The sequence below is a fragment of the Chenopodium album genome, chromosome 5, assembly GCF_948465745.1.
Source record: "Chenopodium album chromosome 5, dcCheAlbu1.1, whole genome shotgun sequence".
Taxonomy (NCBI): Eukaryota; Viridiplantae; Streptophyta; class Magnoliopsida; order Caryophyllales; family Amaranthaceae; genus Chenopodium; species Chenopodium album.
In genome coordinates, this window is record NC_137838.1 from 16,473,377 (window position 1) to 16,545,465 (window position 72,089).

General features: G+C 34.9%; 4 protein-coding genes across 4 annotated transcripts; all 4 read right to left on the reverse strand.

Moving 5' to 3' along the window:
• Positions 1–8,237: 8,237 nt before the first annotated feature.
• LOC145630524 (endo-1,3;1,4-beta-D-glucanase-like) lies at positions 8,238–14,197 on the reverse strand. The gene is made up of 8 exons (XM_081682783.1): positions 14,105–14,197; positions 11,590–11,730; positions 10,795–10,816; positions 10,044–10,170; positions 9,701–9,791; positions 9,466–9,558; positions 8,872–8,975; positions 8,238–8,493 (listed from the first exon to the last, which is right to left on the reverse strand). Exons 1-8 carry the CDS (start codon positions 14,181–14,183, stop codon positions 8,353–8,355), a joined length of 798 nt encoding a protein of 265 aa, XP_081538909.1. The 5' UTR covers positions 14,184–14,197; the 3' UTR covers positions 8,238–8,352.
• A 7,986-nt stretch (positions 14,198–22,183) lies between these two features.
• Positions 22,184–23,867, reverse strand: LOC145632667 (uncharacterized). The gene is made up of 3 exons (XM_081685015.1): positions 23,725–23,867; positions 22,912–22,948; positions 22,184–22,324 (listed from the first exon to the last, which is right to left on the reverse strand). Exons 1-3 carry the CDS (start codon positions 23,865–23,867, stop codon positions 22,184–22,186), a joined length of 321 nt encoding a protein of 106 aa, XP_081541141.1.
• A 303-nt stretch (positions 23,868–24,170) lies between these two features.
• Positions 24,171–29,041, reverse strand: LOC145630525 (endo-1,3;1,4-beta-D-glucanase-like). The gene is made up of 7 exons (XM_081682784.1): positions 28,894–29,041; positions 28,642–28,663; positions 26,018–26,144; positions 25,809–25,899; positions 25,580–25,672; positions 24,817–24,920; positions 24,171–24,544 (listed from the first exon to the last, which is right to left on the reverse strand). The coding sequence occupies exons 1-7, from the start codon at positions 29,039–29,041 to the stop codon at positions 24,404–24,406; spliced, it is 726 nt and encodes a 241-aa protein (XP_081538910.1). The 3' UTR covers positions 24,171–24,403.
• A 3,745-nt stretch (positions 29,042–32,786) lies between these two features.
• LOC145631982 (endo-1,3;1,4-beta-D-glucanase-like) lies at positions 32,787–37,511 on the reverse strand. The gene is made up of 7 exons (XM_081684226.1): positions 37,202–37,511; positions 37,034–37,055; positions 35,822–35,948; positions 35,131–35,221; positions 34,874–34,966; positions 33,518–33,618; positions 32,787–33,115 (listed from the first exon to the last, which is right to left on the reverse strand). The coding sequence occupies exons 1-7, from the start codon at positions 37,347–37,349 to the stop codon at positions 32,975–32,977; spliced, it is 723 nt and encodes a 240-aa protein (XP_081540352.1). The 5' UTR covers positions 37,350–37,511; the 3' UTR covers positions 32,787–32,974.
• Positions 37,512–72,089: the final 34,578 nt, after the last annotated feature.

Consider the following 72,089-nt stretch of genomic DNA (forward strand, 5'->3'; position numbering starts at 1 on the left):
TTTTCATACTTATGCTTCAACTAAGCACATGTGATCATATCACAAATGAAGTTTCATTGTCCATCTCTAGCCTTTGAACCTTTGGTTTTCTTACATCGATATGTATTCGATCTTGAGTTCTCATCATCATTTCTCTAAATGGTGACTTTGTCAATACTTTCAAATTAGAATGATATTTACATATATCAATGGATTCATAATCCAATGATATTGAAAGTCCATCCCTTTGGATCTTTCGCATGCAATGTTCATTTTTCATTCGAATTAATTGACATTTTAGAGACAATTTATATATATAGAAATGGTTTAATTATTTCTATCATATAGAACTTTGAACCTATTTAGCAACCTCAAAACGCATTATGACTCAATGAAGCATAGAATAACATTTATTCCACGTTTTTGAATCTTCGATGCTTAGTCATTACTAACATTGAATGGTGCTTTGATAATGGCAAGAATGAATAACATTTATTCAATTCTAGCCAATTACTAGGTAAGATGAAATATAGGTTCTACTTGTAAAGTTGCAACTTTTGCTTCCAGACTTGTAGATTCTACTAGTGAAGTAGCAACATTTGCTTCTAAACTTGTAGATTTATTTATCCCTTAGCCATATTTCTTCATTTAGTTCAACCTCATTCTCAATAAGAGAGAACTAAACAAGACATCATATGTCCAAGAAGTAGCAATATACTAAATCAATTTCTATAATACAATTCTTAAATTTTGGAATATTTCCATTCTTTTACCTTCCAACTATATGAGGTAGTTTCTAATCAATTGTAATTGGTCCATTTAATTAGAAATATTTGTCGTTCATAACAAATTTTAGCATATAAGTAGTTCTAGGTTTGAGAAGTAGCAACTTGTTTGCATTTCTTTGCCTATAACTTCTTAATGCAATCCTCATATATTCCTAAACCTTTCCCATTTGATCCACTTAGAACACTTCTCTTTGTTCAAAATGATACTTTTCTTAACTACTTTAAGCACTTGTAGGCGTCGTTCGAAGTGCGCCTACGTTAAAGCATGTGGTGAATATGCTTGGCACTCTTAGGAAGTGGGAATTGACATTACGATTAGGGACAAGGAAAGTAGGGAGCCGCCAACAAGTTTTTAAGGAACTTGTAAACCGTTCACGGATCATAAAAAAAGCAACCACGATAAGGGACAACGATAGGCAACAACGATTGACCCGTGAAGGTTACACCCCATTCATAATCCATGAGATTACTAACTCCATATGGTTCGGAACCACGAAAGGAGGATCAGGGATGATAGTACGAAGTGAGTCATGGAGTCACATTCGCCCGTATTGGCCTCTACTCGATTCTTATAGTGAAAAATGATTCCTGCGATCTCAAAGGCATACAAACAAAATATTTAATTTGCTCCAAACTATTATTAAGCTAAATTGGTTGAATATTAATGCAACACATAATTCTAAAATATTTGTGATCACTTGAATTAATAATAAGATTAAAAAGGATCCTAAACCGGTTATCCAAATTATCTTATTAGGCGTGATTTTCATTTACATATTCCCTTTAAACATGCAATATAGTGATCAATAAATAATAATAGAATAAACATTAATATTGGAAGCAATTCAACAATAAATTGTTAGTCAAATCAAATATAAAATAACCTAATCATGATACTAGAAATATAAAATAAAATAAGAGTAATTAATTTAATTAATCACTTACATTCCGCGCGTTCCTTTAAATTGCTACATCATGAATAAATTGTTAGTAACTTCAATAAAAATATAAATCAAATGGAAATTAAATTAAATAAAAAGTAGAGTTGATTTGGTCCAAACCCTCAGTTATTTATACCTTTCACGCCTTGGTTTAAGGACGGAACCACGGGTTTATTATAGACTCCTTGGAGTGCTTAGGGGAATTATTATGGAAGAATAAGGAGGCTAGAAATTAGGTTAAAGAGGGAGAAGAGAATGATTTTTGGTGTAAGGTGAGAGAGAATGATTATTGGTGCCCCGAACTGCAGAAAGGGGGGTCCTATTTATAGGGAAAATGAGCAGAGGGAACATGCGGAACCCTAAAAAGATAAAAACCCTAAAAAATAATACCATGTCACGGCAAAGAGCACCGTGACACGGTGACAGGCACCGTCAGACGGGGGAAGATCCCGTGACACGGGGAAAAACTGAGCGACGCGGGAAATAATTAGGTTACGGGAAGTGAAAACGCGTTTAGGGATTACGCGGAGAAAACACGGAGAAATCCCGTGTCACGGGATGTGCACCGTGACACGGGAAGAAATGCCTTGATACTGCACTGTGCCACAGTGTAAAAAGTACGCGGAAATTACACGGAATATCCCCGTGTCATGGAATGGGCACCGTGACACGGGAAATTGCACCATGACACGGTGCAAAATCCCGTGACACGTCAGCTTTTGCCGCGTCACGGCATTTTTGCTGCTGCGCGGTAATTTCAGTTTTTTACCCGTTTTTAAAATAATCGTAACTTTTGATTCGTAACTCGGAATGAGGCATATAATATATAATTGGAAAGCTTATCAAGTGTAATTTCCAACCCAATTATAATCAAGTCAAAATGATGTGTATATTTTAAGATATGGCCGTTTTAGTGGAAGGGTATCGGTTTTAGGCCGAGTTTAGTGTTTTGCTTATATCTTTTTCGTTATAGCTCGGAATTGGGCTTATGATATATGGTTGGAAAGATTATTTAAAGTCCTATCCAAAAAAATAATAATTGGATCAAAATTTTATATCCATAAAATCAGTTTCTCTCAGTTTTGCGATGTGGACACGAAAAGTGGAAAATAGGCTATGGTTTCGGAAAATGAGCTAGAAATTGGATTGATTCATGAAATATATTGGATAGAACATGGTTTTAAGCACTCCAAAGATTAAATACTCAAATTGACCAATAATGGCGGTGAAAGGTGTTCATCAACGGGTTTGGTTTTGGGGAGACATTTTTAGGTGTCTATAGCACTTTTCATGATTTTGCTAAGTCTATTCAATTATTATTTAACTCTTATATAAAGTGGATGAAGAATAACGTCATTTGATCAACTTTTGATCATAGAGATCTCCAATCACTTTCTTATATTCAATCATATTGAAGGTAAGAGATATTATTGGACTTTTATACTTGTCTTTTAGAGGGTTTGTACCTCCCACCTCATTATATCCCTTGAAACACTTTTCAAAATGAAGATGTGTTGGTAATTTTCTCAAACATTTTGAATAAAATCAACCTTAGACATGTGACATGGGTTTCTAAAACTTGCCTTTTAGAACCATCTTAGCAAAATTGAAATATAGGTTTCTGGATTATCTTTTAACCTTTTGAGAACGTTTCTCAACTTTATTTTCAATCGAGGAGATTATATATAATAATAAAATTAGAGCGACATGTTACTTGTAAGTAAATGCAAAATTCAATTATGTTTAATAAAAATTTAAAGTGCCATATGCGAATTAAATTGGCAACTTTAAAGCATTTATTCAATTTTAATTGATCCCTATTGAATAAAATGATTCCAAGATCCTTTATTTGTGCAATAATTGACCGGACTGAGGCCCTACCATCAAGTATTGCATTTTCAAGGTGAGTAAACTCTTTACTGATTACAACTCTTTGTAACTTTTGGTTGAATAATTAACCATCACATGTTTAATTATTACCCTTAGCTTCAAGGTTCTAAACTCTTTAGGTAACCTTGTTGAGTATAACCAATTAAAATTGTAAAACGTGATTTACCCCCACTCCCCTAAGATATAATATGACACCCAGCTGAGGCATGACCTATCATAAATATCGAAGGTTTCATCGGGTTTTTAATTGGAAAAGCAACCTCAATATTACTGGGACCTAGATTTATTATGTTGTGATTAAATAGTGAACTTTAGCGCATCATCACAAAACATCAATAAAATTTAACATGCATAATAAACTGAATGCATAAACAAGACATAGCATGACCCCTTATCCTAAGAAACTAATAAAGCAAAAAACTCCCACTTGAACCTTCATGGATCTCATCCACCTTGCTCCTTTGGGCCTTCACTTCATGGGCTTCTTGGATTAACTGCAACCTGTAATTTTACTCTATTCTATCTACTACTTAAATAAAATAATGAAATAAAATTACAAAAATACTTTATCGGTACGTAGACCGTACTAAGATTACAAAAATACATCACGATGCGCAGATCGTATTTAGTAATCTACTGGGCCATACTAGTCATTATATAGCAATAAATAACATCATATATTATAAAAGTGCCACATAATAAATCACTCATCATGCTTTCCTAAACTACAACATCGAATGTTCACAATTAAGGAAACATGACACCAAAATATCTCATATTTTAATTAATGCAATTAGATAATATCATATATTATTCATGACCATCAATAAAATATCATATATTCTAAATTAGTCATGAGATAGAATCAAATCTTATTTTAATCTTAAAAGATAAATTATATTTATCCTCAAAGATTATCCTAACAAAGTTAAGAAATTTTATCCTAATTACTAGCCAATCACAAAATTTTAAATCAATTATTATCCAAAATTAATCATGGGATAATCACATTATTTAAATCAATCTTTATCTTTTTGGAATCTGCTCAAAATATTCTAACAAACTCTATCCAAAATTAACAACTTTAATTAAGGATAATTATCAAAAACAACTTTTGAAATTTGATTTTATCTCCAAAATAAAATCAGATTTTATCTTGAAAATATGCAAGCAAAGTTATCAGAATCGAGATTCTAATTTGAATCGGTGAGTGGGGTAGAATCGAATCGGTAAAATCGAATCATAGAATCGTACGATTCTACCAAAATGTAAAATTGGGCTTCAAAATGTAACAAATGACTACTTACATGATTTTATAGCAATGAGAATGATAATAATATATATTGTTAATAACATAATATTGACGTACAAACATAAAATAGTTTTTCAAGTAATTTCGCACGCGCATAACTCAAATAATACACTATAAACTATAAATTTGGATTATTGGTACACATTCTTAACCATGAGAGTACATGACAATTGTTGTTAAATTATGAAAAAAGTAACGTTGTTGACTCGTAAAGTTGTTTTCCCTAGATCCATGCATAATAAAAAAAAAATCCAACAATGATTGAAAACTAAGTGTCAAGTTAGTTCATTTACCTATAAAAAAAAAGTTAGTTTATTTAACGAGATAGCTAAAGAATGACAATTACAACAAACTCATGTTATAAAAGTGTTTTTTATATGCCCAAAGTTGAGTGCATGAGACTCATGAATACATTCTTATGCCCAGAAAATTTAAATGGTTGGATAGAATCTTAAAAGTTATTAAAATTGATGTTTCATAAGCTTTATTATGATTTAAATTGAATAATATGTAAGTCATTCACTAAAGTTAGGTTCAACTACGACACCCTTACACTCTTTAGTCTATAACAAAAAATATATAAATGATATAGGTACAAAACCAATTTTATTAGAAAGTAGACTTCAAGAGCTTTCCAATGACATATTATAAGCCTAATTCCGGCTTCTGAATCAAAAGTTATGGGTTTCGAAAAATCAGGTTTTTTGCAGGAGTAGAATCGGTATAGAATCGGTACCGATTCCACCGATTCTAACCGATTCTACCGATTCTATGAGCGATTCTACAGCATAACGATTCTACCAGCGATTTACATTGTTTAGGTGGATTAGGATCGTAGAATCGTACGATTCTACGATCCAAATCGCGATTTTAATAACATTGTATACAAGTATTTTACATTAGGAATTCCCCTTGTGAGGAAGGCTTTCTAATATTTAATTTTGTTATTTTAAAAAAAATATCATGTAAGTACATGAAAATAACTTTGTTATATTGTTAAGATATATTTCTTCGATTAATATATGCAATATACAGTGATAGAGTATAAACATACCAATTGGTTGTTGGTGTAGTGATGATTGGGACTACACTTGGTAGGGAGGACTCGTGTTCGATCCCCGCAACAACAATTGTGAGGGGACTGGAACCTAACCATCCATAATTGATCCTCGAATATGGATTAGCTTAAAGGATGAGCACCAAAAAATAGAGTATAAAACATATTCCTGAGCCTTAACCATCAGTTTAACCTTTTGGTTGAGCTGGGCCACTAACATGTTGAGATAGTCCACTATCATACAATATATTATGTAATTCGCATATTTTTTTTTTTTTGACAAGAAGTACTAAAAAAGAAAAACAAAAAGAAACAAGAAGGACCAACTAAGCAATTATTGACAACGAGCCTGAGCAGCCAACCAGTGAGCAAGGGCAACCCACTGACGAGGAACCTTGCAAAGTTTGCAGATAGAGAACTGCAAGACAGAAAGTCGAATCTCCGTGAAGCAACCAGTGGTAAAAAATATCTCCGTCTCCACCATCTCGTAGAAGATAAAAAAGATCCGAACAATCAGAGAAGATAAGAAGACGACAAAAGCCTCGACGACCGGCAACCAAAAGAGCCCACAAACATGCCTGTAACTCAGATTGAAGGGCCGAAGAGGAGTGACAAGCTCTTGAGCCACCTCCCAACACAAAATCTAAAAACGTACACTTCCCTAAAAATCCAACCTGCTCATGCATTAAGATTCTGAGCACTCAAGGCCCCATAAAAAAGAAGGCAGACGTCAAAGGCAGAGGAGAAGTAACTCTATAGATAGCATGAATCAGAAGCTACCGAAAGTAGGGATAGATGAATTCCCTAACGAGCGAACAAGGGACCTGAACCCTTGCGCTAAAACACTCCTAGAGATCCAATCCTGCATTAAATGGAAATCACGCCAGGAGACAACACTGCTTATCTAAAAATCTTATGGTTACGCGCAATCCAGACTGCCCAACAAAAAGATAAAAATGAGGCCAAACCGTCCCGATTCCGAGAGGAACGAAGCTTAGAGATTGTATTAACAAACCAATCAGTAAAAGGCTTTCCATGCAAAAGAGAAGGAGAAAAGGTTATCGGAGCACAAGCCCAAAGATGAGAAGTGAATGAACAATCCCGGAATAGGTGGTCTGATTGTTTCACGTTCTTGGTAACTGAACACACAAGTTGGATCGATCGGAATCCCTTGGAGCTGCAGATTCCCAGAGAGAGGTAGCGCATTGTGAAGTAATTTCCAACAAAAAAACTGGAGATTTGGCAGAAGAGGGAACCCCCAGAAGTGCTTCCACTAAGAGGCCAGAATTGTACCCGAGACCCCAGATGACACCGAATGACTTAGCAACATTGCATAAGCAGACTTAGTAGTTAAAGATCCATTCCTAGAAAACTTCCAGTAGACGAAATCGTCCATTGGCTAAAGAGGGCGATCCAAAGCCATGATGCGAAGTGCCGTAGAAGTATCAAAAAGCCGATTAACTAAGGTCAAATCCCACGCGTAAGAACACGGATTAATAATAGAAGAAACATGTGTCGGAGGATCCGACACACCAGAACCGTCACGAAAAACAACAACCCCCCCCCCCCCCCCCCCCCCAGGACCCAATCATCTTGAAGTATCCGAACCTTAGAACCCGAACCAACCTTCCAAGCTATACCCTGATCAAGAGTGGACAGGCCTGTTAAAAGGCTACGATAAGGAATCGTCCGAGTCTTAAAAGAACGAAGGGAAGGATACTTAGCAGTTAGTAGTAAGTAGTCTCTAAACCAAAAGCTGGGGATGTTGATGAATACATTACCGAGCGAGAAGTGCAGAGTTAAAGCTTTCCAACTAACGTATACCTAAACCTCCCAGCCCTTTAGGCAAATGATGAAGAAGAGATTTCGAACGCATCGCTAAACCTCGAGATTGAGAATCAGATTTCCACCAAAATCGAGCCAACAATTTATCAATGGGAGAACAGACCGAAGGAGTAACTTTAAACACCGACAAGATATGATTGAAAGAAGTGACCAAAATCGATTTAATGATTACTACTTTAGCAGCAGAAGACAAATCTACAGCTGCAAAATCAGAAAGTCGCTTAACCACTTTGTCAATCAGAAAGCCAAAGTCAGCCACCTTACTTCGGCTGAACTCAACCGGTAACCCCAAATAAGAACCAAGAAAGGGCTTGTGATAGAAAGTGATTTGGATTATGAATAATTAAGCTGCCAACTAATTCTAATTGGAACGAATACGTATTACGTAGTAGTATATACGTATGGAGTAGTAAAAAAGATATGAATGGATTAACCAACAAGTCACACATTCAGGTGATTATTTCTCCAATATAACGTCATAGGGCATATATGCACATAATTTCTGATACATTTCCATACTTAAATTGTGATGATGAGATCTTAGTTGATGTATTTCTTAAACCAATTCAACATATCCTTATGAGCTTCTTCAGCAGACTTGACAGCAGCAGGATCTTTAGGGTCATACCTCATTGTCCACCCATGCGCAACTCCAGGAAATATTTTCACATATCCATCCACCTATAATCAACCAAGTCACATAAGCTACATTTCTGTACAACATTACAGCGCAATAAATTTTTCTCAGGAATGCCCCAGTTTCTCATTATGGAAAACAAAATTTGTTTCTTACATGATATTTTCGTAAATAAACCAACAATTTTATTCAACTTTATTCAATTGTGTAGCCCACAATAATGAAAAAGTTATTGATTTATTTACGAAAATGTCCCCAAGAGAAACAAACTTCGTTTCTCAATATGAGAAACAGGAAATTTCCCATTTTTCTCTCCTACATCAGACCAAAACATTCTTTCAATGACACAACCCAAGTCGGTAAGCCTTGTAGTATCATCTCTTCTCTGGAACAAAAGATGTTGTATCAGATTATCGACGTACCTTAGGGTGATTAGCTTTCATGGCCTCCTCAAATTGCTTCAGGAGTTCAGGCGGAGATACTTGGTCAAGCTCAGCCCCAAGAACAGCAATTGGTACCTTCACACCTGTCATAATTAACAAATAAGATTTAAGTTCATTCAATTGAAAACTAAGTACAATTAAGAGCTTCAACAATTTATTTGCAAATTAAGTATGGGGTTGAAAAGTGCCTCATCAATGGACATTGTCATTTTGGCCTTTGATTCATGAATACATACATCTGATACATGTGTGTTTGTACGTTCCAGTAGTATAAATATGAGCTGGCGGCTTCATTCAAGCAGGAATGAAGAACGAGTAACAACCTTAAGAATGCACTACTTTTACTAAGTCTAATATACCAAAGTTACAAACACCCCTGCCATCAAGTCATCAACCTTTCATCACAAAAAGGGTACACAACATAAACTGTTAAAGGATCAACTCAACCAAAAGATTAAGCTGATGGTTGAAGCTCAAGAATATGTTTTATACTCTATGATAAACAAAGGCGCATAACCCTTTGAACAAAACAAATTTTACAAATTAATTAATCAAAGACATCCATTATTTTACCTTTGATATCATCCACAGTGACCCCTGCAGGATGTAGCAGAACGCCTGCCTGTATATATGCATCACTTTGGGCTAGTAGCGCAGTCACTTTGCCTGAATCGAGCAAATGATTGAAAATTATAGTACGAAAGGAAAGGAAATTAATGAGTACAATTATTTAGTATGACTTAGCATGCACATCTAATTGCAAATATTAGTCAATTATAAGGGAAAAAAGTATGAAACCTTAGCTTACCTCCCCAACAGAAGCCAGCTGCTCCTATCTTACATATACCTTTCTGCTTTAAAGCCTCAACTACCGGCTTTGCCTCTTCGTATCCTTTATCCTAAGAAATGAGATCATATGCATAGATATCACGATAATCAGTTAAACAAAAACTTTACAGTCATTCATACTAATAGGTAGAGGATGCCCCATTTTCTGATGGTCACGTGACATTTTCGTAAATAAACCAACAACTTTATTCAACTGTGGAGCCCACTATAATGAAAAAGTTATTGATTTATTCACGAAATTGGCCCATGAAAAACAGGGAATTTCCTGATAGAAAAAAAATATATGAAAGAAAAAAAATTACAGTTCCGTGGTCTTTTAACCAAACTTCTGGTGGTCTGTCAGGGTTATCAGGATTGTAGGGATCCCCATGGAAGAAATCAGGGACAACTACGTAATAACCGGCAGCGGCGACTTTGTCTGCGAGCTTCCTGTACGTACGTAGGATGATTACGTCGTGTTAATATTAGTGTTCGATGTTTTGCAAAGGACAATAAAAAGTCTTGTTTTCTTCCTCGAGATTTTTTTATTTTTTTTTATTTTTTAAACATTGCTCTAGGAAGTAATTCATCAAGCAGGGGAAAACACAAGAAGATATTGTTTGTTTAAAGGTATAAAGATTAGAATTAATTTTTTTTATTTTAGTGAATTTTAGGAGAAATGGTGACTTTTATATAATTATATGATTTGGACAACACTAATAAGAAATTTAGAGTGAACAATAGTATTGTTAAGGCCATTACCTACCCTAACTTTATTTCTTAATCCATCCCAGACTAAACTTATCTAAACTTATTCAAAAAAATAAATAAATGTAAACTTCTTTTTTGTCCCCTGAATTTGTCTTTAAAATACTTGTGTGCATTTTAAATGAAATAAGTAAATGTGAGGTGGGGTGAAACATAAACTAGAACATTAATAATTAGTGTGGTCTTGTCAAAAAAAAAAAAAAAAAAAAAAAAAAAAAAAGGCCTGTGGATAACCTTTTTAATGTAACAAGTTATCTTAGTTATCGATCAATCTCAAATATTAATGTATATACTCTAGAAATATACCTTAAATTTGGAGCTTCATATCCTGCAAAGAAAAATACAAATACAAATGCAAAGAGAATGATCAGCCATTGATTGCCACAATAATAGTAAGTTGAATAAAATCTAATACGTTGTATGTACTACTACTTCGGTTTTTATTAATGCGTACTGTATAATATTTTGACTTTTTACATTAGTTCAAGGAAAATTTGCAAATTACAGCAATTTAAAGTTCGTATTTTGCAAATTGTAGTCATTTAAAAAAAAATGCAATTTGCAGCCCAAAAGTTCATATAAATTGAAAATTGCAGCCCGATTCAACTTTTTCATAGGTTTACAAGTTGAAAAATCTTCGATTAAGGTTTTAGGGGCCATTTTAGCTCTTAAGGATCCGAATTGAGCTCAGAATTAGCAAAAAAATAACGCAAGTATCTCGTTTTGCGTAACAAAAATGTATCGATTTGTGGGAAACTGTAAATATGAGACACTTATTTTTTTTTCTTCTAATTTCGAGCTCAATTCGGGCCCCTAGGAGCTAAAATGACCCCTAAAACCTTAACCGAAGATTTTTCAACATGTAAACCGATGAAAAATTGAATCGGGCTGCAATTTACAATTTATACGAACTTTTGGGCTGCAATTTGCAAAAAAAAATTTAAATGGTTGCAATTTGCAAAATACGAACTTTAAATGGCTGCAATATACAAATTTTCCTTAGTTCAATAACAACTTTGAGAAAAAAAAAAAAAAAAATTTGGAAATTGATCAAGTATTGAAAGGAATTTCATAAATGATTTGGGTAAAAAAAATCCTTACCAAAAAAGTCAGAGATTAGAAGAATAGCAAGTTTAGAATGAGAAGAGCCAGTGACATAAGATTTGAGGCCACCAATAACTTCAACATGCCCAGCTCCACTGTTTGGGTTCAAAGTTGGGGGATTCTTGCAGCATTGTGGCCCTGCCAATTTCAAGTTAAGCATAAACTGGAGAGAAATTCAGACACCATATGAAGTCCTTAAAGGCTATTCTCACAATTTACAAATCTCTACCCTTATCCCCCAACCCCCCGCGCCCCCTCCAAACAAACACCATGTGTAGTCCTTAAAGGTTAAAGCTTAGTATAAGTCATTGGATTGAAATTTAGAATAAACTCTGGGAACGTTAGTAGCTTTTACATGCCAGTTTAGGTCATTTGTGCCCATGTGAATTTGTAATTGCATGAATTTAACTCCTAGTTGCTTGTTTATAATTTTCAACAATTCAAACATGGTATCTAAGGATCTGTTCTGATACGATTATTTTCAATTCAGTTCAGGTATATAGAATGTTTAATATAGAAACATTCTATATATGTGAGCCCCATTATTATTGTTATTATTATAATTATTATATTTATATTATAATAATAATGGTAGAATTAAATTAGGTTTTACCTGTTTTTTTTTTATTTTTTTATTATTATTAGTGTTAATAATTTAATATTATTATTATTATTACAAAATATTAAAAAAAAAAAGAAATAGCACCGGTTAACCAGTGTGAAAAATAAGCAATGTTACAGGTTTTAAACTAATGCGAATGTTTTTCATTTTTTGCACCCCTCAATTCTAGACCGGTTTTGAATCGGTGCAAAAGGGGGTTTTGAACCGGTGCGAATTTATATTTTTCTACTAAGGGACCATAAGAAACAATGTAGGAGGGAGATTATATTATAAAATGATAAGTGGAGTTAAAAGAAAAAAGAAAAATAATATATTACTCCCTCCGTTTTTAAATACTTGCTTCATTTCTATTTTTTGCACTATTCATTTGTCTTACTTTGACTAATGTTTGTGATTTGTACATAAGAAAAAATATAGTCTTGTGGGTACTTTTTGGAATCATCTCAATGAATAGATTATTAATTTTCAATTGTTAGAATTTATAATTATTGATAATTTAAAATATTAATGATCAAATATTAGCATCGACATGCGTGTCCAAGAGAAATGGAACAAGTATTTAAAAACGGAGGGAGTATGTGAGTGGCATTTTCACTTTTGATAAATGGACAACTTAAAAATGAAGGCCGTTTATAGGAAGTGGGACACTTGAAAAAAAAAAAAAAAAACAGCAGAAGCAATAAATAAATGTTACTCCGTATCATGTAATATATTGTTGGATTAGTTACTAACAATTATTTTTATGGAAGTAATTTATTTTCTTTATAAATGATTAAAAATATTATTGGTTAGAGTTGTATATATCAATATGCAAACTCGAGTCGCAATACTAAAATATAAAAATGCTACGTATTAAAATATTTGATGTGAAACTATTAGAGCCAAGTTTTGGTTTTCAAAAAATAAAAAATAAAAAATAAAAATAAATAGAGGTATGTTTCAACATAGATAGGTTGAAGCAATCAAGTCGCAATACTTCAATATGATTGAAAAAAAATAATAATAATAATAATAAATAAATAAATAAATAAATAAATAAAAAAAAAACTTCATTGATGCTCGTATAGTCGTATGGGCTTAGTGTCCTACTCCCTATCCCCCCTAAAATGTTTTCGGTGTAAAGTCCTTTGACCCAAGTTTATATGTAGGTTCAGCTAATTCAATCTAATATAGTAATATGTATATATGTATATAAAGGGAGTTTTTCCCCGAGTTTTTAGAGAGTCATGTACGATTTAATTTTCTTAGCGTGTCATGCAGGATTATAAATTTAAGTTGTAACCAATTAAATAAGAGATTATTAATTTCTTTTACAATTAAATAATTCAAATGACAAGCAAACACAATTGACAAATAAAATTTTAAAATTTAAATTAATTAAATACAAAATATTATAAATTAAGATTTTTATCTAATATTTTAAAATTAATATAATAACAATTTTAATCACATAAATATAAAAACTATTTTTTAAAAAAAATACTAACAAACCGTATATCGGACGGCTTCATCCAGTTAAGTAATAAAATCGTGGCTTCAATATGATGCAGACATGCAGTAGATGATTTCATTGATGTTCACAAGGGCCTACCCCGTTATTACCCCTAAAATGTCTTCACTCTTCAAGTTATTAGATACGAAGTGTAAGGAATATGTTATGTGAAATAGACAAATAATAAATAAAAGTTGAAGGTTATCCTCTATATTTTTTGGTCCAAGATCCATCAATGACATGGTGCAAAAAAAAAAAAAAAAAAAAAAAAAAAAAAATCGAGATTATTTTGCATTCACAAATGGCATGATGCACAAATCAACACAATCCAATGATCAAATACAGTATATAATGGAGCAAAAACAACAAAAATATCAAAAATCAATTAAAAGACATACCATGAGCAGCAACAAAGGACCATTGAACAAATATCAGAGCACATACGAAGATTATCATTGCAAATTCACAATTCCTCATTTAGTTTGTAAGAAGAATATAGAAGTATATGAAAGATTAGAGAGAGCTTAAATCATATTATAGTCTCGGTGAGTCGGTGTACATTTATATACAAGCCTAATCAATAGCATTATAAAAAAAAAGTCAACTATGTACTTAAATAGAGATCACAAATTGTTATTTAAGGCGTAATTACGTTTATTTATTGTAAGACAGGTTAAAATTATTTAAAAAATATATAAAATTACCCTTATATACTATAAAAGTTACCATTTTTCTAATATAAATTTAACTTTTAGAAAAACACTAATTATATACTTCCTCCGTTTTCTTTTACTTGCAACACTTCCCTAAAAAGGAAATGTCACAATACTTGCAACACACTATAAAAGGAAAGTTACTTTAGGAAAAAACTATATTATTTCCCTTATTTAAAGCACATGGCCCACTAAATTACACTCCTAACAACCACTCATCTTATTTTAAAGTTTATTATATCATATAAACCCCACCTTTATTAATTACCGCGCTAAAGGGTGTGTTGCATCTAAAAGAAAACGGAGGAAGTAGTAGATTAATAATATTAACTTTTATAACATGTATTTATTATAAAAAAAATACACATTAAAATAAAGGAAATTTTGTCAAAAACCTCCTTTTAAAAGCATTTTTTTGTGAAAAACCTCCTTATAAACTTTTTTTTTGTCAAATCATACCTTAATCAACTTTTATTTTACAAAATCATACCTTATGACGGAAAACGGGGTTTGACCCCGTTTTCAAGCGTTGACCATCAACATGTTTAATGGAAAACCACCACCAAAATTAACCCAGCACCAAAGACTAGCCACCACCACCGCCAAAGACCAGCCACCACCAAAATTTTCCCCAAATTAACCCACCACCAAAGACCAGCCACCACGCCCACCCCCACAACACCCACGCAAACACCAACCCCACCAATCGACACCAACAACAGTCGCAGAACCGACTACCGCACGCACCACCTCCAATCGCCACCAATTCGAGCCAACCAGACCCTCGCAACTCGCCTACCCCCACCTGCCCAACCACTCCCTTCGCAGCGACAATACCCTAGGCGGTGGAGATGAAGGCTGCTAGGGATTTTAGGGCTTAATTGGTGTGAATTGGGGTTGCAATTGGTGCGGTGTTGCAGCGGCGGAGATGGAGGCTTCTGGGGATTGATGTTGTTGTGCTTGCGCGGAGATAGGTGGTGCGGTGGAGCAGGTGGCGGTGATGTGGTTGCGCGGAGATAGCCACCGTGTTAGGAGGGTTCTGGTTGCGGTGGGAAGAGGAAGGAGAGTGAGGGTCGTCGACGGGGTTCTGGGGATGGGATAGCGTCGCCGGCGGGGGGGGGGGGATAAGGAACCCTAGATGCTGGCAGGAGGTGGTGGTGGACTATGGTGGTGGCAGGAGGTGGTGGTGGACTGGTGGGTTTGGGTGGTTTTCCGTTGAACACGTGGGTGGTCAACGCCTGAATACGGGGACAAACCCCGTTTTCTGTCTAAAGGTATGATTTTGTAAAAAAAAAATTGATTAAGGTATGATTTCACAAAAAAAATTTATAAGGAGGTTTTTGACAAAAACATGCTTTTAAAAGGAGGTTTTTGACAAAATTTCCTAAAATAAATTAAACCTTCGCAAATCAAAAGTTACTTTTCAAGGGCTTAAAGTTACTATAAAAATGGTTATATTTACCATTAATCAGCCGTATTTCAATAAAATTAACGTAACTAGATCTTATACAAGACTTATTAAATAAAGAATATAATCTAATCTATACGTGGAAGTAGAAGACTAGAATCAAAGAGTGATAACCTTCACAATTATTATGAGATTTTATCTTCAATAATATTAAGAATATGTCTTGATGAATGATAGTAACTTCCAGAGTATATGCTTCTACTTTCTAACATATACCTAGCTCAATAATCAAAAATCAAATATTTCCAAGCAATTAGCTAAGACCAACTTTAATGGTATGCTATTTTATCTTCTAGCTTAAATTGCTACATGATCATTTCCAGCTAATATTCCTAGCTAATGTTTACTCCAATGGTAAGGTAGTTATTGTTTAGTTCTGAAAATATTTTTTTTTAAAAAAAAATTAATAACTTTTATTAGAAACAATAAATTTCTAAGCTAGTTAATTTAGTCAAGCTAATTAATGAATTATCTTTCAATAGTTTGGCTATTAGCTTGAAAATTATAAAAAATTACAAGCTAATCCCTCAAAGCAACCATTAGAGTTGCTAAAAATAAAGTAGCTGGCCATGTCTAAAGATTACATTAATTCTAATAATAAAAAAGGACCCATTTGATTAATCAAACTGTCATTTTTGCTGATTAAATGCTTTGTCACTACTTAGTTATACTACTCGTATAAAATAATATGATAGATATTATTTTCTAGATAATATTTGTCGGATATATTTGTATATATTTTGTATAATTATCTTATTAGATTCCTAACGTGATTAGGAATAGGCTTGTAACATTATATAAAGTGATCAATGGTACACACTCCAATTTGAGGAGTTTTCCCGAAATCTAACATGGTATCACAGCTTTAGGTTACGATCCTAGGTTTAATTCTTTTTTTTTTTCTCTTCTTGCTTCCGCTACACCTTACTGCCGCCCATCCTTCTTCACTGATTCTTGACAATAGCTTGCAACTATGCCTCAAGATGGCGAAACCCCCCCTCCTCCACCGCCAAAACCACCAGTGAATGAATTTCACCCGGCCCTCGCGGTCAATAATATCAAAACTGCGATCCCGATTACACTAGACTACACTAACGTCCATTATTTCACTTGGGTTGAATTATTTGAGAACCATGCTTGTGCATACAACGTTCTTGACCACATTGATCCCAAAACTCCGAAACCCACTTACATCTCCGATGCCTTTTGGACTCGTTTAGATGCGATAGTTAAACACTAGATTTATGGAACGATTTCCGTTGATCTTCTCAACACTGTGTTGTCTAGGAAAGCTACTGCTCAGCAAATTTGGGATCGTATTAAGGATATTTTTCAAGATAACAAGAGTACAAGGGCGGTATACCTCGAGAATCAATTTAATACTCTTCATCTTGATAATTTCGCCAATGTTACTGCGTTCTGTCAACAATTGAAAAGCATCGCTGATCAATTAGCCAACGTCGATCAACCCGTTTCTGATCAAAATTTGGTTCTTCGTTTGGTTGCGGGATTGAACAAAACTGATTTCGATACAGTGGCCACGATGATAGCACAATCCGAACCTCTACCGTCGTTCAACACAGCCAGGTCTCGGCTTTTATTGGAGGAAACTCGTCGGAATTCCGACTCTGCTCCACCAGCTTCTTCTTTCATTGCCCAACAGCAACCGGGACAGCAGGCCGACCTTGTGCAGCAGCAGCCGCAACAATCCACCGTCGGCAAGGGCGGCAGAACCTCCGGGAAGGGTCGCGGCGGCGCCAAGGGCCGTGGTAAGGCAGGGGGTCGTGGACCTTCACACAACCCGCAACAGCAACAGAACGCACAACAACAACCTCAACAATGGCAATATTCTCAACCCAATCCTATTGGGCAGCCCCAATGGGCCCAGTAGCAGCAGTGGCCCACTTCTCAGCAGGCTTGACAACAACAACAATCTTGGGCCGTGCATCCTGCCCCATTTCCAACAGCAGGCCAATTTCAGCCAAGGCCAATTCTTAGTAGGCCACCTCAGCAGGCCTACTCTATGGGGCCTACCTCATATGGCCCACCGATGAATCCAACCGAGCTAGGCAGTGCGTATTCATCAATGAGTCTATCAACTCCGGAAAATAGATGGTACATGGATTCGGGTGCAACGTCTCACATGACAAACAATCCCGGTACTCTTCTTCCCCTTTTTAATTTAAGCACTAATAATCATATTTTAGTCGGCAATGGGCATTGCATTCCAATTACTGGTTATGGTCATACTTCCCTTCCAAATAATAACCTTAGGATTAATAATGTTCTACTTGCACCACAAATTATCAAAAATTTAATTTCCCTGCGTAAATTTACCTCTGATAATTCGGTGTCCATTGAATTTGACCCTAATGGTTTTTCTGTGAAGGATCTTCGTACGGGGAGGGTAATAACGAGATGCAATAGTGCCGGGGAGCTCTATCCAGTCACAACCCATATTCCAAGCACATGTCTAGCCACATCTCTCACTGCAGTCAACCTGTGGCATGATCATCTAGGACATCCCGGGCCTTCATCTTTACAGTTTCTTAGGAGCAATAATTTTATTTCTTGTAATAAGGAGCACGACCCCTCATTTTGCAATTCTTGTCAAATAGGAAAACATTTTAGACTTCCGTTTTATGATTCAAATAATAATACTGTTTCTGCTTTTGACATTATTCATGCTGATTTGTGGACCTCTCCAATTCGGAGCATTAATTGTTATAAATATTATTTGGTTCTACTTGATGATTTCACACATTATGTTTGGGCTATCCCTCTTGCTTATAAATCTCAAGCCTTCCAATCATTCTTACATTTTCGACAATATGTGCAAACACAATTTGAACGTCCTGTTAAATGTTTTCAAAGTGACTATGGTCGCGAATTTGACAATGACCCCTTCAAAAAATTTTGCCTTGACAATGGATTGGTTTTTAGATTTTCTTGCCCACACACTTCATCTCAAAATGGGAAAGCCGAACGAATGATTAGAACCATCAATAATGTCAAACGAACTCTATTATTCCATGCTTCCTTGCCCCCTTCTTATTGGTCACATGCTCTAGAGACGACCATTTATCTTCTTAATATTTTGCCAACTCAGTCTCTAAAACACATGACCCCGGCTCAAGCTTTGTTTCGTAAATACCCATCATATGACCATTCGCGGGTTTTTGGTTGTCTTTGTTTTCCTAATCTTTCTGCAACTGCTCCACATAAACTTGCTCCTAGGTCCACTCCTTGTGTTTTCTTAGGGTACCCTTCCAACCATCGGGGTTATAAATGTCTAGATCTTACAACTCGGAAAATCATCATATCTCGACATGTCACTTTCGATGAGTCTTCCTTTCCCTTTAAAAACTTGGAGAAATTTCAACTTAAGGACTATGATTTCTTGGGGTTTGATGATCGGTCTCCTCTCCTAACCCATTTCATGCTTCAGCAGCAGCCCAAGCCCAATCCTCAAGCCCACCCCACACCTCAAAGTCCACCATCCACAAACCCACAACAATTGGGCGCTGGATTTCCAGCGGCCCAACCAGACGCTGGTGGCCCAGGCCCAGCGGGCGCTGGAAATCCAACGGCCCAGCCAGACCCTGGCAGCCCGCGTCCAGCAAACGCTGGATCACCAGCGGCCCAAGGCCAAACTCCCCCTTCTGCTGGGCTTCCTTCCCCTTTTTCGGCCCACTCACATCAAACCACTTCTAGCCCACCTCCTTCCACCTCAAATCGCCAATCTGCCAAGCTTTTTAGACCCAACCTTCTTTCCTCACCTCAAATGCAGACGAGATCTCGTCATGGCATTTCTAAACCAAATCCAAAATATGCCCATTTGACCATTGAGCATAAATCCCCATTACCCAAAAATCACAAACAAGCTTTGCAAGACCATAATTGGAATGCCGCAATGTTTGATGAATATAGTGCTTTAATTAAAACGGGAACTTGGGATTTGGTACCTAAACCTATGGGGGTGAATGTGGTTAATTGCATGTGGCTTTTTAAGCATAAATACAAGTCTAATGGTGACCTTGAAAGGCACAAAGCTCGTCTTGTATGTGATGGCAGGTCGCAGTAAATTGGAGTTGATTGTGATGAGACATTCAGTCCGGTTGTTAAACCGGCAACTATTCCCACAGTACTCAGTTTAGCCATGGCTAAAAAGTGGTCCATTCATCAGTTAGATGTTAAAAATGCTTTTTTGCATGGTGACTTACAGGAAACAGTTTATATGCATCAACCTCCTGGTTTCTATGATCGGAGTAAGCCTGACTATGTATGTCGTCTTCGCAAGGCTCTTTATGGTTTGAAACAAGCCCCTCGGGCTTGGTATCAACGTTTTGCGAATTTTTTGATCAAGTTGGGGTTCGTCATTGCTAAGAGTGACACTTCTCTTTTCATTTTTCGGCAAGGGAATGCCTTGGCATATTTACTGCTTTATGTTGATGATATTATTCTAGTCACTTCTTCTGACAGGTTGCGCACGAAAATTATTTCTAGTTTACAGATGTAATTTCCTATGTCCGACCTAGGGCCATTGAGTTATTTTTTGGGGATTGTGGTTACTCGCACACCTAACTATATGTTATTGTCTCAGTAGAAGTATGCACAGGAAATATTAGAGCGCGCAGGTATGAGTTCCTGTAAACCTGCCGCCACACCAGTCGACACTAAGTCTAAACTTAGTGCCAATTCGGGTTCTCCGTTCCGGGATCCTACTTTGTATCGCAGTCTTGCAGGAGCACTTCAGTATCCCACTTTCACTCGTCCAGATATTGCTTATGCGGTACAACAGGTGTGTTTATTTATGCATGATCCCAGGGAGCCGCATTTTGATGCGTTAAAACGCATTCTGCGTTATATTCAGGGTACTATTGATCACGGCTTACATTTATATCCTTCAGCTCCTACTCGCTTGATTACTTATACTGACGTTGACTGAGGAGGTTCTCCCGACACCCGTCGTTCCACATCGGGTTATTGTTGTTTTCTTGGGGACAACCTCGTTTCTTGGTCAGCAAAGCGTCAGCCTACTTTGTCTAAATCAAGTGCAGAGGCGGAGTATCGAGGCATTGCGAACGTGGTTTCTGAAGCTTGTTGGCTTCGTAATTTATTATTGGAGCTTCATTGTCCCCTTCGAAAGGCTACTATTGTTTATTGTGATAATGTCAGCGCAATCTATCTCTCTAGCAACCCGGTCCATCACCAACGCACCAAACATGTGGAATTGGACATCCACTTTGTTCGGGAAAAGGTTGCGTTGGGTGAAGTTCGGGTTCTACATGTGCCTTCACGATTTCAGTTTGCGGACATCTTCACTAAGGGCTTATCAAGGGAGCTATTTTTAGACTTCAGATCCAGTCTCTGCGTACGCCCTCCTACCGCTTCGACTGTGGGGGTGTGATAGATATTATTTTCTAGATAATATTTGTCGGATATATTTGTATATATTTTATCTTATTAGATTCCTAACGTGATTAGGAATAGGCTTGTAACATTATATAAAGTGATCAATGGTACACACTCCAATTTGAGGAGTTTTCCCGAAATCTAACATAATACATGATCAAAGTTTTAGCAGTTTACCTCTTTTGATGGTTTATTTTATTGTAATTACTTATCTTTTATAAATAGTTAGTTGTTGGTGTACCTTGAATATTTCCTTGATTTATTTTTAGTTTTCATTTAAGGTCATGATTCCAAAGCTTGCGACTTTTACAAGTTTTGGAGAGTTTGTTTGTATGTGACTTAGTCACTTAGGTCTTAGGGCCTGTTTTGATTTACGGAACTAAACTGAACTGAACTAAATATTTTATGAGAGATGGAAATTAGAACTGAACTGAACCGATTGGATCTAAACTGAACTGAAATTAAGCTGAAGAGAACAGACTCTTAGATTACTCGTATATTTATTACACAAAGTTTACGTAAATTAGATTTGGGTTTATAAGGGCAGAGCTAGTCCACGCCTTTACATTTTGTGATACCTGCCTAGAGTACAGCATGGTTGGAGTGAACAAAACCAGATTCGTATGAACTAAAGGCCAACGGCTGGTCCCATATACTCACATTGTAATCGAGCATAAGCCAGATGCAACAAATTTTCACATAATAAGATTACTAGCTAAATCACAAGCAGAACTTTATTTTTATGAAATTCCACAACATAGTCCCATAAACATGCAAGTATTTGACAAATTACTCAAATCTAGCTCATTTTATTTCATACAACCCTATTTGCACGTGATAGTTTAATAATCAGATCACGTGATCACAATTCTCTACGATTTTCACTTTATGTGCTTCTGAAACCATCTCAACATATCCTGGTGAGCTTCCTCCGCAGCCTTGACTACTGCAGCATCTTCAGGTTTGTATCTGACTGTCCATCCATGGGGAACTCCGGGAAAAATCTTGATGAATTTATCCACCTATATTTAACAAGCAAGAAACATTAGACTTCTGCAGAGCATACAGTCAAAACATGATTTTTCTAGCTAGTATTATAGTCTCAACTCTCAAGCTAAGTGCAAAATACCATTCATAGAAATTCTAGCAGATAATCAAGAACTCAATATACATGTTGATGGATGATGACCTTTTTGTGAGCAAGTGTGAGCAGGGAGGCCACAAAAAAGGAAGAATAAACAACAAATGAGTTAACACCATTGTAACCCACTTAAGAGTGTCCCACATTGGAGAAAGAGGAGAAAATGTTTCACTTTATAAGGTAGAGGGGTACCTCCTACTATTGTCAATTGGTTTTAGTATGGAAGCTCCAAAGCCTTGTTTGTGGACCTAACAGTATGAGCTCGGGTTGCGGGTCTCTTCTAAACTGGGTATTTAATCGCTGCTGGATAAGGATTCATATTGTTTCGAAATTTAACAATATCCAATTAACACCACTAAACTTGCTCAAATTATGTTTAGTTTTTGTCATCCAGAGCACTAATTATAGAAGTAATTTATACTGTAAGTCAAATAGAAAGTTCAATGTAAAGTGCGACAGTCTCCATACCTCAGGCCCCCAAGAACAGCAATAGGTACCTTCACACCTATCACAATTTGACCAAAAGAGTACCAAACAAATTCATCAGTCACTGTAAATTTTCAAGGTTTAATTGATCCAAGATTTACATACAGATGAAAACCAAGATCACAATGAAACTTTAAATTAAACCTCTCCTCTTTCAATGACATAAAAATTAAGTAAAACAATATAGAAACAAAAACTTCTGCTTGTATTATGCTTGCCCATTTCTAAAACTGAACATTGGCCATCAAGATAGTTTTTCCCTATTTCAAGTCTACAAATAGATAATGACATCCATTCTATTTGTCTCTTTTTGATTCAAGCTCATTCATCCTGCTTTTTTTAGCTCTTTCCCTAGATTGACTCCACTGTCTCCTCAAGAACTATATGTCATGTCACTAGAAGTACTCCCTCCGTCTCTTAACTAAAAGTCTCTTTCTCTTTATTATGTGAATAATAAATGCTAGAAAGAGGCTTTGTATTAAGAAACGAAGAGAGTATCATAAAGCTTTGCAAGGAAAATGAACTATGCTGTTTTTTTTTTTTTTTTTTTTTTTTTTTTTTTTTTTGGGGGGGGGGGTGTTTAAAAGAAAGTGTCGTATTCCCAAGTCAACCAAACAATCACTTGCAAGTAACTTTTTTAGACTAGACAATAACATAGAAAATACGAAGTACTAATTAATACGAGTATGACAAACCAATAAGATTAAGTTATGAATCTTGGTCAAATAAAATTAAGTTATGAATACTAGCCAAAAAAAATTTAGAATCTATAAGATTGCATTAAATACGGAGTACCAATTAATAAGAGGATTAAGACTAGCAGCAATGTGTGCTGGCACATTTGTTTTTCTACTAAGCACATGATTGAAAATAACACCATCAAATAAGTTCACTAAGTATGAGCCATAACAAACACGCTTCTTGCATGTTGCATCCATTTGATCTGCATATGTAAGCCTAATATATAGGGCTGATTAATACCACTGTCTTCAGTTTGACAATCTCAGGCTCTAGATCGAGTTTACCTCCATTGTTGGCCAGCTCCCACAATTATCCTACTCGACGACCACACCAATATATACCTACTCCTGCTTCTCCGAAATCCGCTCCATCCACGCATTCACTTAGGTATCCAACTTCAGCAAAGAACCAAGTCACATCATCTATTCATCTCTATTGCTAGTCTTCTTGACAGACATAGTACTCCTTGGCAGTACTTTCTATTTGCTGTAATTGTGACTTTGTGAGCATGTATTAAGTTGCACGAACATAATTGGAGAGAGCGAGTGAAATTAGAACTGTCTCTTACATACTGTTAGAATGTATACTAACAAACAGGATTACTAAAGGGATTTAACAAACCATAGTCTTATAGTCATCACATAAAATTGATTATTCTTCAATGTATATAATGTCACAGATCATGATCATAGTATTTGATACATCCCCAATAATTATAACATAATTAGATCTTTTATTTGATGTATTTCTTAAACCAATTTAGCATATCCTTGTGGGCTTCTTTAGCAGACTTGACAGCAGCCGCATCTTCAGTATCATATCTCACTGTCCATCCATGTGCAACTCCAGGAAATATTTTCACATATCCATCCACCTATGAAGTATAAACAACCAAATTACATTTATAAGATTTCTGTAAAACATTAAATAAACTTCCCTTCCTAAATCACATTATTTTATTTTTTATTTTTATTATTAATAAGATACAACCCAAGCCAGGTATTATCACCGCTTCTTTGAAACTAAAGAAGTTCTAGCAGATTACCGAGGATCTAGTATTCATTTAGGCAGTATACTTTTTTACTACAGAGATTGTTAACTCAATTGAAGAGCAGGCTTAACATTGAAGTATGATAATCGACATACCTTAGGGCGCTTAGCATTTAAGGCTTCTTCAAACTGCTTCAGGAGCGCAGGTGGAGATACTTGGTCGAGCTCAGCCCCAAGAATAGCAATTGGTACCTTCACACCTATCATATTAACAAATAAGATTGTATGTACTAGGTAATTAATCTATAAGAGCCACCTTGGCAACTGCAACTTTAGCAAGGATTAACTAGTGAACACACTTTTGGATATAGACACGACTTTTGTTGATTCAAAAATACATATATGTGTGTTCGTACGTGTATATAGATGAGCAGGACGGCTAGAGGGCTTCATTCGAGCAGGATCAGAATGAAGGATGAGTGTGAACCCTAAAGCTCCATCTTTCAAACTAAGGTACATAATGTACTTCCATTGATGGAAAATCTTTTGTCTATGTAATCTATTTTGAAGAGTACACCCTATTGGTTGTTGGTGTAGTGGTGATTGGGACTACACTTGGTAGGGAGGACCCATGTTCGATTTCCCGCAACAACAATTGGGAGGGGACTGAAACCTAACCAACCAGAACTGATCCCCGAATCCGGATTAGCCCAAAGGATAAACTGGGTAGAACACCAAAAAAAAAAAAAAAAAAAAAAACCTATACTAATTCTGACATATACCAAAGGTGTGACAGTGCAAGTACCCCTGCCACCCTTCATTACAAAAAGTTAGACATTGTAATCTAAGGTGCATTGCGCCATAAACAAAATAAAACAATTTTTACAAATCTATATAGTTTAGGCATCCATTATTTTACCTTTGATATCGTCCACAGTGACCGCTGAAGGATGTAGGAGAACGGTTGCTTGTATATATTCATCACTTTGTGCTAGTAGCGCAGCCACTTTGCCTGAATCGAGCAAATGATTGAAAATTGTAGCACGAATAAAAGGCAAATGAGTAGTAAGGTGATGACTTATACATCTAGTTACAAATATTAGTCAAATATAGTGGAAAAAAAAAACAAAAGAATAATGAAACCTTACCTCCCCAACAGAAGCCAGCTGCTCCTATCTTACATAGACCTTTGTGCTTCAAAGACTCGATGACAGGCTTTGCCTCTTCGTATCCTTTGTCCTATAAGAAATGAATTCATATGCATAAATAGATATAAAATCCATAAATAGTTACATTACTTACATACAAACTTAATGTCATCCATTTTAACAAGCATAGATAACAAACACAAACTTACTGCGCCATGGTCTTTAATCCAAACTTGTACCGGTCTGTCAGGGTTATCAGGATTGTAGGGATCTCCATGGAAGAAATCAGGGACAACTACATAATAACCACCAGCAGCAACTTTGTCTGCGAGTTTCCTGTACGTAGTAGTACAGTACGTTGTTAATCATGTCAATGTTTAATGGTGCAAATAGCACAACATAAGGATTAGTACATTACTACCAATTATATAAATGTTTTGCAAAGGGGATGATGAAGATTCTCTCTTATTCATTTTCTTCCCTACAATAAATTGTTCAAAAGAATGACACTAGAAGAAATTGTTCCAAGGGGGTGTCTGGTTTGTAGGATTAAGATGGTGGGAATGGGAATATATTTAATGAGTATTCACCGTATGTCCCTGAGTTTTTTGTTTATTCACCATATACTCCTGAACTTTTTAAAATTCATCATATATTCCACGCATGGAGAAATGGAGCAAGTATTTAAAAACGGATGGAGTATTACCTAAAGGGGCTACTGGGCTAGTAATTGGGAAGATGTGAGTAAGGGCATTGAAACTCCCACTCAATTCCCACAATTTTATTACTCCCTAGTTGCTCCACTTTCTTTTTTTTGGCCGTTTTTAATTAAATACTTGCTCCATAGCCTTATTTGGAAAGCTTTTACAATACTTCCTCCTTTTTTTTTTTTTTTTTTTTTTTAATATTGCACCACTTGCATTTTAAGAAAGTGTTACATATATTGCACCATATCCATTTTAGGAAAAGAAATTTTTGTGTTCATACTATAAATACCTATTATACCCTTGCTTTAATTTTCAACTCTTACTTTTTATTTTGTGCACACAATCACATGGATAACTTGGTATTTCTACCATTCTCTCCCATAGTCTCATCCTTTTTTTCCACTACCAAAAAATTTGTGTCAAATCGTTACGGTGCAATAATAAAATAACGGAGGAAGTATTTAATTTATTTCTCTTACCTAGCGGACCCAACATAAATCATATTTTATTAATTTCACATTTTTTATCTTCCAATTCTCTCCACTACCTTTGCTTTTTATAATTTTTTATTCTTCCACCTACCCCACTACCTCCATAATTTATTACTTTCTCTAATTTCTCTTAAAACTCAACGCATGGAAAAATGGAGCAAGTATTTAAAAACGGATGGAGTATTACCTAAAGGGGCTACTGGGCTAGTAATTGGGAAGATGTGAGTAAGGGCATTGATGTGATTTCTTCGTAACTGCCAACACATTCCTAGCAACTACTACACAACGGAATTTTTATTCCCTCTCATTAATTCCCAACAACTTATTCCCACCCACAATTGCCCAAATTTTATTATTCCCACCCATAATTGCCCAAATTCCCATTTACCAAAAAAAAAAAAAAAAAAAAAAAAAAAAAAAAAAAAACACGTAAGGCTTGAGATTTGTTAGAATCTCTTTACCTTATATGGAGTAGTAGAATAGTATTGTTTCGACCATTAGCGACAGTGCGTGAGGTGTCAATTCGAATATTCGGATTGGGGTTGATGTGGTTGGTTCGGATTAGGTTAATTTTTTAAGTTGAGTCATACGAACTTATTGTATCCTCTTTCAAAAAAAAAAAAAAAATTATTGTATCCACACGAGTATAAATCTAAATCGGATATCTTTCGAGTTAGTTTTGGATCGGGTCGAATCGGAGGTACTTTCACACCTCTGCGACACTAGCTAACTTTTTCTCCCAATTCTGTCATAAACTAAACTAAGGCCCTGTTCTCTTCACCTTAATTTTGCTCAACTGGAATTACTTTTACTAAACTGAAATTATTTTTACTGAACTTAAATTAATTTTACTGAACTGAAATTATTTTTGCTGAACTGAAATTATTTTTACTAATTTTCTATTATAATTCTTCTTTAAGAAAACTGAATTTTACTGAACTGAAATTATTTTTACTGAACTGAAATTATTTTTAATTAATATTATTTTTTTAAGGTGAATAGAACAGGGCCTAACTTAGCTTTCCTAAAAAAAAACTAAACTAAGGCCCTGTTCTTTTCACCTTAAAAAAATAATATTAAGTAAAAATAATTTCAGTTCAGTAAAAATAAGTTCAGTTCAGTAAAATTAATTTCAGTAAGTAAAAATAATTTCAGTTCAGTAAAAATAAGTTCAGTTCAGTAAAATTCAGTTTTCTTAAAGAAGAATTATAATAGAAAATCGGTAAAAATAATTTAAGTTCAGTAAAATTAAGTTCAGTTCAGTAAAAATAAGTTCAGTTCAGTAAAAATAATTTCAGTTCAGCAAAATTAAGGTGAATCAAACAGGGCCTAACTTAGCTAAAGTATAGAGTATAATGTTAGCTTGTGTGCCACTTTAGGAGTATCTTTTTTCTAAATTTTTCTTTAATTTAGCTAACCTTATGAAATTACTGAGAATCAGATAGGGTCTAACGCGAAACGAGCATAAAAATCCAACATTTTGAACAATTAAGTTATATATATATATATATATATATATATATATATATATATATATATATATATATATATAAAATAAAAAAAATTCCTAGTAAACTTTGGATTAACATCTTGTCATAGACGCAATTGAATCTTAATTATTTCCCTTTCACATACCTTAAGATTGGAGCTTCATATCCTGCCAAGACAAACATAGACACAAAGAGAATGATAAGTCATTTTGATTACCGCTATGTAATGCTACCTCTGTTTTTAATTTAATACATACAATATTTTGACTTACATTAGTCAACTAACAACTTTGACAAAGAAAATAGTTTGAGGAAAGAAATTAAAATTGATTATTTATTTAATAAATTAAATGGAATGAAAAAAAGTTTAGAATTTATGGGTGAAATAAAAACTTACCAAAAATATCAGAAATGAGGAGGATAGCATGGTGATGATGAGATGAGCCAGAGACATATGAATTGAGGCCACCAATAACTTCAACATGCCCAACTCCACTGTTTGGGTTCAATTTTGGGGGATTCTTGCAACATTGTGGCCCTGCCATTTTCAAAAAAAAAATTTTCTTTATTAAAATTTTGTTAAGCATAAACTGGATAGAAATTCAGACTTTGAGCTGCTTTGTATATAGAGAGAGCATTTCAAGCTAACTACTTACAACCAGTGGGCTACAAAAGCTAACTACGACAAAGCTTAGTGTGCAACGTTGTACTTTCTCTATTTGTTTTGGTTGACATGTTTCTTTAATTACGTTTGTGAATGCATAAATTAAATCATTAATATCTTTAATTATTAATAAGCAAATATTATAAAAAGTTGATATTATGAAAATATATATATTGAGACGAATCTAAAAAGATCTCACTTAACTAGCTATATTTTTCCTTACATATAAATCACAAAATATAGTCAAAGGGAGGTGTGTAAATAATGCTAAATTCAGAACGTGTCAACTAATAAAAAACGGAGGTAGTAATATTTTTGGGCGTCCCCATTCTATAATTTCATTCCTAATCTTTCCTAAATTAAAATTCTAATTTTGCTCATTTAACGCACATTGTGTTACTGTATTAAAGTTGTAAGCTTTTATTGAATTTAATAACAGTTTATCAAATAATCATTAAGCTTACTTTGAAAGACAATGTACCTATTTTGGAACCAGAACCTACAGTTCAGGTTCCCAATTTTGAAGAACCTGTTTAACAGGTTCTGGTTCCAATTTCTATTTTTTTTTTTTTTTTTACAAAAATAAAATTGTTGTAATAAGTTTCGGTTCCGGGTGTTGAGATTTTCACAGGGTATCTTGCTACGCTCACCCCTAAAATGCAACCATTTCTATTTATTAAGATATTACATATTCTCAAAGTAATCATTTATATGAGAGTTAGGGATAGATCAAATGGTTAGAGCTTCCCTTTCGATTGCAGGAGATTATGAGATCGATTCTCACCCCCTATTCAAGTCGGGTTTGATAAAGTTGTATCAAGGTTTATTTTTAAATTTAAGTATGTTAAACTATTGTATCCGGATGGACAAGTTGATATCTAAAATTAATATGTTTTGGGCCGGTAGGATTTTGACCTCTCAGTGCACCTGTCCACATGTTAACATAATAACATGTATAAGCCAGCAAATGGCTGTAAACTGATTATGAGCTACTGATCATTCATCATTACACAAGTTTACAACATTTTATATGTACATGTGCGAAATAAAGGAAAAAAAATGTACGTACGGAATATATTATTGTAAGATATTTATCATCTGTTTAAATAGTTAAGATGACACCATAATACCCATCTAGATCTATATTTTAAGACAATAGGATGGCATGAACTATCATAATTTGAATTAAATATTCAAACATTTAGTATACTACCTAAACATGAATTGATACAACAATAAAACAAATTTAGCATACAAAAGCTAATCTATCATTAAAAGTTTCTTGGTTGGGATAATGCCGAGAGTTTCCACACAATTATTAAATGTATCAAGTTAATGTCAAGGGCTCATGACATGTTAATTTTCACTAAAAAATGATCACAAATTTGACATACACAACATGTCTTGTTTAACAACATACTATTGTACAAACTATTAGATATTCTGTCTATCTCATAATACCATACTCAGGGTCTGTTCACATTTATTGAACTAAGCTGAACTGAACTGAATTGATTGGAGCTGAATTGAACTGAACTGATTGAAGCTGAACTGAGATGAAATGAATATTTTATGAGAGAAGAAAATTAGGAGCTGAACTGAACTAAACTGAACTGAACTAAACTGAACTGAAATTAAGTAAATGTGAACAAGCCCTTATTTTGGCTTTTACGCTATATAAATATATGTGGTTTATCACAAATTTTTTTTAGCTAATATTTTATTGTAAAATTGTTAGATTAGTCCTAATGTATATTTTCACAATTTAAATATTTTATATCTTTTTACGTATAGAAAATTAATAATTTCAATGGCCGAAATTATGTTAGAAAATATGACAAAAAAAAAAAAAAAAAAAAAAAAAAAAACCGACTACTTATTTATTGGGATGAAAAGATTAATAATTAGCTGAAAATATATATATTTATCATTCACATGATACATGTTTTCTTGTGAGAAAGTTGTTCTTAAGTTTTATTTGCACCTTATATAACGTTGGAACTAGTAAAGCTCAAGTAGGGAACTTAATCGTTAGTAATCCTTACTTTTGTTTATTAAGCTTAAAAAAAAAAGTTTTTTTTTTTCCTAACAAACTATCCTCATAATCTTTTTCCCACCCCTTCAAGTATTGGGATGAGGAACAAATCCCTATCCTTGTTTGAATCCCACAAAAACAATTTACAAGTCTCTACCCTTATTGTCCTCCCTAAACAAATGCCATGTGAAGTCCTTAAAGGCTTAAAGCCAAGACTTTATGTAGGTTCAAATATTCATGTCGTAATACTTCAATGTATTAATGCAGTGAATGATCTTCATTGAAGCCATGTTTGTATGTAGTTTCAAGTATGCAAATCGTAATAATTGATGTTCGTACTTCGTAGGGACCTAAAATGCATGTATACAAGCTAGCTATTAGATGCGAAGGATAAAGAACATGTGATAAATAAATACGAGTATATAAAAGTTGAAGGTTACCCCTTTTTTTCCAAGATTTGTCATCGTTAGGATACTAATTAAATAAAGTTGAAAAAAAAAACAAGATTATTTTATGTTCGATCACAAATGGCATATCCAAGATAGATGCACAAATCAAAACAATGCAATGATCAAAATATGAAAATACACATGAATCACAAGCAACAAAATCCTCAACTATACAATCGATTAAAAGCTAAGACATACCATGAGCAGCAACAGAGGACCATTGAACAAATATAGTGGGGGTGATGAAAGCCCATACCAAGATTATCAATGCGAATGCACTCTTAGTCTTCCTCATTTAGTTTGTAAGAAGAGAAAAATAAAAGAGAAGAGTAAATATGCTTAATGCTTCTACTTTAGAAATTATACCTAACTCAATAATCAAAAGTCAAAGGTTTCTAAGCAATTAGCTAAGTATATATTATGTGAAGTAATATTAAAAGTGGTTGCCCATGTCTGAAAGGTCACGTTAATTCTAAAATTACAAAAAGACCCATTATTTGGTTAAATAATTGTCATTTGTGTTGTTTAAATGCGTTGTCACTACTAAATTATACTCACTAATGATCAAAACTTTAGTAGTTTACCTCGTTTGCTGGCTTATTATTTTATTATAATTATAATTACTTGTATTTTATAAGTAGTTAGTTGTCGATATACCTCGATTATGTCCTGAATTTTATTTTAGTCTAGTTTAGTTTTCAAAGGTCATGGTTTAAAGGTTTGCAACTTTTACAAGTTTGCAGAGCTTGTTTATTAGTAACTTGGTCACTTTCTTAAGGAGTGTTCAGTTCTATCCATTTTTTTGAACTTGATTTGTTTAATCTAAATTAACATGAACTTATCCAAATATATTACGGAGTAAATCTTATTAAAACTTATTTTAGTTATAATTTGAATTTATACTTCCCTTGTTACAACTTTTTATTTTTCTTGAACTTCTCTTATACTCCGTATGAACTTAACTATATACACATAGTTTTCGTAAACTAAATTTGGGTTTAGATGGGTAGACTAGTCCACACACTTACATTTTGTGATACCTAAGTAACCTAGCTAGAGAACAGAATAGTTGTAGTGAAAAAAAAATTGGAATCACATGATTCAGGCAACAGGTGCCATATACTCACATCACAGTTGAGGAATAAGCCAGATGCAACCCATTTTCACATAAGATTACTTAATCACAAGCAGAACTTTATTTTTATGATTTTCCACAGCATAGTCACATAAACATGCAAGTATTGACAAATCACTCAAATCTAGCTCATTTTATTTCATACTGCCCTAATTACTGCACTTGATAGTGTAATACTCAGATCAGCTACGATCTTCACTTTATGTGCTTCTGAAACCATCCCAACATATCCTGGTGAGCTTCCTCCGCAGCTTTGACTACTGCAGCATCTTCAGGTTTGTATCTGACTGTCCATCCATGGGAAACTCCAGGAAAAATCTTAATGAATTTGTCCACCTATAACAAATTAACAAGCAAGAAACATTAGACTTCTCTCGTCAAAAAAAAAAAAAAAACAGAAACTTTAGACTTCTGCAGAGCATAAAGTCAAAACATAATATTTCATTATTTCAGGGTAGCATTTTCGGCTCAAGTCTGAAATTAATGAAATTCTTGCAGATTATCAAGAATTCAATGTACATGTAGGCCCTCTTTGTTTCATTTGATGGATGATGACCTTTTTGTGAGCAAGTATGAGTAAGGAGGCAAAAAATAAGGAAGAGTAAGCAACAGGTAAATTCACTTTTGTTGAGGAAATCCAATTAGCAGCACTAAACTTGCTCAAATATACTTCCATTAACCCAACACCAAATACAAATCAAAGAGAAAGTTCAACGCAAAGAGTGACAGTCTCCATACCTCAGGCTTGGCATTCAAGGCCTCCTCAAATTGCTTCACGAGCTCAGGTGGAGACATATGATCAACCTCAGCCCCAAGAACAGTTATAGGTACCTTCACACCTAACACAGTTTGAACAACAAAGTACCAAGCAAATTCAGTCTCTGTATATTTTTAAGGTTTAATTGACCCAAGATTTACATACAGATGAAAACCAAGACCACAGTGAAATAATAAATCCCCTGGTGACAAATGCAAATAAAATTTATAAAAAATAAAAAATAAAAAAATAACCTCTCCTCTTTCAAATACAGAACTAGAATCAGAAATGAGGTTATTCGCAAGAAAGTAGGTGTGGCGGGCATTGTAGATAAATTAAGGGAAAATCGTCTGCGTTGGTTTGGACATGTAAGACGGAGACCCGAGGGTGCACCGGTGCGAAGAGTGGAAGAGTGGGACCATGGAGGGATTAAACGAGGAAGAGGGAGACCAAAGATGACTTGGTTGGAAGGAGTGAGGAAGGATATGAAGTGCATGGATTTACGTGAGGATGAAGTTTTGGATCGTAAGGGATGGAGGAGAAAGATTTATGTTGATGACTACACGGAATAATCAAATTTGGTTCATGTTAGCCGACCCCACTTTTGGGATTAAGGCTTTGATTGATTGATTGATTGATATGCTAGGGGAAATTGAGATATGTTGTGAGTATTATTTCTTTTTAGATGGTTGGACAGGAGCAGTCAAAATGCCATTTCATGGGAGCACAACAAGGAGTGGGGAAAGGAGTACCAATTATGGGATAGTTGCACCAGAAACTGCAAAGAAGGGGCACACAAGCAGTGTCACTTGCTACTTGCTAGTGTGGGTATGGAAATGGAATAGATAGAAGTATCATTCACCATTAGGGGTTCAACTTGTAATTCATTTTGAGTTGTTTAAAAGACACTGCAAGAAAAATATATCAGGACAAAAAATGTACACACAAACATACAGATACACAATCATAGTATACATTAAGGATGGAGTTTGCAGGCTTCATGTGAAAAGGTTGAGAAGGGATTCAATTATCCTTCTTTCAGAACTAAGGACTGTTTTATACATTCATCAATGGAGATCTTTGCAAGTCAAGGAGCAGGTGTCCAATATTGAATGGTCAAAGACTGCTCCTAATTCTAAAACCAAATGATGTAAGCACCAACACAACATTTCCATAAAAAAAAAACCCTTCCTCGTGGTATACCGTAGTGGCGTGAACAAAATACAAAGTAGTACAAAAATCAAAATGTGAACAGAGATTGCAGGTTTATAAAGAACATTAATGATAATAAAGCATCATTATAAGATAAATAAACTGCATGCTAAATTGAACCTTACCTTTGATATCATCCACGGTAACAAATGAAGGGTGTAGGAGCGCTGCTGCTTGTATATATTCATCAGTTTGTGCTAATTGCACAACCACTTTGGCTAAATTGAGTAAATGATTAAGATCACAAGGAGAGAAAAAACAAGTGAGTAAAATTTTTGGCATGCAGTGTCTACATAGAATTGAGCATCAGATTATAAATACTAGTCACATATGAGTAGAAGGCATTGCTGCATTGCAAATGAATGAAAAGATGAAATCTTACCTCCCCAACAAAAGCCAACTGCTCCTATCTTAGATATACCTTTCTGCTTCAGAGATTCAATTACCGGCTTAGCCTCTTCACATCCTTTGTCCTAAAAGAAATGAATTGATATGCATACATGTCAGAGCCATACCCACAATGACCACAAACAGTATAAAATATAAATATATCTTAATCCCTTTGCTTGGTAATTATAGGTCATGTATATACTATTTTGGATGTCTAGAAAACTTGTTATATCCTAAAGGTTTATAATTGGATATGTTTAAGTGACCCAACTTACATAGAAAGATTAAAAATTCATTTTATATCCTTATTATAAAGATTGTGTCAATGCAACAATGATTGATTTAGGTGCCAAAATGGTGTAACTTTTGTAGGGAATTTCTAGTAAAATCGTGTTACATCCTAATCATAGAGGTTGGATTAATGTGGCAATAATTTTCTAATAGATCAAGGGTAAAAACAAGAGTAAACCAGAATTGATGGCTAACCATGATATCACGAATGTAACTATAAGAAATGATCAGATGTTAGCAAAAATAAAATAACAATAGCTAGAGTTAGAGTTAGGATTATAAGCTACTGGCAAGTGGCAACATCCTGGTAGTTACGAGTTCATCGCTGGCTAATCCATACTGTGTTACCTTCCATTCACTTAAACCAGAATAAAACACAAACACAGACTTACCGCCCCATGGTCCTTTATCCAAGCTTGTATCGGTCTGTCAGTGTTTTCAGGATTGTAAGGATCCCCATGGAGGAAATCAGGGACAACAGCATAATAACCAGCAGCAGCAACTTTGTCGGCGAGCTTCCTGTAGGGTTATGCTGTTGATGTCAGTGTTCAATGGTGGAAAAAGTACACATTAAGAATCAGCACCAGTTACACCAACATGATGCAATCAGAGGGCTAATGGGCTATCATACTCCAAAAAAATTTCAAACTGAATTATAGTCTATGAGGTTGCATGTGTGGTAAAAGCAGGCTAAAACATGTACTTTCCAATAACAAATTAACACAGAGTGACAGAACTCATATAACTTCAGACTGCCCAACCACTATAAATACCTGGGAAAAAAAAATCAGAAAGAAGAAAAGAAATAGCCATGGATTCACAACCAACCTTTCCAATGATTATAAATGCACATTGCACATTTACATCAAAGAAACTTACGGAGTATAAATTAAGGAAGAACAAAATATATTGAGGGCAACACGAATACAAGATGTTTTGGAGAATGGGTAATTGTTATTAGTGGATAAACTAAATAAAAATAGGAATGAGAATTTGAATTACCCAAAAACCATAGGAAATTCCAAACCTCCTTTTGGTCAATCAAATTTTACATTCCCATGATGTCAACCGAACATGTTAATATAAATTCAGTGGAACTCTACAAGGGAAGTAACATCTCATACAACTTCTAATGGAAAATTCTCATGTCAATCAAACAAGCACTTACGAGTAACGATTTCGGACTATAGACAATGATCATAGAAACTATCATTTCATACGAGTATGACAAAACCAAAAAGGCATATTAAACTACATGACAAACACAATAATCTGTCTAAGCCTTAAAAATCCAAACATGATTGGATTTCCCAAAAGAACTCATTCTTCTGACTTTGTACTAATCAATCATTCACTAAGATTTAATTAAGCCAACTTAAACTCATTCCAACACTGTGGAGAAATTTTGACAACGGATGATGATGACCTGTACTGATCAATAATTCACTACTATTTAAATACGAGTATAATATAATTCACTACAATGATAAGAAAAGATCAATTAGAAAATTTTATCTTCCTAATTTTGCAAACATAAATAAAATCATCACCAAAAAACTAGAAATTAATAATTCAGCCAAGTATTAAAATTTCAGTTATTATACCTCAAATTTGGAGCTTCAAATCCTGCAAAAACAAAGAAGAAACGATTACTACCCACAAAAATTGATAACAAATTCCACTACATATTTTCAAAACAAACAATTATAAGATCAAAATGATCGAAACAACAATAAAATAGAAATGGGTATTTATTATTTAATACAAATTACCATAAACATCAGAGATGAAAAGAACAGCAAGCTTGGAATCAGAAGTGCCAGAAACATATGATTTAAGACCACCAATTTCTTCAACATGCCCAGTTCCACTGCTTGGGTTCAAAGCAGGGGGATTTTCGCAACATTGTGGCCCTGACATTTTTCGATGATTTTTGTTTTGAATGCACAAATTTGGAGTGGGAATCAGAGAAGTATGATCTGGGTTTGTAGTAATGGTGTTGGAGCTGAGCTGTTGGGAAATATATGGAGGATATTAAGTCGGATAATTCAAATATTCGGTCCCTTTCTAGAAAGTCCTTTGCTTTGATTCTTGTTAAGCAAGACAGCCAAGGTTCATTTTTAAAACAAAAACGACAATAAATTAGAGTCTATATAAAAAAAAATATCTAATAACACAATTATATTTCAAATATATGAAGTGGAAGTTTTTATTTGGAGATTTATTTTTTTAAGAAAGGTGGAAGTTGTTTGGATGCCAAATAAAAAAAGGGACAGTGTATGAGAATTAAGAGTTGGGTTTTGAAGGATTGTGGTGAAATGTTGCAAAATTAACTCTTAAACTAGATGAAAGCCCGTGCGATGCATAGGTTTTTCATATATAAATCTCAAAAAAAGATATTTTCGTATAAATTCTAAGTTTTTTTTTAATAATTATTTAATTTATATTTACTATTTAATAATTTCAAACAAAAAATACATAATAATTTAATTAAATTGTTATGGGGGGTACTAAATCACGTCCGGTATTTACCGGGTAATGCCCGTATTTTAAAAAATACATACTAAAATACCCTCCCTTAAATAACCCATGAAAACCTTTTCTTTAAACTTTTACCTTTCTCTCTCTTCACCCTTTTCACCTACCCTTTCTCTTTCCCCCAAATTCAACCCCCCATTATCATCCACAACCACCGTTTATCACCATCATCAACCACCGTTTATCATCCACAACCACCGTTTATCACCACCGTTTCTCTTTCCCCCAAATTCAACCCCCCATTATCATCCACAAGACTACAACCACCGTTTATCACCATCATCAACCACCAAGAATTTTTTTTTTTGTAAGAAATTTAAGGGTTGACGGTTCAAGGGTGGCGCAAATGTCTGGAAATCAGAGAGGAAAAGGCATCGTCTCCGGCGAACAGGTGAGCCGTTTCTTTTTTTTTTTTATTTTCCGTCGAGGTTGAGAAACGCCTGGAGATCTGGAATCTCGAGGCTAGAAACGCCCGGAATTTCCGGATCTCTGGCGTAAGTTCGAAAATCCCAGACGAAACACGAACGCCTGGAATTTTCGAACATACGGCCGGAGATCCTAAAATTCCAGGCGTTCGTAGCCTAGAGATTCTAAATCTCTGGGCGTTTTATTTATTTATTTTTTTTTTAAAAAACTATTTTTTCATATGTGGTTGTTTTTGTTGTTGTTGTTGCTGTATTACTCGATATATTGTTGTTGTTGTATAACTCGATAGATTGCTGTTGCTGTTATTGTTATTATATTGTTGTTGATGTCAAAAAAAATGAGCAATTATAGTTTTACTGATGGTCAAAATGAGCTATTAGAATTTAGAACAACTTCAGTTTATACAAAAAAAATGTATAATTAGAAATATGCATTGTTAAATGTGACATGCCTCAATAGCTGAGGGTCAAGTTATAGTCCTGATTCTTTACTGAAAGTAGTTGATACCAATATAGCAAAGCTCTGTTTTTAGAGGCACATTACCTGATTCATGATACTTTTTCCTTAGTCCCATATTGTTTTGTAAACTTGCATTTTTTTGGAGTCCCAAAATAATTGCACACTCGACTTTTCAAGTAATAGTCTCTTGCTTCTGTACTAATATTCCAACCCCAATTCATCATCTTGTGCCAAAGACAAAGGTGCAAAATAATGTGGGATGCAGGAAGTAATTATTTTAGTCAACAGCAGTGTAAAAATGTCGAGTAAAACTAGAATAGATGGAATTTCAGATAGGGCGGAGGGGTTTGTAAATGTATTAGTGTGATGGTTCATGATATGGCATTGTAAAATTAAAACAGGCAGTTGATTCAATTTTGAAAGAGGGGGAATGGATGCAATAAAATTGGAATGGATGTAATAAAATGTTGCCACAAGTGTTATTGTTGTTATTATTATTATTGTTTTGATGTTATATATTATTATTATTATTATTTTTATTATTATTCTAATTATTATTATTAGTATAATTATTATTATTATGAACTAAAATTAGACTTATTTTAATTACCTTTTGCAAAAAATTAAGATTGAGGGTTCAGGAACACGACACGTTGTATCACGGCGCTTGAACGCGTCAATTAGGAGGGAGAGAGACCGATATCGTTTTCAGCCTCGTACTGAGACGGGACTAGTCCCTAATGCTAATATGGCGAGTTCAACCTCCGCAGCACAGAGTCATCATTCAAGGTCTCAGAGGGATGGGTCGGGTTTCGAGTCTGACCAGGAGGAGGGTGAGTCACTGGGTCCCGAGTACTCGTACATAGGAGAACAGGGTTTATCGGGCGATGACGATGAGGAGGAGGCTGATGACATTATTCATACAAATAGGGGTGCTGATGGTAGATTTGTAAGTACTCAGGAGACTAGTCGTAGTCGGACTCTGATACAAGACAGCTGGTTAGTGAGTACGCCGATGGCCGGTGGTCCAGAGGATGGTAGTGTTATTCCTAGCTATGGTGGTCATGTTGCAGCTGCAATTTGGGGTGGTGTGGAGCAAGGTGTTTTGAGATGTATGAGTAGGAGAAAGATGTGCACTGCACTAGATCAGTTGCGACAGTCGTTATTACCAGAGACATTAGCCCCGATAGATCAGAGCGGGCTATCACATCTTCCTGGTATTATGTATCAGCACCTCGACTGGCCCTTGATTTCAGCATTCGTGGAGAGATGGCAGCCAGACACTAACAGCTTTCATTTGCCGTTCGGTGAGATGACTATCATGTTACATGACGTGTATCATATCCTTGGGATCTCTGTAGATGGTACTATGGTTTCTACTGTTATGGACCCCCTACAGTTACGACAGTATTGTGCGTTCATGATGGATTTGCCTGTCGAGGAGCTACGTAAACCCACTTATGCGCCTAGTGGCGCGCTTTCTTCGAGGGTCCTCGAGACGACCTTCAATGTTGAGAGGCCCCTTGATATCTACGTGGTGTCCTTTTTGTGGATTTTACTAGGTTCATCACTCTTTGTGGACAAGAGTGGTAATAGACTTCATCCCTCCATCATCCATGAGCTTCAGCCTGTCGAGGGTACATTTGTCACTAGTTCCTACTCATGGGGCTCTGCTACTTTAGCGTATTTGTACCGTCAGTTGGGGCAGGCCTCACGGGCAGATTGTGATTCCATCTCTGGTTGTCTCACGCTTCTTCAAGCGTGGATTTATGAGTATTTTCCATGCTTTCGCCCTCAGCAGGGCACTCTGACTAGGGAGCCTGGACGTCCACGTGCATTGTTATGGGATGTTGGTTCGCCACCGAAGAGCCCAGATCGGCTTTATGCTTTTCGTGCTCGACTTGACGTGTTGACTGACATTGAGGTAAATATGAAATTTATTATTTAGTTGTGATTTGTATCGCGTTACTCTTATGTGACTAATTTATTGTTTGATTATGCAGGTAAACTGGCTGCCTTACGGACCTGACCCTGCCAGTGTTGTTCCTACGACGTTGTTCTCGGGATTTTTACGGTATCGCAACATCATTGAGCCGTATATGCCTGATCGAGTTGTCAGACAGCTTGGGTTAGTACAAGGTATACCTAGGTACCCCATTAGGCCCGAGAAGGCCAAGAGACCGAAGAAGGTTAAGATGTATAGTGTTGAGTTCCCGGCTGAGACGTCCATACACATGTGGGAGAGCTTTATTCAATTTGTTGCGTATTGTCTACCAGTGGCTCGCTACACTAGACTCAGTCGCGGCAGTCCTACATGCACGGACGATTACATTCCATGGTTGGTCAGATACTCTCACCCTCGTGTGTCACCCCCTGACGTACCTCAGGGTCACGGTCTTCCCGAGAGGACCAATACTGATTATGTAAGTACATTTTCCTTTAGCCTTGTATTTATTATCTAGTATTTTATTAATTGTATTGATTTTTTAAACATTTTATATTGTTTACAGTGGGTTGGACGCTTCGTTGATTTCACACAGCGTGCACTAGCTGAGTCGCATGGGCCCATGTCCCGTGAGACTAAGGCCATGGCTACACAGGCCCTTCATGATTGGGATGTTATGCGTGGGTTATGATTTGAGTTACGCTAGACAATTTTATTCTTAGTTGAACAGTTTAATTGTTAGTTGGACACTTTTATTATTTTGTTTTTATGATTGTAATCGGACACTTTTAATATTTGTACGGACATTAGCACTTTACTTGTTAGTGTTTTTTTATAATTATTTTTGGCATGCTAACTTATAATAATAATAATAATAATAATAATAATAATAATAATAATAATAATAATAATAATAATCAAAGTGCAGACAAAAGAAATCAACGCATTACATCTATCAAGTTGCGACTAATCTTTCCCACAAACTAATTCTATGTTGGTATCGTTGCTCCCATCCAATAACGCTAGGTTCACGAGCCCGGTACCAAACATTTGCAATCGGGGGAATCGGATGGTTTTGGTCAAGCTGCAAAAGTATAAAATGAGACCCACCAACAGTTGCTATAACAAACTCTCGAGTTGGTGCAGTAGCATTGTCGGGGGCCCGCAACGGTAACACAGTGATGCACGGATAGTAGCTCGTTGGTGTCTGTCCAATACCATAACAAATCACGGTTGCATTGTATAAGGTAGCAATTACGTACAAATCCTGAAAGGCTACCATCCAATGTCTTTCCCCACATGGGTCACCGCTCCAACGAATACATTGTATCTCAAAATCCAAACCACCTGCCTCGTAATAAATCCTCCTGTATAAGTGCGGATAACCAGTTATCTCATTAGCCATGAATTGTCGAGCTAACCTCCATTGCTCTTGATCCATGAAGAAGGCGGCAACTTAACGAAAGCCGCAATTACCATCACCAATGACATCATTCCACCCGGTTATGTAAGGCAATATATGTCCGGGAAGCAAGCGAGCGTACCTACATTGTTCAATGTTGAATCCATTTCCTCTTGAAAAAAATACACATTCGTTATGGGTAGAAAATAAATTAATATAAAATTCATAATTGGTAGAAAAATATATATATAAAAATATATATATATATATATATACCGGATTCAGTTTGACGGTTTTGCCTTGAACTATGTTGGCCCGACCTTCTCCCTCTACGACCGCTACTGTTCCGCTCAACATTCTCAAAATGGCTATGGTTACGCCTAGTTGAATGATCATGTGGACGACCCCGTGTTGAGTGATTCACTTCTGGCTCTTCAAGATCTGAATGATTCGGATGCAATTCATCTTCAATGATGCGAGAAACATTTCGAACTGTAACAGGGTCACTAGCCAAAACCTCGTCGACAAGTGAACGAAAATGTGCTGCTTCTTCTGCCGACTCGTCGACGAATTCCAGAATATCAACACCATCACCAATGACAAGGCTCTGCCAAAATGGATGAATTTGGTTGCAATACAACCCCTTCTTATCACGCATTGAATCATGAATCTGGCAAGCACATGGTATCCCATGGGTGATCCGTAGAGCACAACCGCAACGCTCATGCACCTCATAACTTAACCCTCTCATTCTTTCTATCTCATTGTAAAGAACAGACAAACAATGATGAGAAACCTTTTGATTCAGCCGCTGCAACGGCATGTGCCTGTACTTCTCACCTACTTTAGATCTACTAGCCTCTAAAGCGTTACGTATTCCAACAATCTGATTTCCAATCTGGCAATGTACTCGAGCCCATACCGTATCCAAAGAACCAGTTGATGATTCCATCCAACTCTTGACTGCCGAGTGCTGACTCTCAACCCTACATGTACAAACATTACCAAAGTGCAGAACTCTGTTCGTCCAACACGTCACAAATTTCTCTTTATGAGGGAGCCAGGTAGTCTCAACGTATTCCACAACTTTCGGATACCGAGCCCAACTTGTTTTCAATCTCTGCAAGGCTAACTCATATTCCGGCTCAGATGTAGCATTCATGACTCGATTCCATCTACCATTTTTGAACTTTGCACCCACCGTCTTGTCCTTGAACAATCCAGTCACATAAGCTTCAACGTCCTTATTAATGTGCCACCTACAAAGTAAATGCGTAGTGTGGGGAAACTCAGCTTTCAATGCTGCACAAAGTCCAAGCTCACGGTCAGTTAAGAACACTGATGGCTCCCGTTGGTATCCAATCAAATCCCTCAATCTCTAAAGCACCCATCGATAACTAGCCTGTGTCTCGTTTCTCATGAAGACATATCCAATAAGAAAATTTTGATTTGTCGGTGTAACCCCAACTATCTCAAAGAATGGCATGCCGTATCTGTTTGTCTTGTATGTAGAGTCCATACCAATCACGTACGAATATGTGCGTAACAAGTTGCACGTGATCGGATGCACCATGAATGCATGCTGTAAAACGCCGATGTCATCAACCATAACCCAGTAAATGTAGCGACTCTCTCTAGCCAAATGCAGAAATTGTTGAACCACTCCTCTTCCTTCAGACTCCTCCATTCTAATGTCACTTCTACAATTGTAGATATGCCTGATGTTTGGATGATCTTCAGGAAATTGCTCAATAATGGTTGTCATGATATTACGAGGCGCAACCTTTGACCTCGTTAAGTTACGCACAACCTGTTTTGCACCTGCACTAAGACCGCTGATTTGTCGATGACCTTCAGGATACACAATGAATGGATGATTATGGGTGCCGGTTACATCATTTTTAGCACGGATCCTCCAACCATTGGTGCTTCTCTCATAATAAATCTTGATGTAGAAAGGACACCCAACGGACTTAGTTTTAGTGTCCTTGCGAATCACATTCTCCAAATCTCTTGGCCTTTTCTTTCGACTGCGATCGCAAGCCAAATATCGATACGACCGACCATCGGTGGTTTTTTTGTACGACGATGAGACGAATAAAAATCCGATTGTTCGTGAAATATCTTTCTCCCATTCAACAGCAGCATCAAAAGTAGGAAACACAGTGTCAGTTTGAAAATGGCCACTGTAATTCACACCATTACCGCCATTTTCTAATTCTGAATCCTATAACCACAAAACAAACTACTTAAGAACCCATGAAATCATATAATAATAATGATATAATAATATTTAAATAACCTAATAATAATAAAATCAAAACAGACAGGAAACGCCTGAAAAGTTTGAATGTACCACGGGAGAAACGCCTAATATTTTAGAATCTTTCGTGGTACATTCTAAAATTTCAGACGATCCTACCATTGTTCGTCTGATAATTTAGTATGTCCTATGGATGAGACTACATTTCTAAGCGTTTCAAATATGAAGCCAGAGGAACGCCTGAAATTTTAGAATCTACCGTGGAACATTCTAAAATTTCAGGCGAACACAGGTAGGAACGCCTGAAATTTTAGAATGTTTTTAGGTAGATTCTAAAATATCAGGCGTTCCTCTGGCAATTACGAAAAAAAAAAAAAAAGGTCTAAAAATTCACCGATTCCGTACGCACAGGTGACCTCTCCGGCGGCGACTGCAATTCCGTAAACTCGTCCATTCACCCCTTGTGCAAATTGTTGTTGACAAAAGTTTTTTCTTTAAAAAAAATAATAATTCAAGTCGTGGATGGTGGATGGCGCCTGGTGGTGGTGGCTGTTTGGTGGCCGGTGTGGTGAAAATAAAATAGGGTAAATTTATAAGGGGTAGAAGTAAATTAGGGTAATAGTAAATTAGGGTAAAATTAAAAGGGGGCATGTTTGTAAGATCGTGTTAAAATACGGACGTTACCTGGTAAATACCGGACGCGATTTAGCAATTCACATTGTTATTGCCTATTACAAAAGTATATTTTTTTTCTAATGTAATTTATAATGCGACTTTATTTATTTATTTATTTATTTATTGTTGTTTTGTATTTTATTTGTGGTTGTTCATTATATGACAATTAGATTTAAAAATATGAATAAATTGAAATATGATATCTTTCAAAAAAAAAAACATTGTAAATATGATATTTTATTGGTTACATATTAGGTTTAAATCTTTAATGTGAAAAGATAATTTTCTTATTTTCTAAATAATTTAAATCCTAAATCATTATTTGTTGTTTTTTTTTAAAAAAAATATTATAAACATGTCTACTATTTATCATTTATTTGATAGAATCACCAACTTCGTTCACGCACATATCTCTTCCATCTAATCAAAATGGATAAATAAAACATGTTAGCAAAAATAAATTTATATAAAATTAATCTTTATAGTCTTATAAAATAAATCAATATATTTACCATGAAGTGAAAAATTGTTGTGAAATTGATCTAAAAATTATAATTGTACAAAATCAAATCTATGCATTGGAATTTTTTCATCGTCCCCAATTGCCCGAACAATAGTATTTTCATCGTCCCCAATTGCCCGAACAATAGTATTTTGAAAATTAAATCATTATTTCATCGTCCCCAATTGCCCGAACAATAGTATTTATCATTTTGTTGTAATTGTATGCAATATTGCTTCTTATTTGTAACGATTGAAAAGTATTTAATGGAGTAAAATTTTCTTTCAACTAATCTTGGACGAAATTGTACAAAGTTGGCTTTAACTGCGGCATGAATGTAATCACCCTGTAATTAAAAATAAAAATTAAATTAATTTGATGACTTCATTAAGCTGACTAATTAAATCACAAAAAGTTTGTTTTAATCATAAAATTAATTAATAAAAACTTTTATAAAAAACTTAATAATTATAAACGATTAATAAAGATATAATACCTCTTCCTACTTTGATTTTTCAATCATTTTTGCTCGAATTTAATTCTCTGATTAAATTAGATCTACATGTAAATCTCTTCCTATAACACAATGTAAGCAATAATCACAAATATACATTTAAACATGGATTTTCAAAATTAAACTAAGAATTACGCAGCTATTGATGACCTAAAACTGACAAAAAATTCGTTTGATTTGGTTTGGTATTGATACGAAATGTTATTGGTGTTATAGGATGCGTCAATTTATAGTGGTAGGCATCACAAATTTTAATTTAATTATAATAAAAGAATAAATTTTATTTCTTATTATAAACACTATTAAAATTAAATCCTGTATCTAAAGATGATTTTTTCTTAAAGATAACTTTTAGCTCTTTAATTTGATTAAATCATTATAAATTACTATTCGTTATTTTTATTTACGTGGCAAAATTCTTAAATCTCATTCGTCACTTTTGTTTAGGTGGAAAGTGAATTTTTTAATTCTAAAATAAAATAGAAATCTGATTTTTAATTGGTCGAAAATATAACTTTGCTTATGTGGCGCGCCAAATGCTCCCGAAAAATGCCTACTTTATTTATATATTAGATTATTATTGTTAATCGACGGGGCACACCCGTGCCAGCTTATTAAATTTTTTTTAAAAAATGTATCAATTAATCATCAATAACATAATACTAAAACAGACACCAGGAATGACACGTGTCAATTCCTGGTGTAGTTTTTTCCCTCCAAAACACTCCTTTCCTATTTTACTAAACTTCTTTGACAATCTTAATATATAATAACTATCATAATATTATTTTAAATCTTTTATAATCATCAATAACATAATACTAAAACAGACACCAGGAATGACACGTGTCAATTTCTAGTGTAGTTTTTTTCCCTCCAAAACACTCCTTTCCTATTTTACTAAACTTCTTTGACAATCTTAATATATAATAACTATCATAATATTATTTTAAATCTTTTATAATAAATATATTCCTTCATAACTATTTACTCCATTTTCCATATCTATTAATATATTACTTTATATGTCATATCTTTAATACATCATGTTTATTCTTTCAAATAAGATAATTTTGTAACAATATTTAAAAAATCAATCATAATAAATAATAAACAAATAATCTATCTATCTATATATATATACTAAAATAACAACCGTTGATATCATCACTGCCTACGTGTCACTTTCTTATTTTATTTTTTCCCTCCAAAATGCATGGATGATGTCATATTTTTCCTTTACAAGCTACCCTATTTAACATTGCTTTGAAAATTAAATTCCATTTGAATTTTTAAATTTTTGGTATTCTATAGATATTATGTTATTTAGTTATTTATGATTTGTTAACAATAGTTAATAATATAATTTAATTGAAATTTCCTAATTAAATGTGAAAATTATGCACTTATGGGAATTGTATATTCATATTTGATAAAAAATTAATTAGGAAAACGGAGAAAGTTGTTATTTTCTTTCAATATTTGTTAAAAGTTTATAATTCAGTTCTTAATATAAAACAGTGCATCGCACGGGATTAACCTAGTATATATAATACTAAAACAGACAACAGGAATGACACGTGTCAACTCCTGGTGTAGTTTTTTCCCTCCAAAACACTTCTTTCCTATTTTACTAAACTTCTTCGGTTTTTTTTTTTTTTTTTTTTTTGACAGTATTTTACTAAACTTCTTTGACAATCTTAATATACTATAACAATATAACTATCATAATATTATTTTAAATCATTATAATAAATATATTAATTTATAACTATTTACTCCATTTTCCATATCTATTATTATTCCCTCCGTTCCTTAATACAATGCCTCTTTTGAGCATTTATTCCTCACATAATAAAGAGAAAGAAGCATTGTATAAAAGGACGGATGAGTAATATATTACTTTGTATGTCATATCTTTAGTACATCATGTTTTATTCTTTCAAATAATTAAGGTAATTTTGTAACAATATTTAAAAAATCAATCATAAATAATAAATAAATAATATAATACTAAAATAGACACCATGAATGACACGTGTCAATTCCTGCTGTAGTGTTTTCCCTCCAAAACACCCCTTTCCTATTTTACTAAAATCTTCTTTGACAATCTTAGGCCCTGTTCTTTTGAGCTTCTAGGCAGAGCAGAGGTCAGCAGAGCAGAGGAGATTAAATTTCAGCAGAGCAGATTTTAGGATAGTAGAGCAGAGCAGAGCCGAGCAGAACAAATTTCAACATTATTATTAATACTATTATTAATGTTATTATTATTAATGATATTATTATTAATACTATTACTAATGTTACTATTATTAATGTTATTATTGTTGTTGTTGTTGTTGTTATAAATAAATGTGTATCATATTTAACATATGTTAATAGTAGAAAGATACCGCATATCAAAATAGGAACATAATTAGATTAACATCTAACAGCTTGGTGAATTAAACATCCACTTCCATATGATTGTGATTCTCATCATCTTCATTGTTGCTTTGATCTTGGTTGTTATCACCTTCATTGTCGCTTTCCGATCGATTAGCCCTCCAAATTCGGAGTGCTATATCATGTCGCAATATGTCCATACTATCTTTGCGCCATTGTGCATACATACACTACAAGATATTATATCAAAGAGGGCAATTTAAATCGCCCTCTTAGGTTCAAATTTCGCCCTATTAGGCAAAGAGGGCGATTTTAAAATCGCCCCCAAGTCGCCCTATTAGCTTCGTCCTATTATCTTCAAAGGGCATACAAATTTTTCGCCCTCTTTGTTAAATATCAAAGAAGGCAAAAAATTTTGCCCTCTTTGATCAAAATCAAATAGGGCAAAATTTTCGCCCTCTTTGATTGAATAAAGCAAGACGAAATTTGTTTTTGCCCTCTATAAACAACTTAAACAAGTCAATTTATATTGCCCTCCTTGCTCAAAATTCGCCCTGTTTGATCAAATTTTAAAGGGCAAAATCAAAGTCGCCCTCTTTGTTCAATTTTTTGTTTTTTAAAAAAAAATCTAGGAGGACATTTAGAAAGAAAAAAAAGGTGTTAATATGCATAAATTCTAATTTTGTCATTATATATACAAAAGTATTAACCAAGTTATCCTAAATAATAACAAATATTTAATAATGTTTTTTCTAGGACATTATCAAGCAATCTTCTCATCATTGCACCTTCTAGCATCCCCTTTTTAGCTGATATGACAATTAAATCAACACCACCTGCTTCCTCAAATTTAGCTGATATCCCCGTCCCAGCACCGATTATTGGAGTGCCTTTGCTTATTTGATGAGTGAATGTCTGCAGTATCTAATGCCTTCTTTGCAAAGTGTCTGCAAAGGTCGTAAAAGTTATTACTATTCTAAACATTTTAATATAATCCATGTCAAATCTGGAAAATGGAACAAACATGCATAATGTCAAAATATGCATGGTACAATAGCTATAGACTATAGACTACCATCACAGTAGACCAAAGATAAGATAGCAAAAATTTATAGAGCCGTTGGTTCAGACCTTCAAAACAAAGAGTGTGAAAACCATATCCAATGAATCCTTAAGGAAGCATTCGATTCACTGGATTTTTACTTATCAGAACTTAAGTTTTCTTACTTGAACTTATCTCAACCTATTAGGGTAACCTTTATCTTACCTATTCCTGAAATTAGGCCCTAAATCAGTTGTAATCAATGGCACTGGCTGAAAAGGCAAGCAGATGCTCTATTGGTAGTAACGACTGATTAACACTACAAATGCAAGTTGATCACCTACTAATCATCCCTACCTCGAGGAACAAAGCTATAACTACCATGCTCGTTTGTAACTATTCTTCTATTAGTCGACAATCAGCACTTAAAAGACACAAGCATCATTGCATTGACCATTTAACCAACATCTAGGCATGACAATCAGCAATTTTTGCTATATGCATGGTACTAACCGATTTATAGCTATAGACTATAAATCTGTTATAATACAGAGAAACTGGAAAATGGAACCATAAGTGCATAATGTCAAAATATAGCTATAGGCAAGTGCATTAAGAACATAAATGACCATGGAATTTGCCGTTTTCATACAAGGGAACAGAAATTGTCATCCAATAAGCCAGGGATACAGAGTCAGATTTGCAATTATTAGAGTTTAGCCAAACCTAGATTAAAGTATAACTAACAATGCTCTAATATTAAAGATGTAAGAATTATAATGTTAAAGTTGCAACAACCAAGAGTAAATTGTACACAGATCCACAAGGCAATTTTATGCAACGAGTGAGCTAGAAAATATTACCTCTATCAAGCATCAAGGCCAATCTTCTCCATGATTAACCGAAGCTTTTGTTCTAGGTCTTCTTGTTTCTTCTTAGACGCTTCCAATTCAGCTCGCATAATATTATTTTCATTTTGTAGTTTTTCAACATTTTGTTCCAGCTCAGCTCTTCCTATCTTTCCATCTTTAGACGACACCGGGTGCCCTTTGCCTAAACCTCGGGCATAACCTGAACGATGTCCAAGAACCTTCACATAAGCTTCTTCAAGAGTAAGATTATCAAGGCAAATTCTAACTCGCCCTCCTTGATAGAAACTAACAAGGCAAATTCTAACTCGCCCTCCTTGACCGATTAAAGTCGCCCCCTTTGATCTTTTTTCTTGTAGTGATAGTTGAATATGTAGCTCCTATATTTGCATCATGTTGAATGATTGGTATGCCAAGCTTATGCATCCAAATATGTAGTGTGCAGGTGGCTATAATGATTGACGTTTGACTCTTTTGTGACGCCTGTGGAATGATATGTAATGATCTACAATATTTTATAATAATAATAATAACAACAATAATAATAATAATAATAGTAATAATAATAATAATAATAATAATAATAATAATAATAATAATAATAATAATAATAATAATAATAATAATAATGTCGTATATTTTATAATAATAATAATAATAATAATAATTTTCCTAACAAAAACAACAACAACAACAACAACAACAATAATAATTAATAATAATAATAATAATAATAATAATAATCATAAAAATAATAATAAAACATAAGTATTGATTAAAATTAAAAGTAGATCATTGAAATAATTATTATTATTGAATATTAATTATTATTATTATTATTATTATTATTATTATTATTATTATTAATTATTATTTGAAAATAGAGCATAGTAGAGTACAACAGATTTCTTTTGAGCAAATTTGATTTGAGTAGAGTAGAGCAAAGCAGAGCAGCTCTAAAGAACGGGGCCTTGATATAGTATAACTATCATAGTATTATTTTAAATCTTTTACAATGAATATATCCCTTTATAGCTATAAACTCTATTTCCCATATCTGTTATTAATATATTACTTTGTATGTCATATCTTTAATACATCATGTTTTATTCTTTCAAATAAGGTAATTTTTTAACAATATTTTAAAAAATGAATCTATTAAAATGAATCTTACTACACAATTTGTTATTATTGTTATTGTAAAATAGGAACTTCAATTTTTTTAATACTTTAATTGGTTTCTCGCCTAATTCAAATATGAAGAATATAACAAAATGAAGGGAGCTGAGATTAGCAACATTGCGTAACATTATAAATATTTTATCTATGCATGTAATTAGGTAAGTAAATTTGATTAACTAAAATTTCATTCTTTTTATTTGTATATCTCCAAATTGAATTGAAATTAAATTGAATTTATTATTTCTACTTGTTATGTGTAATACATAATTTTAGATTCCTCTTTGGTTAATAAAAAAAAAATTGATACTTAATTTATCATTGAATTTTTAAACATTGGTCTAATATATAATTTTAATATACTCATTTTGACTCTTTCGTTATATTTCATATTTCATTTCATTATATACGTAATATTAGAATATAATAACTATGTTTTTTGGTGTTTAGAGAGCCATAAGAGCGAATGGATGAATGATGAGAATCAATACCAGAATCACCTAGAATCGGAAAGGGGTCGGAGCTTTAATCACTTGAGCTATCCCTCACTCTCAGAAGATAATAAATATGTTATAGTTGTGTTTTATTTTTTTTTATTTTTTATTTTTAATACATTTTTTTCTTTTATTGATTAAGGCCTTGTTTGGCAAATGGCTGTTGGCAGTTGGCTATTGGCTGGTTCACTTGGCTTATTTGACCAGCTGAAATGGTTGGCTGTTTATAATGGCTTTTGAAACTGGTTGTTTAAGCTGGCTGTTTATAAAAGTGTTTGATAAATTAATTGTTGGTTGTTGGCTGTTTATTAGATAATTTGTGGGCCAACAAGCCAAAAGCCAACAAAAAAGCTACTCAAAACAACTTTTTCATTTTGGTTTAAAAGCCAGCTTTTTCGCTGACTAAAAAACCAATTACCAAACACATTTTATGGCTATTTGACCACCTAAAAAAGCCAAAAGCCAAAAGCTAACAAAAAAGCCATTAAAAAACCAATTACCAAACATGGCCTAAATGTAGTGAAATAACTATGCATGGTACGGGACCTAATCTAGTAACTAATACTAAAGTACTTATCGCTGACATCATCACTTTACATGTGTCAGTTTCTGATAAAAAATTTCCCTCATAAACTATTTGTGACATCATTCTCTCTTTTTTTTCTTTTTTTTTTTCCTATTCAAAATAAAGCTAATATTTGAAAATTATTGATTAACTAGATTAGTACCCGCGCGTTGCACGGTGTTGATAAGTATTTTTTTTCATATTTCTTTAGTACATGTTATGTAAATATATATAAGAAAAGATTTACATCATTTTTTTTAAATAGTTGGTTATAATTTAATGTTACCGTGAATGAAGCACTGAAGGCTTTAACCCTCAAAATTGATGATCCTGTGAAGCAACAACAAATGAACCTCATGCAAGAAAGCTTGAGCAAGCTATCTAGTGACTATAAATTTCAGGGCATTAGTTCACAAGGGGTCTCGCTTGACAAGGAACTTCTTCCGCATAAGTTCAATGCCAACGACATCCTAAAATTCAATGCAACAGATAACCCTTACTTTCATCTAAGAGCTTTTGAAACCATAAAGAACATTAAGGGGATTGATAGGAAAGTCTTTCGTTCCTTGTTTTCTTTATCTCTTGAGACCGTTTGTCAATAATGGTTCTTTTCCCTTGACAAAGAGAAAACCTCTTCTTGGGAGTCGATAACAAAAGCTTTCATAGATAGATATAAGTGCAACATTCAAGACGAAACAGACCACAGACAACTTGAAATGTTAAAACAAAAAGAAAACAAAGGGTTCACTTCTTTCTTCAATAAATGGAGGGAAACTTCTGCTAATATGGTTAAGGTTCCTACCGAAAAAGGTTCTGTAAGGATGTTCATCAAAAACCTTCAAGAAAAATATGCAAAGCACTTAAAATATCAACACAACTTTAATACTTTCAAGGCTGTGTATAATATAGGCATTGACATTGAAGATGACCTTCTGAAAGATAATAGTGCGAGAGGAAAGAAGAACGACCATCCTTCTTCTTCCTCTCCCATTAATGAAGTACATGCTACAAACGCCTCTAAATCACGAATACAAAGGTTGAAAAGAGTGCTCACTGCACTTGGCATGAGTTATGAAACAACTTTCGAAAAACTACACCACTAAGGACTAGTCATGCCCATAGGACCAATCAAGGATCCAGTTCCAGAAGCCATTCCACCTAAGTGGGATCCTAATAAATATTGCAAATATCACCAAGGAAAGGGTCACAACACTGAGGAGTGTTGGAAACTCAAAGAAGCTATTCAAGATCAAATTGATGACAATAAAACTTCCGAGGTTCTAACCATCGCATAAAATCAAACATCCTTCGATCCTTCACTCCTTATTACACCTGTAGGTGAGCCCATGATCGAGACAACTTATATAACCTCTCTTGATGAAGTGGCCATGATTGAGGAGGATGAAAGTCTTTTCTTAAATAATACCAGGGAAGACTCGTCAAGTCTAAAAGAAGACGTTCGAAAACTGCAAGATGTCATTGCCATGCTCTTGAATGCGGTAGAAGGACTAGAAAATCGGATTATGGTTGTCGAACAAAATTCTCACCATGGATTTAATGAAGAACTCAATGCTCCTAAGCCACGGGCGAAACGGACCATTGAAAAATACACACCAATAGGAATTACTTACAATGAAGCTTTTGACTGTCTTCACGATCAAGGTCTCATTCACCCCATTGGTCCCAGTCAAGACCCTCCGCCTGAAAAACGGTATCCCAATTGGGATCCAAATTCTTATTGCCGATATCATAGAGGTCGTGGTCACACCACTGAAGTATGTCTCGCCCTCAAAGATCGTGTTCAAGACCTCATTGATTTAAATCTCCTTCATTTTCCTCCGCGCGACAAGAAGGCCAAGATTAGTAACGATAACAATAGTGGCTGTAAAGGAAAGAAGAACGACTATCCTTCTTCTTCCGAAAACACCTACTCTAGTAACAGTGTTGGTACTTTCGACCTTAATGAAATCTTAGCCATGGATAATCGAGGATTTAGAAAGCAACTAAGAAAGGATTTCACCCCTATTGGAATTAGCTACGATGATGCTTTCGATCGACTCCATGCAAAGGGACTCATTACTCCTACTGGACCCATTCAAGATTCCCCACTTGAGAAGAGATTGCCTAGTTGGAACCCAAATGTACGCTGCAAGTACCATCAGGGTAGGGGTCATACTACTGAGAGTTGTTGGAAGCTAAGGGAAGCAATCCAATATTTGATCGACAATAACGGGTTTCCAATACCTCCAGTCGAAAAGAACACCAAGTGATGATAAGCCAAGGGACAAGAGGCAAGCTTCAACGACAAGATTTCATGATATTTTTTTCGATTTTTTTTTATTTTTTCCTTTCCTCAATAAGTCTAGCATAGGCACCTTTCTTCCCTTAGATTAATTTTGTAGGATCATTATTTCTTTTTCTTTAATAAAATGAGCATTTATTTCCTTGCATATGATCATAGCATTGCATTGCATTTTAAAAAAAAAAAAAAAAATTCATGTCAAACTAAGCACAAGGTATACCAATGATTTGAGGCACCCCTTGTAGCCACATCATATCACCTTTCACCCTTCATATACATAATATTTTTTTTGATGAACCACTTTGAGCCTCGTCTCACGATAGATCTTTCATTTTTCAACCCATATCTACCTAACCTTGGGATGGGATGGTGTGCAACTTATGCAATTTTCAATTTCATAAAAAGCTTGAGTGACTTCAAAAGATTAAAATAGAAAAAAGTAAAAAATAATAAAAATAAATAAAGTGTACAAAAGGGCAAGTGTTCCAATGTCTTTGACATGAACATGTCTTTGATATGAACACGTCTCAGATTGCGTTTCTTATCGAGTGCTCAGTACTGTGCCTGAGAAACATGAATGCCAAGTGAGTGCTCAGTACTGCATGTTTTCTTAAAATAAGTTTTAAAAAACTGTAGGGAATAATTTCAAGCCTTTAAAATCCCACTAGATTGAACCCCATTGTGATCATACATTAAAGTACGGTGGCGTCCAAAAGGGAAGAAGATAGAGCAAAAGAGTCGCCAACAAGTTTTTTTAGGAACTTGTTAACCGTTTACGAGGTGAAGGTTACACCCCTTAACGATCCAAGAGATCGTCAACTCCATAAATTCATGAACCAAATAAGGGTTCGGGGATGATGGTACAAATCCAACCTAAAAGAGATTGAACCTGCCCTAATAATAGGCCTCTACTTTATTCTGATCGTATTCATGTGCGCTTTCTGATTAACATGCAATCAATAGGTTTAACCCTAAACCTGTTTATCTATGTTGGTTGAATATAATGCACAAATAAACCTATTATTGGCGATCACTTGAATTATAATCACATTAACCCTAACAAGATTATTAATTATCTTATTATGCGTGATTACAAGTACTAATTCCCTTTAAACATGCATAAAAGGTGTGATCAAGCAATAAAAATAAATATAATCAAGCAACATAATAATAATCAACATCACAACAATAAAATTATAATCATCATCAAGATAATAATAATCATAAAAATAATAATCATAATAATAATCATCATAAATAAAATCATCATCAAAATAATAATAATAATAATATTCATAATCATTATAACAATTATAATCATAATCATGTTCATGTTAACATTAAAGCATAATAATAATAGCAAGATCCTAGGCATGATACTAACAAGATTAATAACAAACCCTAGCATGTCACTAAGCATTAAAAATCAAATCTTTAACCCTAACATGATACTAACAATCATAAATATTAGGAAGAACATAGGAAGCATCACAACAATCATAATAAGCATACTTGATATTAAAACTACCCTAGACATGATACTAGGAATATCATAATAACAATGTAAACATGATTTCTACATCATAATATCAATAAAAACCATAAAGTACTTACTTTGATGCCTCGTACCTCTTTCTAATAACAAAATGCACACGTTAGTAACTTCAAGGAAAATAATAAACAACAATCAAATTAAATAATTGAAAGAGAGATTTGGGACCAAACCCTCAGAAATTAAAACCTTTCACGTCTAGGGCGAAGGCAACTTCGAATATGGCTAGGTGTTTCTAGATCTTGTGAATGCGGAATTTTGTATGAGAAAACAAAGTTTGAAGAAAGAATTGAATGATTAAGAGAATGCTAAAGAATTAATGATTGTAGATGAGAACTTGCGAATGAGGAGAATTGGTGATGAATCAATGAATCCATAAAACGGAGTTTTTAATACGATATTTATAGAGAAAATCAGCCAAAAAGATAAATTAAACAAAACAGAGTCTGACACACAAAAAACAGAGCTGGCGCCAACCCTAGCTAGCTAGCGCCAGGCATCAACACTAGCGCCAGGCGCCAGGCCTGGGGTCAGACGCCAAGCTTGAATTTAACGCGTTTTCGAAAATCCGATAAGTTTACCGTACTGGAGGATAAAATCATATAATTTCTTCGAAAATGCTATTTGATTTTGATTAAAACTCTGAAAAGTCAACAAAAGTCAATTTATCAATGCTAATTGAATTAGGAATGAAAATAACCTTCTAGAAGATTCTAGAAGACTAAAACCATTCCTAATTGCATTAGGAATGATAAATCATATTAGGCCCTCCCCTAGATCATTGGGCCGTATATAAAGCTCAAACCGGGCCCAGTTTAGTAAATTGGTCATAATTTCCTCAATATTCATCGGAATTGGGCTTATAATATATCGTTGGAAAGGTCTTTGCAAGCCCCATCCAACTAAACTACTATTGGACCCATATCATGGACCAACAAAACTGGATTGATTGTTTTCTTAAAATAAGTTTTCAAAAACAGAGAGAAGAGAAAAGAAAATAAAACTTTCCGCAACACTAGACTTTCCACACTTTCACTTAATTCGATTATGATTCAACGTGAAAGGTACTCATCACTGGGTTTGGTTTTGGGGAGACACAAATGGGTGTCTACACCCACACTTATAAAAACGAAATAAATGCTAAAGCAAAAGAAAGAGCTAAAAAAGAGTAGAAAACCTCAAGCATGAAAATACAAATATTCAATAGCAAAGTTGCACACCTTGGGGGCTTATCGAGGGTCTTGAGCTTTTATCCCCTTCTTCTATAACCTTTAGCCTAACCACGTTACAACCCTTAAAAAGACCTTTTTGAGATATACACACACTTGTGCGAGGTTCGGCTATAGCTACGTTCGGCCTGATTCCTAACGGATTTGTAGGCAACCTCACATCGAGGTGCGGCCGTAATAAACATGCATTCATATTCACATTCATACACCATGATCATTTCAAGGGAACTCCAATGCTCATCTCTATCTACTTAGAGCTAGACTTGGGGGCTTGATCCTTACACCATTAGCGTACTCAGCCTAAGAGTCACCATTATTTGACTCTTCTAAAAATAATATCTTTCCACACACTTAGCCCTTGCTGCCTAACTTTAGAATCACTTTCACACATCACACAGATACATGACCAAATATACTTCCCTTAGGAACCCTTTTTCATGAGATCTTAACATAACGCTGAAGCATGCCTTGTCTCATCAAGATCACTCATCATTGCATCACAAAGTACGAAGTGCTTAGCCTTCGTGCCTAAGTTACCAAATACTTTCATCATGGGGTCAACAATTGAGATAGCTTAGGATGAATTAATCCTTGCACCTTGAGAGATAGTATGAAACAACATTTGACTAAGCTCATTCAACATGCACCTTGAAAAACTTCGCTTCTTTCTTTTTCGGGAGAAAGTCGGTACCCTCCACAAAAATGACGATTTTTTTTTGCTTTTTTGCATTTTCGAGTCGCACGATCACAATACAATGCACACACGGGTCATGAGTCACACGAGTTACATCGAGTCGAGTCAACCTCGAGTCAATCACATCAAGTCAAGTTTATACATTGAGTCGTGTCAAGTCAATGAATCAAGCGACATAAACCTTTGGTTAACCCTAAAATAATTAAAGAGATTAGCAAAGTCCTATAGTCAAAGATAAATACAGGTACATCCCAGCGGCAGCAAGAGCAGAATAGGGAAGACCTGACTCCAGCGCCAGACGATAACATCTAGCGTCTGGTGACATATTTTAGCGCCTGACGCTAGATCCCAGCGTCTGGCGACAGAGCCAAATCGCGGCGCCAGAGGCATTGCAGCGGCGACAGAACGCTCAGCCACTCAGAGCAATTATTTCAACCTCTTTCAGCAATTTCGGGTTCCTTGGTAAGCCAGTTAGCCCCTATAAGCCATTTGACATGATTTAGTAATCGGCTTGGTTACAATCGCAAATAAGTGATCGACCTGACGAAAGATCGTCTCACTTAGCTTAAAGCGCCTAAGCATTGGCTCATCGCAAGACACCGACATACTGGTTCATAAACAGAAGAGACACCGACATACTGGTTCATAAACAGCAGAGACACCGACATACTGGTTTACAAGCATCAAAAGAGGCGACGTATTGGCATAGCGGAAGCAAAGTTCAAGCGAACTTTAAAGATCGACAAGCGATGGTCTTCGGAAGTTTTTCTTCGGAATATTTTCGCAACAAACATTCAAGCTCTTTTGTTCAGAGACGCGTGGACATTTCTTTCAAGCTCTTTTGTTCAAAGACGCGTGGACATATCAAAATGCTCTTTTGCTCAGAGACGCGTGGGCACATTATTCAAGATCTATTGTTCAGAGACGTGTGGACATATTAAAAAAGCTCTTTTGCTCAGAGACGCGTGGGCATCCTATTATCAAGTTCTTTTGCTCAGAGACGCGTGGGCATCCTATTATCAAGCTCTTTGTTCAGAGACGCGTGGACACATCATTCAGAAGTTCATATTAAAAAGAAGCTCTTTGTTCAGAGACGCGTGAACATATCCAAAAAGCTCTATTGTTCAGAGACGAGTGAACAACAAAAAAGCAAGATGGAGTTCCATAGATTGTGGAAGGTTGTCATAACGACAAATGCAGCAACAAATCGGTTACCTTCAGAGACGTGTGCCCAACGGTGCAAGATACGCGTTTCTTAACTCTTTTATATGTTTTAACTAATTCTAGTTTGCATATATCGGCGTTACAAGAATGATTTAGGATCGCAGAACGTTCTGAACCATTCTCCGTCCCTATCGCTACTTTGACTTTTGTTTTCGAAACTTGCGTTTCGCCAAACTCAGTCAAAGTGGGGGCTTCTGTAGACACCCATTTGTGTCTTCCCAAAACCAAACCCAGTGATGAGTACTTTTCACGTCGAATCATAATCGAATGAAGTGAAAGTGTGGAAAGTTTAGTGTTGCAGATAGTTTTAATTTATTTTCTTTTCTTTCTGTTTTTGAAAACCTATTTTGAGAAAATAACTAATCCAATTTGGTTGGTCCATAATAATGGTGTAGTTGGATGGGGCTTGAAAAAAGCTTTCCAACGATATATTATAAGCCCAATTCCGATGAATAATGAGGAAGTTATGGCCAAATTACTAAACTTGGCCCGGTTTGAGCCTTATGTGCGGCCCAATGATCTAAAGCAGGGCCTAATACAGATTTATCATTCCTAATGCAATTAGGAATGGTTTTAGTCTTTTAGATTCTTCTAGAAGGTTCTTTTCATTCCTAATTCAATTAGCATTGATAAATTGACTTTTGTTGACTTTTTAGAATTTTCTAAACCAACCTTTTCTCAAACAAAATTCCGCATTCACAAGATCTAGACACACCTAGCATAATTCGAAGTTGCCTTCGCCCTAGACGTGAAAAGTTTTAATTTCTGAGGGTTTGGTCCCAAATCTTTATTTCAATTATTTAATTTAATTCTTTGATTTGATATTTTCCTTGAAGTTACTAACGCGTGTATTTTGTTATTAGAAAGAAATACGAGACATCCAAGTAAGTGCTTTAATTGTTTAATTGATATTATGATATAGAAATCATGTCTAGGTTGTTATTATGATTCCTAGTATCATGTTAGGATGTTTTTCTTAATTTGATGTTTAGGGTGACAACAATAAATTCCTAGTATCATGTTTAGGGTAAAGAATATAATGATTTCTATGATGCCTTTTATTATCTTTCCTAATAGTATCATGTTAGGGTTAAAGCTTTGATCTTTATTGCTTGGAGACATGTTAGGGTTTGTTATTAATCTTGTTAGTATCATGCCTAGGATCTTGCTATTATTATGCTTTAACATGATTATGATAATTATGATTATGATCATAATAATAATTTTATTATTATTATTGTTTATGATTATGTTGCTTGATATTTATTGTTATTGCTTGATCACGCCTTTTATGCATGTTTAAAGGGAATTGGTACTTGTAAGCACGCTTAATAAGATAATTAATAATCTTGTTAGGGTTAATATGATAATAATTCAAGTGATCGCCAATAATAGTTTTATTTGTGCATTAATATTTAACTAACATAGATAAACAGGTTTAGGGTAAACCTATTGATTGTATGTTAGTCAGAAAGCGCACATGAATACGATAATAATAAAGTAGAGGCCTATTATTAGGGCAGGTTCAATGCCTTTTAGGTTGGATTTATACCTTCATCCCCGAACAACCAGTCATGGTTCCAGACCTATTAGAGTTGACGATCTCCTGGATCGTTAAGGGGTGTAACCTTCACCTCGTGAATGGTTTACAAGTTCCTAAAACTTGTTGGCGACTCTTTTGATCTATCTTCTTTCCCTTTGGACGCCACCGTACTTTAGTGTATGATCACAGTCGGGTTCAGGCTAGGGGTAATGCTTGAAATATTCCCTACAATTACATCAACAGGTTTTGTTTTAATATTAGTTAATACTTGTAGATTATACATTTCTCTAAAAGCTTTTATGGCTAAAATGACTAATTACACAATTTATTAGTGATAGTAGAGTTTGGATTATTTTTCCCTTATTATTAATTCTTCAAATTTTCTATAAAGAATAAAAAATAAATGCTAACATTTTAAAAAAATTATTATAACTACGAAGTTAATTAGAATATTTTTTAGCTTAATTAATGTAACTAAAGGGATCGATCAATATTTATTATGTTTTGCTTAAAATATTTATATTACACACATATAAGTAAGTTTTTAATTATTTAAACCGTGCATCGCACCGGACTAACCTAGTGTAGAAACCCAAATGTGTCTCCCAAAACCAAACCCAGTGATGAATAACTTTCATGTCATTTGATTATCGAACAAATCGAAAGTGTGAAAAGTCTAGTGATGAGGATGTTTTTATTAAAATATCTCTTCGTTCTGTTTTTGAAAATATTTCTTTTCTTACCTTATTTATGAAAAACGTGCATTCCAGTTTATTTTGGTGCATGATATGGGTCCAATAATAGTGTAGTTAGATGGGGCTTGAAAAGACTTTTCCAACGATATATTATAAGCCCAATTCCGATGAATGATGAGGAAATTATGGCCAAAATACTAAATTGGGCCCAAACCGGATTTTACCTACGACCCAATGATCATGTGGAGGGTCCAAAGGTTTAATCCTATTCCTAAACTAATTAGGATTAATTGGAACCTTCCATAAGTTTTTAAAAGATCTTAATTATCCTTTTTGAAAAGATAAGATTAAAGAATTTGAGTTAAATAAAAACTTTCCTTTTTCTTAAATCCTAATTCTATTCGAATTTAAAGATATTCAAAGACAGTCAGATTTTATTTTTGTGCCTCATAATCTTTATCCAAATTTTATATGGTTGGATAGATCTTGAAATTATCTTTCCAATGATATATTATAATATTAATTCCGAGCTATAACGAAAATGATATGAATTAGATATGAAACTCTATCCAAAACTGACACCGTCCTACTATTTCGCCCATATCTTTTATCTACAAATATTTTAATCTGATTTCAATTGGATTGGAAAGTAGACTTCAAGAGCTTTCCAACAACATATTATATGTCTTATTTGGACTTCTGGATCAAAAGATATGATAAAAACAAAATCCGCAAAAACTGTTGTCCATCGAGTTTTATTTCGATTCGAATTCGGATTCTTTTCTTATTCTTTGACCCTCTTTTTTTCTCTATAAATAGAGGTCATATTTCCCCTTTTCAATCACCAACTCTCATCAAGAAATTCTTGATTACTCTCTCTCTCTCTTTCTAAACCAACCCTTTTGCATACAAAATTCCGCAATCACAAGATCAAGAAACACCTAGCCAAGTTCGAAGTTGCCTTCGCCCTAGACATGAAAGGTTTTAATTTCTGAGGGTTTGGTCCCAAATATCTATTTCAATTATTTTATTTAGGGCTTGTTTGGCATCATTTTTGGTTTTCAGTTTCCTGTTTTTTAGAAAACTAAAAACCAAAAACTGGAAACAAGAAAAAGGTGTTTTCACTTTTTTGTTGTCAGTTTTCAAAATCATCATGATTTTAATAAGTCTAAAATATTTTTGATTCATTATGTGACATATATAATATACTTTTAAAAAACAAAAAACCAAAAAACAGAAAACCACAGTGATGCCAAACGAACCCTTAATTATTTGTTTTATTATTTTTCTTGAAGTTACTAACGTGTGTATTTTGTTATTAGAAAGGGATACGAGGCATCCAAGTAAGTACTTTAATGGTTTAATTGATATTATGATATAGAAATCATGCTTAGATTGTTATTTTGATTCCTAGTATCATGTTAGGATGTTTTATTGCTTCCTAGTATCATGTTTAGGGTAAAGAATAAGTTCCTTAAATCAAGTATGATTGTTATGATGCTTCCTATTTCTCTTCCTAATATTCATGTTAGTATCATGTTAGGGTTAAAGCTGTGATCTTTATTGATTAGTGACATGCTAGGGTTTGTTATTAATCTTGTTAGTATCATGCCTAGGATCTTGCTATTATTATGCTTTAACATGATTATTTTAATTATTATAGTTCTTTTTTTATTATAATAATTATTTATGATTATTTATATTTATTGTTATTGCTTGATCACACCTTTTATGCATGTTTAAAGGGAATTTGTACTAGTAATTACGCTTAATAAGATAATTAATAATCTTGTTTAGGGTTAATTTGATTATAATTCAAGTGATCGGCAATAATAGATTTATTTGTGCATTATATTCAACCAACATAGATAAACAGGGTTAGGGTTAACCTATTGATTGCATGTTAGTCAGAAAGCGCACATGAATACGATCAGAATAAAGTAGAGGCCTATTATTAGGGCAGGTTCAATCTCTTTTAGGTTGGATTTGTACCTTCATCCCCGAACTACCAGTCATGGTTCCAGACCTATTGGAGTTAACGATCTCCTGGATCGTTAAGGGGTGTAACCTTTACCTCGTGAACGGTTTACAAGTTCCTAAAACTTGTTGGCGACTCTTTTGCTCTATCTTCTTTCCCTTTGGACGCCACCATGCTTAAGTGTATGATCACAGTGGGGTTCAAGTTTGGGGTAATGCTTGAAATATTCCCTACAGTTTTTTGGCGACTCCGCCGGGGAGGATTTCTATTTTAATTCCTGAAATTTATTTCGGCAATGATTTAGAATAAGTGGATGAGACTCGAAAAGTTCTAAGTATTTTATGTGCGTAATTTTGATTAATATTATTGTCATATGCATAAAAAAAGATCTCATTGGAAAGACCATCCGTAATGAGTTAAAACATAGGATTTTTACACGTAGGAAATTTGAGGAATATCTTTCACAACTAGGATCGAAATAATGCTGCGCGAATCTGGAAAATTTTGTCGAGCATAGAAAGCTGCTGAGGCATATAGGAACTAGCGTCAGAAAACAGAGTTTAGCGCCACTAATTTGACTCTGGCGCCAGGCGACATTCTCTATCGTCAGGCGCCAAAGCCAAATTGTTGGCGCCGGCCTCTGTTTGCTGGCGCCAAGTTCTTCCAATACCGAGCCAGAAATATGCGTTCTAATTTTGACCAGTTTTTAGCACTGTTTGCTCGATCCTACTTCCTGATTGAGTTTTCTCACTTTTCTGAAACCCATATGTGTTCTACATATGGACATAACCCCCTGGGAATTCATGCTCCATCTACCCGATTGAACGCTCTGTGCAACAAAGGGTACATCCGAGAACGTTGAATTCACCAAACCATGGAAGCGAGTGTTTAACTCGCGGTGTCTCATCCCCTCGCGCCAACCCTTCACGGTTAGGCTTCCGTGCAGTGCATCCGGACAATTAACCATGGACCCTATTTGACTAACCCATATCCCGAACTTTAGAGAACTAGAGCCATGGTTAGGTTGCAAACTCATTGCATCATGTCGTGACTACTTGACTACTTGTGCATCTCTTACTTGTGCATACTTATTATGTGACTAAGCTAACTGTTTGGTTTGACTTGTGCTTGTAAATAAGTCTTAATAAACTAATTAATGACTAAAGGAATTTTCTTAATTAATTAATTTGATCTAATAAATATGTCTAAAATCGAGTCATAGTTCATTTAAGTCAACCCGGATTTTTATTCCCGTATACTGCACAAACGTCAACTTGTTTTGGTCATAGCCGAAGTTCTAGGAAGAACTACGAGTATTAAAACCAATGGATATTTAGCCCCGAGTTTTATCTTTAATTTGGCGCTGGTTTCATCCCAATTAGAGTCACAGATTAAAAGTTATGACTAAAATATTACAACATGTCCAGTTTAATGCATATACATGAAGTCTTAACTTAGTCTTTGCTTGAGTCTAGTCACATAGTCTAGCCACATGGTCATGACACGAGTCTTAATATGTCACCTACACTCATTACACTCACTATTCTTAGCACACACTTTGAGTATATATCACCATGACCATGTCTTAGGTTCATGCATGAGTCGATTTTTTCCGTCATTTGAGTTGGGGGTACATTCCATTCCTAATTCTTCATATCCCTCCATCTACATCATCTTTCTTCACTTCCTCCATCCATTGCATGTTGAATAGAGTTTGAGTCAAATAATTAAAAATGAATATCCCCAAATTCCTTTTCCACAGTACTTGGTCGAGGAGAGAAGGGCGATTAATCAAAGACAACCTCTTTATTCAAGTCTTACTTTTTGATAAACCGATTCGTCAAAACAGGAAAGCTAAAAAGATAATGGCAACTCAAGAGGAATTTAATGAACTTAGGCGTCAATTGACTAACGTGAATGAGGCGTTGAAGGCTTTAGCTCTCAAAATCAATGACCCTGTGAAGCAACAACAAATGGACCTTATGCAAGAAAGCTTGAGCAAGCTATCTAGTGATTACAAGTTTCAAGGCATTAGTTCACAAGGGGTCTTGGTGGACAAGGAACTTCTTCCGCATAAGTTCAATGCCAACGACATCCCAAAATTCAAGGCAACAGATAATCCTTACCTTCACTTAAGGGCCTTTGAAACTATAATGAACATTAAGGGGATTGATAAGAAAGTATTTCATTCCTGGTTTTCTTTATCTCTTGAAACCGTTTGCCAACAATGGTTCTTCTCCCTTGACAAAGAGAAAACCTCTACTTGGGATGCTATTGTAAACGCTTTCATTAATAGATATAAGTGTAATATTCAAGTCGAAACCGATTATAGACAGCTCGAGGTGCTAAGACAAAAAGAGAATGAAGGCTTTACTTCTTTCTTCAATAAGTGGAGGGAAACTTCCACTAAGATGATTGAGGTGCCCACCGAAAAAGAGTCTGTGAGGATGTTTATCAAGAACTTACAAGAAAAGTATTCAAAGCACTTAAAATATCAACACAACTTGAATACTTTCAAGGCCGTTATGACATCGGAATTGAGATTGAAGACGATCTCGCAAAGCAAAAAGCTACTAACAATAGTAACCACGGTGGCCGGAAAGGAAAGAAGAATGACAATCCTTCTTCTTCCGAAAACGCCCACACTAGTAACAATGTTAGTACCTTTGATCTTGTAGGGAATATTTCAAGCGATAATCCCCTAGCTTGAACCCCATTGTGATCATACACTAAAGTACGGTGGCGTCCAAAAGGGAAAGAAGATAGAGCAAAAGAGTCGCCAACAAGTTTTAGGAACTTGTAAACCGTTCATAGGGTGAAGGTTACACCCCTTAACGATCCAAAAGATCGTCAACTCCATAAGGTCTTGAACCAAATAGGGTTCGGGGATGAAGGTACAAATCCAACTTAAAAGAGATTGAACCTGCCCTAATAATAGGCCTATACTTTATTCTGATCATATTCATGTGCACTTTCTGACTAACATGCAATAAATAGGATTACCCTAAACCTGTTTATCTATGTTGGTTGAATATTAATGCACAAACAAATGTATTATTGGCGATCACTTGAATTATAATCATACTAACCCTAAACAAGATTATTAATTATCTTATTAAGCGTGATTACAAGTACCAATTCCCTTTAAACATGCATAAAAGGTGTGATCAAGCAATAAAAATAAATCATCAAGCAACATAATATATAATCATCATAATAATAATTAAAACAATAATCATCATAATAATAATTATATTAATCATAATAATAATCATGTTAATAATAAAGTGTAATAATAGCAATATCCTAGGCATGATACTAACAAGATTAATAACAAACCCTAGCACGTCACTAAACAATAAAGATCAAATATATAGCCCTAACATGATACTAACATGAATATTAGGAAAGAATATAAAAGGCATCATACTTTTAATCATGCTTGATATTAAAGTTACCCTAGACATGATACTAGGAATTTATTGTTGTCACCCTAAACATCAAATTAAGGAAAACATCCTAACATGATACTAGGAATCAAAATAACAACTTAATCATGATTTCTACATCATAATATCAATTAAACCATTAAAGTACTTACTTGGATGCCTCGTATCTCTTTCTAATAATAAAATACACACGTTAGTAACTTCAAGGAAAATAATAAACAAAACAATTAAATTAAATAATAATTGAAATAGAGATTTGGGACCAAACCCTCAAAAATTAAAACCTTTCACGTTTAGGGCGAAGGCAACTTCGAATATGGATAGATGTATCTAAGTCTTGCGAATGCGGAATTTTGTATTTGAGAAAAGGCTAGTTTAGAAAAGAAAGAGAGAGAAAATAATCAAGAAAATCTTGATGAGAGTTGGTGAATGAAAACGGAGTTTTTACGTCGTTATTTATAAAGAAAATCAGCCAAAAAGATAAAATATAAAAACAGAGTCTGGCGTAGATAAAACCTGATCAGCGCCAACGCTGGCTATTGGCGCCAGGCACCAACATTAGCGCCAGACGCCAATGCTAGCGCCAGGCGCTACAGCTGGCGTTTGGCGCTGATCTGGAAATTCACGTGTTTTCTTAAAATCAGATAAAAATTGTCGTATAGGAGGATAAAATCGTATTTTCCTCAAAAAATGCTCTTTGATTCTAATTAAAACTCTGAAAATTCAACAAAAGTCAATTTATCAATGCTAATTGAATTAGGAATGAAAAGAACCTTCTAGAAGAATCTAGAAGACTAAAACCATTTCTAATTGCATTAGGAATTATAAATCTATATTAGGCCCTCCCCTAGATCATTGGGCCGCATATAAGGCTCAAACCGAGCCCAGTTTAGTAAATTGTCCATAACTTCCTCAATATTCATCGGAATTGGGCTTATAATATATCGTTGGAAAGCTCTTGTCAAGCACCATCCTACACTACTATTGGACCCATATTATGGACCAACTAAACTGGATTGGCTATTTTCTTAAAATAAGTTTTCAAAAACAGGGAGAAGAGAAAAGAAATTAAAACTATCCGCAACACCAGACTTTCCACACTTTCACTTCATTCGATTATGATTCGACGCGAAAGGTACTCATCACTGGGTTTGGTTTTGGGGAGACACAAATGGGTGTCTACAGAAGCCCCCACTTTGACTGAGTTTTGAGAAACGCGAGTTTCGAAAACAAAAGTCAAAGTATCGATAGGGACGGAGAATGATTCAGAACGTTCTACGATCCTAAATCACTCTTGTAATGCCGATACCTGCAAACTAGCGTTAGTTAAACAGATAAAAGAGTTAAGAAACGCGTATCTTGCACCGTCGAGCACACGTCTCTGAAAGTAATCGATTTGCTGCCGCTTTGTTTTGATGACCTCCTGCCAAGAGAATGCCATCCTGCTTGAAAACCGCTACGCTTGTAACTGCTTCTAATATAGAAGACTGCTTCGCTTGAAACGATCCTCTTCTGCTTTGATAATACTCCACGTCAAAGGGAATACTATCGAAGATTTCTTTACTTGAAACAATCCTCTTCCGCTTTGTGACCATATTCCATGTCTAAGGGAACATGATCGAAGACAACTTCGCTTGAAATCACCTTCGGTTGCTTTTTGACAACTTTCCACAATCTATGGAACGCCATCTTGTTATTTCGATGTTCACTCGGCTCTGAACAATAGAGCTTCTTTTTTATATTCTTTTGATATGTTCACACGCCTCTGAACAAAGAGCTTTTTCTTCTTTTTGGATATGTCCACGCGTCTTTGAACAGAGAGCTAGAAATACATGTTCACACGTCTCTGAACAATAGAGCTTTTGATGATATGAACTTCTAAATGATGTGTCCACACGTCTCTGAACAAAGAGCTTGATAATAGGATGCCCACACTTCTTTGAGCAAAAGAGCTTTGAAAGAAATGTTCACGCGTCTCTGAACAAAAGAGCTTCGAATTATTTGTCCACGCGTCTCTTGAGCAAAAGATCTTGAAAGAAATGTCCACGCGTCTCTGAACAATAGAGCTTTGATAATATGCCCACACGTCTCTGGAGAAAAGAGCATTGATGATATGTCCACGCGTCTCTGAACAAAAGAGCTTGAATGATATGCCCACGCGTCTCTGGAGCAAAGATCTTTGATGATATGTCCATGCGTCCCTGAACAAAAGAGCTTCAATGATAATATTCCGAAGAAAAATTTCCGAAGACCAACGCTTGCCGATCTCTAAAGCTCGCTTGAACTTTGCTTCCGCTAAAACCAGTATGTCGGTGTCTCTGTGATAAGCCAACGCTTAGGCGCTTTAAGCTAAGTGAGACGATCTTTCGTCAGGTCGATCACTTAGACTGTAATCAAACCGACTACTTAATCATGTCAAATTTCTTATAGGGGCTAACTGTCGTACCAAGGGACCCGAAATTGCTGTACGTGGTCGAATTCACCTTTCTAAGAGGCTTCGAGCTTTGTCGCTGCTGAAATATCTCTGACGCGAAAAAATTGGCTCTATCGCCAGACGCTGAGATCTAGCGCCAAGCGCTGAAACCTGCTGCCAGACGCTAGATGTTTTCGTCTGGCGCTGGAGTAGGGTCTTCCCTATTCTGCTGCACCTGTATTTATTTTTTACTATAGAACTTTGCTAATCTCATTAATTATCTTAGGGTTGACCTAAGGTTTAACGTCGCTTGACTCATTGATTTGACATGACTCAAGGTATAAACTTGACTCTCTGTGATTGATTCGAGGTTGACTCGACTCGAAGTGAAATGACACGTGTGACTCATGACCCGTGTGTGCATAGTGTTGATTGCGCGACTCGAAAATGCAAAAAAGCAAAAATTTTCCGTCATTTTTGTGGAGGGTACCGACTTTCTCTCGAAAAAGAAAGACGTGAAAAAATAATCGAAGTTTTGAAATGCATGTTGAATGAGCTTAGTCAAATGTTGTTTGATACTATCTCTCAAGGTGCAAGGATTAATTCATCCTAGGCTATCTCAATGGTTGACTCAATGATGAAAGTATTTGGGTAACTTAGGCACGGAGGCTAAGCACTTCATACTTCGTGATACAATGACAATTATGATTGATGAGTGATGTTGATATGACAAGGCATGATTCAGCGTTGTGTTAAGATTTCATGAAAAAGGGTTCCTAAGGAAAAGTATATTTGGTCATGTATCAATGCAGAAAGTGACACTAAAGTTAGGCCGCAAGAGATAAATGTGTGGAAAGATATTATTTGTTAAAAGAGTCAAATGGTGGTGACTCTTAGGCTAGGTAGGCTAATGATGTAGGGATTAAGCCCCCAAGTCTAGCTTTACATGAATAGGGATGAGCATAGGAGATCCCTTGATATGATCATGGTGTAAGTGTGTGAATATGAATATGAATATGAATGCATGTTATTACGGCCGCACCTCGATTTGAGGTAGCCTACGCATCCGTTAGGAATCAGGCCGAACGTAGCTCTAGCCGAACCTCGCACAAGTATGTATACCTCAAAAAGGTCTTTTTAAGGGTTGTAACGTGGTTAGGCTAAAGGTTTGAAGAAGAAGGGGATAAAGGCTCAAAACCCTAGATAAGCCCCCAAGGTGTGCAACTTTGCTTTTGAATTTTTGTATTTTCATGCTTGAGGTTTTCATTCTTTTTTAGCTCCTTTTTTTTTTTTTTTTTCTTTAGCATTTATTTCATTTTTATAAGTGTGGACAATCCCAATCATGCGGTCTATCACTCACTTGGAATTCATGTTTCTCAGGCACGGTATCGAGCACTCTATAAGAGACGCAATCTAAGACGTGTTAATATCAAAGACATTGGAACACTTACCCTTTTGTACACTTTTATTTATTTATTTGCTTATTTTTTGATCTTTTGAAATCACTCAAGCTTTTGAGATTGCATAAGTTACACACCATCCCATCCCAAGGTTAGGTAGATGTGGGTTGAAAAATGAATGGTCTATCGTTAGACGAGGCTCAAAGGGGTTTATCAAGAAAGGATTGTAAATTAGAAAAGTGAAAGGCAATATGATGTGGCTACAAAGGGTGTCTCAAATCATTGGTATACCTTGTGCTTAGTTCGACATGGATTTTTTTTTTTTAATGCAATATAATGAAATGATCATATGTAAGGAAATAAATGCTCATTTTATTAAAAGGGGGAAAAGAAAGAATCTACAAAATTAATTTATGGGAAAAGAAAGGTGCCTATGCTAGACTTATTAGGGAAAGGGTAAATAAAGAAAAAGAAAAAAAAAAGATGTCATGAAATCTCGTTGTTGAAGCTCGCCTCTTGTCTTATATTGTTTGCTTTATCATCACTCGCTCTTCTTGTTAACTGGAGGTGTGGGAAGCTTGTTATTATCAATCAAATGTTGGATAGCCTCCTTTAGCTTCCAACAGCTCTTAGTAGCATGACCTCTACCTTGATGGTACTTGCAGCGCATATTTGGATTCCAACTAGGCACTCTCTTCTCAAGCGGGGGATCTTGAAGAGGTCCAATAGGAGTGATGAGTCCCTTGGCATGGAGTCGATCGAAAGCATCGTCGTAGCTAATTCCAATAGGGGTAAAATCCCTTTTTTGTTTCTTTCTAAATCCTAAGATCTCATTAAGGTCGAAAGTACTAACACTGTTGCTAGAGTAGGTGTTTTCGGAAGGAGAAGGATAGTCGCTCTTCTTCGCTTTACATCCACTGTTA

Coding starts and splice junctions, on each gene's coding strand:
- LOC145630524 (XM_081682783.1), bottom strand. CDS start 14,183: ATGAGGAATTGTGAATTTGCAATGATAATCTTCGTATGTGCTCTGATA. Junction 9,559..9,700: donor AGCTGGCTTCTGTTGGGGAG/GTAAGCTAAGGT, acceptor TGCTCGATTCAG/GCAAAGTGACTGCGCTACTA. Junction 8,976..9,465: donor CACTGTGGATGATATCAAAG/GTAAAATAATGG, acceptor TAATTATGACAG/GTGTGAAGGTACCAATTGCT.
- LOC145632667 (XM_081685015.1), bottom strand. CDS start 23,867: ATGGATGCAACATGCAAGAAGCGTGTTTGTTATGGCTCATACTTAGTG. Junction 22,949..23,724: donor CTTAATCCTCTTATTAATTG/GTACTCCGTATT, acceptor AAATTGTGATAG/GTGTGAAGGTACCTATTGCT. Junction 22,325..22,911: donor GCTGTTCTTGGGGGCCTGAG/GTATGGAGACTG, acceptor TGTTAAATATAG/GTGGATAAATTCATCAAGAT.
- LOC145630525 (XM_081682784.1), bottom strand. CDS start 29,041: ATGGCAGGGCCACAATGTTGCAAGAATCCCCCAAAATTGAACCCAAAC. Junction 25,900..26,017: donor GGATTAAAGACCATGGCGCA/GTAAGTTTGTGT, acceptor CATTTCTTATAG/GACAAAGGATACGAAGAGGC. Junction 25,673..25,808: donor AGCTGGCTTCTGTTGGGGAG/GTAAGGTTTCAT, acceptor TGCTCGATTCAG/GCAAAGTGGCTGCGCTACTA.
- LOC145631982 (XM_081684226.1), bottom strand. CDS start 37,349: ATGTCAGGGCCACAATGTTGCGAAAATCCCCCTGCTTTGAACCCAAGC. Junction 35,949..37,033: donor TTTGAAGCTCCAAATTTGAG/GTATAATAACTG, acceptor ATAACCCTACAG/GAAGCTCGCCGACAAAGTTG. Junction 33,116..33,517: donor CCTTGAATGCCAAGCCTGAG/GTATGGAGACTG, acceptor AATTTGTTATAG/GTGGACAAATTCATTAAGAT.